Raw genomic sequence first — 60,948 nt, 5'->3', positions numbered from 1 at the left:
TATGTCACCCCCTGCTACCTCCTATATCACCCCCGCTACCCCCTATGTCACCGCCTGCTACCTTCTATATCACCCCGCTACCTCCTATGTCACCCCCTGCTACCTCCTATATCACCCCCGCTACCTCCTATGTCACCCCCTGCTACCTCCTATATCACCCCCGCTACCTCCTATGTCACCGCCTGCTACCTCCTATGTCACCCCCCTGCTACCTCCTATGTCACCGCCTGCTACCTCCTATGTCACCCCCCTGCTACCTCCTATGTCACCCCCTGCTACCTCCTATGTCACCCCCTGCAACCTCCTATGTCACCCCCCTGCTACCTCCTGTCACCCCCCTGCTACCTCCTGTCACCCCCCTGCTACCTCCTATGTCACCCCCCTGCTACCTCCTATGTCACCCCCTGCAACCTCCTATGTCACCCCCCTGCTACCTCCTGTCACCCCCCTGCTACCTCCTGTCACCCCCCTGCTACCTCCTGTCACCCCCCTGCTACCTCCTGTCACCCCCCTGCTACCTCCTATGTCACCCCCCTGCTACCTCCTATGTCACCCCCTGCAACCTCCTATATCACCCCCCTGCTACCTCCTGTCACCCCCCTGCTACCTCCTATGTCACCCCCCTGCTACCTCCTATGTCACCCCCCTGCTACCTCCTATGTCACCCCCCTGCTACCTCCTGTCACCCCCCTGCTACCTCCTATGTCACCCCCCTGCTACCTCCTATGTCACCCCCCGCTAAATCCTATGTCACCCCCCGCTAAATCCTATGTCACTCCCCGCTACCTCCTATGTCACCCCCTGCTAACTCCTACAGTGTTGGCCAAAAGTATTGGCCCCCCTGCAATTCTGTCAGATAATCCTCGTGTTCTTCCAGATAATGATTGCAGTCACAAATTCTTTGGTATTTTCTTCATTTAATTTGTCTTCAATGGAAAACCACAAACAGAATTGTCAAAAAGCCAAATTGGATATAATTCCTCACCAAACATAAAAAAGGGGGAGGACAAAAGTATTGGCGCTGTTTGATAAATCATGTGATGCTTCTGTAATTTGTGTAATGATCAGCACCTGTTACTTACCTGAGGCACCTAACAGGTGGTGGCAATAACTAAATCACACTTGCAGCCAGTTGAAATGGATTAAAGTTGACTCCACCTCTGTCCTGTGTCCTTGTGTGACCACATTGAGCATGGAGAAAAGAAAGAAGACCAAAGAACTGTATGAGGACTTGAGAAGCAAAATTGTGAGGAAGCCTGAGCAATCTCAAGGCTACAAGTCCATCTCCAAAGCCCTGAATGTTCCTGTGTCTACCGTGCGCAGTGTCAGTAAGAAGTGTAAAGCCCATGGCCCTGTGGCTAACCTCCCTAGATGTGGACGCAAAAGAAACATTGACCAGAGATTTCACCGCAAGATTGTGCGGATGGCGGATAAAGAACCTCGACTAACATCCAAACAAGTCCAAGCTGCCCTGCAGTCCGAGGGTACAACAGTGTCACCCCGTACTATCCAGCGTCAGCGTCTGAATGAGAAGGGACTGTATGGTAGGAGACCCAGGAAGACCCCACTTCTTACCCACAGACAGAAGCCAGGCTGGAGTTTGCCAAAACTTCCAGCATGAGAGGAGAGGACTACAACTCCCAGCATAAGAGGAGAGGACTACGACTCCCAGCGTAAGGCTGGGTTCACATGATGTCTTTTGGCTCGTAATTTGGCACGTAGACGCCGCGGGAGCTTTTGCGGGCTGTATACGCTCCCATTGATTTCAAAATAGCGCTGCGAATACGGTCCCGGCTCCCATTGAAATAAATGGTAGCGTATACGGCCCGCAAAAGTTCCCACGGCGTCTATGTGCCAAATTACGAGCCAAAAGACATTGTGTGAATCCGGCCTAAGAGGAGAGGACTACGACTCCCAGCGTAAGAGGAGAGGACCACGACTCCCAGCGTAAGAGGAGAGGACCACGACTCCCAGCGTAAGAGGAGAGAACTACGACTCCCAGCATAAGAGGAGAGAACTACGACTCCCAGCATAAGAGGAGAGAACTACGACTCCCAGCATAAGAGGAGAGGACCACGACTTCCAGCGTAAGAGGAGAGAACTACGACTCCCGGCGTAAGAGGAGAGAACTACGACTCCCGGCGTGAGAGGAGAGGACCACGACTCCCGGCGTGAGAGGAGAGGACCACGACTCCCAGCGTGAGAGGAGAGGACCACGACTCCCAGCGTGAGAGGAGAGAACCACGACTCCCAGCGTGAGAGGAGAGGACCACGACTCCCAGCGTGAGAGGAGAGGACCACGACTCCCAGCGTGAGAGGAGAGAACCACGACTCCCAGCGTGAGAGGAGAGGACTACGACTCCCGACGTGAGAGGAGAGGACTACGACTCCCGGCGTGAGAGGAGAGGACTACGACTCCCGGCGTGAGAGGAGAGGACTACGACTCCCGGCGTAAGAGGAGAGGACTACGACTCCCAGCACGTCCAGGCTTTAACCTCTTCACTTATAGATCCTATTTATACTGCACAAGAGCCCCACCCCCTCATGTCACATGACCATTCGGTTATGAAAAACCCCGCCCCTAATACGTCCCAGGTCCTTTGCTGACTGCTTGTAATCCTCTCAATAAGGCCCCGCCCCTTATGTGACTGATCACATGACAGTGACATCATCACAGGTCCTGCAGCTCTCTCCGTGTACAGATACAGAGCAGCTCCTGGTCTCGGTCACTGCTGTGTTGTGTCTGACTCTCTGCTCTGCTCTCTGTTATCAGCCAACAGCCTCAGGTAAGTGCAAGAGAGGGAATTACTAAACTTTACTGAATTTTTACACTTTTCTGTGGCACAATATTCAAAAACTTGAGATAACAAAGAGACGGCGCGGTGTCGGTGAGCTCGGACGTGTCACATGTATATAGACAACGCGGTATCGGTGAGCTCGGACGTGTCGTGTATATAGACGGTGGTGTCGGTGAGCTCGGACGTGTACATGTATATATAGACGGCGCGGTGTCGGTGAGCTCGGACGTGTCGTGTATATAGACGGCGTGGTGTCGGTGAGCTCGGACGTGTCACATGTATATATAGACGGCGTGGTGTCGGTGAGCTCGGACGTGTCACATGTATATATAGACGACGCGGTGTCGGTGAGCTCGGACGTGTCACATGTATATATAGATGGCGCGGTGTCGGTGAGCTCAGACGTGTACATGTATATATAGACGGCGCGGTGTCGGTGAGCTCGGACGTGTCACATGTATATATAGACGACACGGTGTCGGTGAGCTCGGACGTGTCATGTATATATAGATGGCGCGGTGTCAGTGAGCTCAGACGTGTACATGTATATATAGACGGCGCGGTGTCGGTGAGCTCGGACGTGTCACATATATATATAGACGGCGCGGTGTCGGTGAGCTCGGACGTGTACATGTATATATAGACGGCGCGGTGTCGGTGAGCTCGGACGTGTCACGTATATATAGACGGCGCGGTGTCGGTGAGCTCGGACGTGTCACGTATATATAGACGGCGCGGTGTCGGTGAGCTCGGACGTGTCACATGTATATATAGATGGCGCGGTGTCGGTGAGCTCGGACGTGTCACATGTATATATAGATGGTGCGGTGTCGGTGAGCTCGGACGTGTCACATGTATATATAGATGGTGCGGTGTCGGTGAGCTCGGACGTGTCACATGTATATATAGATGGCACGGTGTCGGTGAGCTCAGACGTGTCACATGTATATATAGACGGCGCGGTGTCGGTGAGCTCAGACGTGTCACGTGTATATATAGACGTCGGTGAGCTCGGACGTGTCGTGTATATAGACGGTGGTGTCGGTGAGCTCGGACGTGTCGTGTGTGTGTATATATATATATATATATATATATATATATATATATATATATATATATATATATATACACTCACCGGCCACTTTATTAGGTCCACCATGCTAGTAACGGGTTGGACCCCCTTTTGCCTTCAGAACTGCCTCAATTCTTCGTGGCATAGATACAACAAGGTGCTGGAAGCATTCCTCAGAGATTTTGCTCCATATTGACATGATGGCATCACACAGTTGCAGTCGCAGATTTGTCGGCTGCACATCCATGATGCCAATCTCCCGTTCCACCACATCCCAAAGATGCTCCTCTATTGGATTGAGATCTGGTGACTGTGGAGGCCATTGGAGTACAGTGAACTCATTGTCATGTTCAAGAAACCAGTCTGAGATGATTCCAGCTTTATGACATGGCATTGCATTATCCTGCTGAAAGTAGCCATCAGATGTTGGGTACATTGTGGTCAGAAAGGGATGGACATGGTCAGCAACAATACTCAGGTAGGCTTTGGCGTTGCAACGATGCTCAATTGGTACCAAGGGGCCCAAAGAGTGCCAAGAAAATATTCCCCACACCATGACACCACCACCACCAGCCTGAACCGTTACCGATACAAGGCAGGATGGATCCATGCTTTCATGTTGTTGACGCCAAATTCTGACCCTACCATCCGAATGTCGCAGCAGAAATCGAGACTCATCAGACCAGGCAACGTTTTTCCAATCTTCAATTGTCCAATTTCGATGAGCTTGTGCAAATTGTAGCCTCAGTTTCCTGTTCTTAGCTGAAAGGAGTGGCACCCGGTGTGGTCTTCTGCTGCTGTAGCCCATCTGTAGCCTCAAAGTTGGACGTACTGTGCGGCGTTCAGAGATGCTCTTCTGGCTACCTTGGTTGTAACGGGTGGCTATTTGAGTCACTGTTGCCTTTCTATCAGCTGGAACCAGTCTGGCCATTCTCCTCTGACCTCTGGCATCAACAACGCATTTCCGCCCACAGAACTGCCGCTCACTGGATGTTTTTTCTTTTTCGGACCATTCTCTGTAAACCCTAGAGATGGTTGTGCGTGAAAATCCCAGTAGATCAGCAGTTTCTGAAATACTCAGACCAGCCCTTCTGGCACCAACAACCATGCCACGTTCAAAGGCACTCAAATCACCTTTCTTCCCCCCCATACTGATGCTCGGTTTGAACTGCAGGAGATTGTCTTGACCATGTCTACATGCCTAAATGCACTGAGTTGCCGCCATGTGATTGGCTGATTAGAAATTAAGTGTTAACGAGCAGTTGGACAGGTGTACCTTATAAAGTGGCCGGTGAGTGTATATATACGGCACGGTGTCGGTGAGCTCAGATGTGTTACATGTATATATAGACGGCGCTGTGTTGGTGAGCTCGGACGTGTCACATGTGAGTCAGTTTCCTCCTCTTCTCCTCCAGACGCTCCTTCTCCTGAATGACCCACCAAGGATGGACAAGGACAGGAATGAGATGACCAGAAGATTATTAGACTTCACCTTGGAGATCATCTCCCTGCTGAGCGGAGAGGTATCTGTACTACATTTCTATCATGTATCTGCTGAGCGGAGAGGTAATTGTGCGCTGTGCTGTTTACAATAACATTTCAGTGAATCTCCAATTGTCATCCTTTGATCCGAGGGCGCGGTCCACCATTGCCTTGGTTTGGGGTTATACCCCTGTCCTCTTCCAGTAACAAGACGTCAGCAGAGTACACAAGGATCAGGCACGAGAATAGTTGACAGTCCAGTTGGCAGCAAGAGGTCGGCGTCTTACAAAGTTGCTGCAGTGGAGAGAAGTTTTGGAGGCCACCAGGGGTCGAAACAGCCAGGAACGTAGGAGCAGACTCAGAAGGCAGGAGCGTAGTCAGGAAAGAAGGCCAGGGGTCAGATACAAACGGAGAACAGGAACAAGTACAAACAGCTAAACTGCAGGAATACTGAATAGCCGGCAGTGAGGGCAAGACGGAGGTGGACTAATAAAGAGTCAGGAAGACAGACGAGCAGTTACTAAAGGGGAACACTCCTACAAACTGAAAGAGCTGGCAGCCACTCAGGAGTAACAGTAAAGGTCACAGGTCCCTAACATTCTCTCTCCAAACACAGGATTACACAGTCGTGAAAAAGACGTCAGGGGACAGTGTGACTCCCAGCAGCCATCTCCAGGAGTCAGGGAAATGGAGCCGGGGCCCCAACACAGGGCCAGGAGGAGGAGGAGGCAGCAGGAGTCGGGGCCCCACCATAGATCCAGGAGGAGGAGGCAGCAGGAATCGGGGCCCCACCATAGATCCAGGAGGAGGAGGCAGCAGGAATCGGGGCCCTACCATAGATCCAGCAGGAGGATGGAGCAGGAGTCGGGGCCCCACCATAGAGCCTCCCCCTCTCTCCCTATTACATGGACAGAAGATCCTAGAGATCACCCACAAGATGCTGGAGCTGCTGACTGGAGAGGTGACAGTGCTGGGAATGCTGGGACATTATACAGTAACTGGAGGGGGCGGGGTGATGACTGTATCATTGTGTTGTCAGGTTCCTATAAGGTGTCAGGATGTCGCTGTCTATTTCTCCATGGAGGAGTGGGAGTATTTAGGAGGACACGAGGATGGGTACAAGGAGGTGATGATGGAGGACCCCCGGCCCCAAATATCAGCAGGTAAGGAGAGACAGTTGTGTGTGTATATGTATGTATATATATATATATATATATATATATATATACAAAGTGTTGGCCAAAAGTATTGGCCCCCCTGCAATTCTGTCAGATAATACTTGTGTTCCCACAGATATTGGTAAGGTACTATGGGCAGGCACCATTTTCTCATGTACGCCATATCAAGCCTGTGGTAGTGCCAGCCCTAGCCAGGTCTACAGCAGCTCAGGGGTCCCATCACTGTGTGTTTATGTCCCCATAGGTGGATCCAGGAGGAGAAATCCCCCCAAGAGAAGTCCCCGACCTCCGTATACCCAGGACTGCCCAGAGGAGAATGTCCCAGAGGATCACCAGGTAGAGGACAATAAAGTCTCTCCAAAATCTGGCCATAAAGTCATCGCCCCCAAGAACATTGTTAGATGTGTAACTTGAATCAGGGCCCCAGAGTAAAACACGTAACTTACCTTGAGCACTGTATAACTTTGTATATACACCTTTGGGCCCCCAGAGGCTCCAGGGCCTTTAGTGATCGCTACCCCTACACCCCCTGATCATTGTACGTCTTCTTGTCTGTTTAGGGTATAAATCTGATTGTTATGAAGACTGAAGAGAACCACAAAGAAGAGACTGAACATCATCAGGTAGGTGGCGCCGCTGAGCCCTGGGGCACATCTATACAGGGGGTCACTGATTCCGGGGGTCTCTTATGTTGATGTGTTAGATTCTCCAGTGAATTGTTCTGTCTGTCACATCAGGGAGAAGATCTGACTAATAGTAAGGAGGAGGAAGAAGAGGAGGAGGAGAGGATGAGGAGCCATCACCTGTGTAAGAGGGAGGAGGAGGAGGAGATTCGCGGAGGTGTTATCTCAGGTAAGGTGGCGGTATATCCGAGGAAAATCAGAGAGTTGGAATCGTAATCCGCCTCAAAATCCACCTGCAAAAATGGCAAATCCCATTGAAGTCTAGTAGAGGAAAAAAGAAGCGTCTACACCTATCTTGCCGTGTATTCCGTGGCTGAGTCAGCCGTGGCGTCCGTAGTGCGAACAACGCTCCTGTTTAGGCCCATTCATTCGGGTCGAATCAGAAACGGGATGCCACGACGGAATACTGATGCACTGCATCGGCGTCAGGGCTAGTCGCGCACAGGTTCACACGGCGGAACACGCAACGTGTTCTAGGTACCATGTATCTCCAAATGTTTTGTAGAAAACCCCCCACGTGAGAAGGAAATGTAAAAAACCCAAATTGAATTGTTTTTTTATCTCAACAGAAGATCCCAGTAAGAATTCTGACGGGAACGTCCACTTATCGATAAAGTGTAAAGTAGAAGATGACGATATGGCGGAAGACGCCTCAGGAGCGGACATCATCACCTGCATTGTGTATCCAGATCTGCCCATAGACACATCAGATCACCCCCCGATTCACAAGGGTCCTTCTCCGGCTGCGACCACAAGGACCGGCCAGAAAGGAGAGAACAGGTCTCAGTGTGATGAATGTGGGAACCAGTTCACAAAGTGCTCAGGTTGTTTCACGCACCGAAGAGTTCGCAAAGTGGAGAAGTCCTACCCGTGTCCTGAGTGCGGCAAGTGCTTCAGAGATAAGTCCTACCTGGTGACGCACGAAAGGATTCACAAAGGAGAGAAGCCATTCTCATGTACAATGTGCGAGAAATGCTTCGCGGACAAGTCAAGTCTGGTCAGACATGTGAGAATTCACACGGGAGAGAAGCCCTACTCATGTACACTGTGCGGGAAGTCCTTCACCGATAAGTCCGGCCTTATTATACATCAGAGAAGCCACACAGGGGAGAAGCCATTCTCATGTTCAGAATGCGGGAAATGTTTTATAAGCAGATCAAACCTCGGTACACATAAGAGGAGTCACATGGGAGAGAAGCCATATTCATGTGCAATATGTGGGAAATCTTTTACAGATAAATCCAGCCTTGGTAGACATGAGAGAATTCACACAGGATAACAATGCTGCAAATGATTTAGGGCTAAAACCAAATTCTTCAGAGAACTCACACAGGACAGAAGATGTTTTCTGTAGGAGGAAAATGTTTAAAGGGGTTTTCTGGGACTCTTTTTAATTGGTGACCTATCCTTAGTTTACCATCTGAAGATTCATGGTGGTCCGACACCCAGAACACTTTCAGATCAGCTGCTTTCACTTTGCAGGCCATGTGGTGTTGCATTTATCTACCACATGGCCAGATCCATTCAAGTGAATGGGGCTGAGCTGCAATACCAAGAACAGCCACTATCCAATGTCCGGCGCTGTGCTTGGTAAGTAGTGAAGAGGCTGTAGCATGCTGCAGTCAAACCGCGGATGATTGGCTGGGACCTGAGAAGCAGAGTCCTGATGGACTTTAAATCGGCATTTCTCAAAATTTTTTAAAGGGATCCTATCATACAAACGTTTTCTTTTCTGAGTAACCCGTCTGAATTGCCTTAGGAAAGGCTATTATTCTCCTACCTTTCGTTGTCTTCTCTGCGCCGCTGTTCCGTAGGAATCCCGGTTTTTGTCGGTATGCAATTGAGTTCTCTCGCAGCACTGGGGGCGGTCCTCAGCGCTCAAACAGCACTGAACTCTCTCCAGCAACGCCTCCACCTTCTTCAGGAGCGTCCTCTTCTTCTGGTGCAGGTTTCAGACTTCTAGGCCTCGGGCAGAGCAGACTGGACATGCGCACAGGCCACGAGAAAATGGCTGCTTACAATACTGGGGAAGAGTAGCCTTTCTTAAAGCTATTCCTATGTGTTACTCAGAAAAAAAGTGTTTGAAAGATGGGATCCCTTTAAGTGAAGTGCCCCCTAATGAAAAAATACCCCAGCGAAGTGCCCCCCAAAGCAGCGGTCCATTATAATGTTAATAAAAATAAGGCTTTGTTTAGAGCCTTCTTTAACAGTTATGTACTAGCCCCCACATGTAGTATAATAGCCCCACGTGTAGCCCCCACATGTAGTACAATTGCCCCCACATGTAGTATAATAGCCCCCACATGTAGTACAATAGCCCCCACATGTAGTACAATAGCCGCCACATGTAGTATAATAGCCCCCACATGTAGTACAATGGCCCTCACACTCATTAGAATGGCATCTATAGTATCCCCGCACATAATATAATGCCCCCCACAGTGTGCGCCCCCACACATAATGTAATGCCCCCCGCAGTGTGCGCCCCCCACATAATATAATGCCCCTCACATTAGAGATGAGGGAATCGGTTCTTGTTTTGCATTATACAACAATTTGTGTTTCGTTGCTTCCCCTGCACCTCTGCGGAGATCCTCCAGTATAATAGCAGTGTGCTGAGCCCCACAAACAGTGGCCTCCCCAGGGGTACCTGTCCTGAATCGCTGACTGATCCTAAGGAGAGGTCCTCAGATATTTCGCCTGGAAAACCCTTTAACAAGAAAGTCAGATTTTGAAATATTCAGAAAATTTGCAAAAAAAAAAGAAACCGAATTCTGGAATGTGGCAAATAAAAAAATTCTGAAAGTTTTGTAACCCCTTGTTTACAGACATTATGGGGGGGGGGGCTGAGATGATGCGGCCCTCTGGGCCTGGCCGGGGGAGGGGGAGGGGTCTGCTGTAGATCCTTCCTGCAAATCTCCCGTTTATTTTGGATCCACTTACGGCCATGAGAACGACAATCCGACCTGTCTGTATCTGAGCTGGGCCTTGTGTTTCTGAGACGCTTTGTATCTTTCTTTGTGATGGGGCCGATCTCTGAGGAGCCACGTTATGCCCATTATACCCGTCTACACTCACAGATTTTTCATGTCTTTGGTTTTTTTTCCCGGTATGTCCGTTTAGTCAGGAGCCAGCCTAAATCCATTTTGTAGAAAATTTGACAGGAATAAGTGTCATAACTGGGTATTGAGGAATCTGATTTGGGGGTCTCTGTGTTGTGGGGGAATCCTGATGCGGACCAGCACCGGGCCCTATTACCGATCTATGTGCAGAAAAGTAGTGACATACCGCCACTGGGTAACGCTGGTGTCCGAGGATCTGAGAGTCCTTCAACGGGATCACGTCAATAATAACATGAACCCATACCTCCCAACTTTTGAAGAGCTGAAAGAGGGACCAAATATGCGGCACGCGTGAGCGCCGTGGTAATCTTAGCTCTGCCCACTTTTATGTTGACTCCCCCCATTCTCATTCATTTTTCATTTGCCCCCACACAGTATAATCTTCTTACAGTCAACTGTAAATTATATTCCCCCCCTCCATCTCTCCCAGTTTCATATAACCTATCTGCCCCCAGTTTCATGTCCCCCCCATCTCTGACCCCAAATTCATGTCTCCCCCCTTCATCTGCCCCAGTGCCATGCCATTCTCCGCCCTTCATCTGCCCCAGTGCCATGCCATTCTCTCCCTTTCATCTGCCCCAGTGTCATGCCGTTCTCCCCCCCTTCATCTGCCCCAGTGCCATGCCATTCTCTCCCTTTCATCTGCCCCCAGTCTCATGCCGTTCTCCCCCCCTTCATCTGCCCCAGTGCCATGCCGTTCTCTCCCCCTTCATCTGCCCCAGTGCCATGCCATTCTCCCCCCCTTCATCTGCCTCAATGCCATGCCGTGCTCCCCCCCCTTTTCTGCCCCAAGTTTCATAGGCCCCCTACATTACGTTCCCCTCAATGTTTAACACAAAAAAATACTTATACTCACCTTCCCTCGCTCCCTCATCGCTCTCTCACTCCACTCACATAGTTGTAGGCGTGATGTGACATCATCACATTGCGCCCACACACGCCGGAGTGCAGCGGTAAGGCGGACGCCGATGAGTAGAAATCGGGACATACCTCCCACCGACTGGGACCGCGGGAAAGGACACCGAATTCATGAATGTCCTGCGGAAATCGGGACGGTTGGGAGGTATGTGAACCTGAGTTACGTGCTTGATCTAGATGTAGTCATCAGATATAGACGACGTGCTGGAACTGACCGAGTCCCCGGGAGACACAGACCACAAGTCATTGCTACTTTGGATTCTGAACATCGATCACTTTCGGGAGCTTTTATATGAACGTCAGCACTTATTGCTCCGGGATCCGGACATTACTGACAGACTCCCTTACAAAGAGTACAAACAAGAAGGGGTACAAATATGGGGGATCGTCTGCTCCGCAGGTTCTTGGAGCTGCAGTCAGGCCTGGTCACGTGGCTGCACGGGCAACCTGTTGGACTTTTTGTTACCTGATCACGTGCCCATGCCCTATAAACAACACCAATTTAGGAGGAGGATCAGAGACCGTGTGTGATATCCAAAATTCACAGAACACACCTATGGCGTATCATTTCATTTTTAGACTATAATGGTGAGACTGCTGGCATAGAGAAAACGGGGAGGGGGTGGGGACAATTTGATCTGGACTTCACTTGTCTTATGTCGTTGCCATTGCTCTTTTAGCCCCTCCTCCATCTTGGTGACATTAGATGCTTTACCCCATTGCTGTTTTGGGTGTCTTTAGAAATATTTGTCATGCACTGTCAGGGTTACGAGTGGGGGCCCTTCTTCTCTGGGGCCCCTGCACATCCTCCGGGGTGGCCTTAGTGGTGCATGGCTGCATTGTGTTTTTTGCCTCGTTGTCAGAGCCGTTTTCTGATGCTACGTGCCCTTTTAAGTGTTAGTGAGGGGTCTCGGAGATGTTTTGTGATACCGCGCTTTATGCCATATCTTCTCCCTGTCTGTAAATACGCGGCTTTCCGCCATTTTCTTGTGGCCTGTGATCATGCGCAGTCAGCGCTGCCCAAGGCCTAGAAGTTTGAACCCGGCTCCGGAAGAAGACGTGCAGAGAGGCCGTTCCTGAAGAAGATGGAGGCGGCGCTGGGGCTTTCTCTACCGAACGGCAGCGCAGAGAAGACATCTAAAGGTAGGAGAAGAATAGCCTCAATGGCCTGTATGACCTCCCTACAACGTCCGGCCATGCTCCTGATGAGGTTGTGGATGGTCTCCTGAGGGATCTCCTCCCAGACCTGGACTGAAGCATCTGCCAACTCCTGGACAGTCTGTGGATGGAGGAGACATGATGTCCCAGATGTGCTCCATCGGATTCAGGTCTGTGGAACGGGTGGCCAGTCCAGAGCTTCAATGTCTTCATCTTGTAGGATCTGCTGACACTCCGGCCAGATGAGACCTGGCATTGACCTGCATTAGGAGGAACCCCGGGCCAACTGCACCAGCCTATGGTCTCACAAGGGATCTGAGGAGACGAGTCTGGAGACGCCGTGGAGAGCGATCTGCTGCCTGCAACATCCTTCAGCATGAGCGGCAGTGGCTCAGTAATGGTGTGGGGCCTCCATGTGCTGGCCTGAGGTCTCCTGACTGCCATTAGGTACCGAGATGAGACCCTCAGACCCCTGTGAGACCAGAGGCCGGTGCGGAGGGATTTTATCATCACATTCAACTTCATACAGAACAAAGTATTCACTGACAGGATTTCATTCACTCAGATCTAGGATGTGATAGTTCCGTATTCCCTTTATGTCTGTATATATAGTGTGCCTGTTGTGTTCCCTGTATATAGATGTATACACTGTATATAGACAGGGCGAGGCCGCGAGAGCGCACAGATAACACCAGGCAGCGCCCCCTGCTGCTTCCTCCTCACAGCCGCAGCCTCGTCTATATACCGTCCTGTAACCTCCAGGATGGCCCCGCCCACACTGTGGTCACATGTTTGTGATGTCATCGCAGGTCCTTCAGCAAACTAAGAAGAAACATCTCCAGTGTCTGCAGCCATTAGTCTGAGGTAAGAGAGAGGACCGGCTTATTCTGCTGTGTTATAGCAGGTTATTGTGATAATACGTGTCACATGTATATATAGACGGCGCGGTGTCGGTGAGCTTGGACGTGTACATGTATATATAGACGGCGCGGTGTCGGTGAGCTCGGACGTGTCACATGTATATATAGACGGCGCGGTGTCGGTGAGCTTGGACGTGTACATGTATATATAGACGGCGCGGTGTCGGTGAGCTCGGACGTGTCACGTGTATATATAGACGGCGCGGTGTCGGTGAGCTTGGACGTGTACATGTATATATAGACGGCGCGGTGTCGGTGAGCTCGGACGTGTCACGTGTATATATAGACGGCGCGGTGTCGGTGAGCTTGGACGTGTACATGTATATATAGACGGCGCGGTGTCGGTGAGCTCGGACGTGTCACGTGTATATATAGACGGCGCGGTGTCGGTGAGCTTGGACGTGTACATGTATATATAGACGGCGCGGTGTCGGTGAGCTCGGACGTGTCACGTGTATATATAGACGGCGCGGTGTCGGTGAGCTTGGACGTGTACATGTATATATAGACGGCGCGGTGTCGGTGAGCTCGGACGTGTCACGTGTATATATAGACGGTACGGTGTCGGTGAGCTCGGACGTGTCACATGTATATATAGACGATACGGTGTCGGTGAGCTCGGACGTGTCACGTGTATATATAGACGATACGGTGTCAGTGAGCTCAGACGTGTCACGTGTATATATAGACGGCGCGGTGTCGGTGAGCTCGGACGTGTCACGTGTATATATAGACGGCGCGGTGTCGGTGAGCTCGGACGTGTCACATGTATATATAGACGGCGCGGTGTCGGTGAGCTCGGACGTGTCACATGTATATATAGACGGCGCGGTGTCGGTGAGCTCGGACGTGTCACATGTATATATAGACGGCGCGGTGTCGGTGAGCTCGGACGTGTCACATGTATATATAGACAGCGCGGTGTCGGTGAGCTCGGACATGTCACATGTATATATAGACGGCGCGGTGTCGGTGAGCTCGGACGTGTCACGTGTATATATAGATGGCGCGGTGCGGTGAGTAGTAGGGGTGTAGTAGTAGTAGCGGGGTCTATATGGTTTGTTGTGAATGAGAAGACGCTCCAATAGATTAATAAACGGAACAGATTTTTCGATGTATTGTCTATGGAGAATCTTCAGGGACGTTCCGTATTTGGTGTCCCCTACTTGGCTCCGCATCAGAGGAACCTTCTGATCTATATAAGAAATCAGACCGTGAAGTAACCACTCCTGAGCTTTTGCCATCCTAATAATGTCACATTAAGCATTTTGGGGCTGGTTCGGCCGACAAGTCTCATAAGTGTGTGGTGTGGGAAAGGGTTAAATGAGTAAAAGCCAAGTCTGTACAGAGTCTACTCCACAGACCATAAAACCGTCTGCTCAGCTCCTCCTGCTCTACCATGTGCTGCTGACCGGTCAGGGGGGCAGGGTCCCTTTACATATAATGTAAACCTCACCTGCTGCAAAACCTCTTTGATGCAGCAAGTTTATAGCAAACACTGATTGAATACTCCTCTTACTCTAGTACCCCTATATAGTATAATGCTACCCCATTTTCCCCACACCATATAATGTGCCCCCGTGCCGGTAAGTACTCACCTCACCCCTTTTCCCACAGGTAGGTCTCTGCTGCGAGTAGGTCGGAGCATCAGACATAATGACATCAACAGCACTGACCACAGCAGCACAAGCTGAATGATGGGGCCAATGTCCCCCAACTTCACCATGAGGTTCAGCTCTGCCTGAGGATGGAGCTAGAGGTGTAGTCAGGACATGACGCCCATCATCCAGCACAGCCCATAGACAGCGAACCTGACAACACAATGACACAGTCATCACCCCGAGCCCTCCACTTACTGTATGACAAACCTTCCCACTATTATAAGGTGTTTCTGCTGTAGTTATGGGATGATCCCGCTGAGGATATGGAAGAATGTGACCCACACGTGAATCTGGAGGTCCACGATCTGAGAAGACCGCTACGTCTAGGTGGAGAATACATCCATGTACACGGCTCTCTCATCCTATAAGGGTCTAAGGAAAAAATATGCAAATGTCCTCCAAGGTGGTAAAAGGAGAACTAGCGTCACCTCTGGAAGGAAATAGGGGTGACCAAACCAGACGAGCACTCCGATCGGTCAGACATTGGTTTATTGTTCTATTTGGAATCCCCCTTTAATCCATGTGTTGGGGGCTTTTAGGAGCTTTATTTCACTACTGATGTGGCTTCTGTATGATGTAGAGCCCGTCCTCTCTCTATAAAGCTCCTCCAGTTTCCTCCTCTTTTTTTTCCAGAATTCTCCTTCACCTGAATGACTCACCGAAGATGGACAGGAATGAGATGACCAGAAGAATATTAGACTTCACCTTGGAGATCATCTACCTGCTGAGCGGAGAGGTATCTGTACTACATTTCTATCATCTATCTGCTGAGCGGAGAGGTATCTGTACTACATTTCTATCATCTATCTGCTGAGCGGAGAGGTATCTGTACTACATTTCTATCATCTCCCTGCTGAGCGGAGAGGTATCTGTACTACATTTCTATCATCTCCCTGCTGAGCGGAGAGGTATCTGTACTACATTTCTATCATCTATCTGCTGAGCGGAGAGGTATCTGTACTACATTTCTATCATCTACCTGCTGAGTGGAGAGGTATCTGTACTACATTTCTATCATCTATCTGCTGAGCGGAGAGGTATCTGTACTACATTTCTATCATCTCCCTTCTGAGCGGAGAGGTAACTGTACTACATTTCTATCATCTATCTGCTGAGCGGAGAGGTATCTGTACTACATTTCTATCATCTACCTGCTGAGCGGAGAGGTAACTGTACTACATTTCTATCATCTATCTGCTGAGCGGAGAGGTATCTGTACTACATTTCTATCATCTATCTGCTGAGCGGAGAGGTATCTGTACTACATTTCTATCATCTATCTGCTGAGCGGAGAGGTATCTGTACTACATTTCTATCATCTCCCTGCTGAGCGGAGGGGTATCTGTACTACATTTCTATCATCTCCCTGCTGAGAGGAGGGGTATCTGTACTACATTTCTATCATCTATCTGCTGAGCGGAGAGGTATCTGTACTACATTTCTATCATCTATCTGCTGAGCGGAGAGGTATCTGTACTACATTTCTATCATCATCATCCCAGGTGGCATTGATCCCACCACCTACCATAGTACTGATCCCCTCACCAACCGCACTTCAGCCTGTCCATTCTCATCTTTTGAACATGTTACAGAAGAGGAAGTCTCCCAGCTACTTTCTTCATCTCGCCCTACAACCTGCAGTAGTGACCCCTTCCCCTCACACCTTCTCCAATCTCTGTCCCCTGCTGTCACTACTTACCTTACTAAAATATTTAACCTCTCTCTCTCTTCTGGAATCTTCCCATCCTCCTTCATGCTGTTATAACTCCGCTATTGATAAAACCCTCCCTGGACCCATCCTGTGCTGCTAACTATCGACCCGTCTCTAACCTCCCCTTCATCTCTAAACTCTTGGAACGCCTGGTTTATTCTCGTGTAATCCGTTATCTCTCTGCTAACTCTCTACTTGACCGCTTACAATCTGGTTTCCGTGCTCTGCACTCTACTGAAACGGCTCTCACAAAAGTCTCCAATGATCTCCTGACGGCTAAATCCAATGGTGACTTCTCTCTTCTTATTCTTCTGGACCTCTCTGCAGCTTTTGACACTGTTGACCATCATCTCCTCCTCACTCTGCTCCGCTCAGTCGGCCTCATGGACACTGCGCTCTCCTGGTTCTCCTCTTATCTCTCAGACCGCACTTTCAGTCTATCATTTGCGGGCTCTGTTTCCTCCCCTCTTTCCCTTGCTGTTGGGGTTCCTCAGGGCTCGGTCCTCGGCCCCCTGCTCTTTTCTCTCTACACAGCCCCCATTGGACAAACCATTGCCAGATTTGGCTTCAGGTACCATCTTTATGCTGATGACACCCAATTATACACATCTTCCCGTGACATCACCCCTGCACTCATACAGAACACCAGTGACTGTCTCTCTGCTGTCTCTAATATCATGTCCTCGCTCTATCTGACACTAAATCTCTCTAAGACTGAACTACTACTGTTTCCACCATCTAATAGATCTGTCCCTGATATATCCATTGCAGTCTCAGGCCTTACTATAACTCCTAGGCAGTAGGCCCGCTGCCTTGGGGTCATATTTGACGCAGACCTTTCCTTCACCCCTCATATTGAATCACTCGCATGTTCATGTCACCTCCACCTCAAAAACATCTCCAGAATACACCCTTTCCTTACCAGAGATACACTAAAGACACTTATTGTCTCTCTGATTCATTCTCGCCTTGACTACTGTAACTCCTTACTAATCCGTCTTCCCCTCACTAAACTCTCTCCTCTACAATCTATTCTGAATGCACTGGCCAGGCTCATCTATCAGGCTAGACGCTACAGCGAGGCCTCCGGTCTGTGCCGGTCACTACAGCGAGGCCTCCGGTCTGTGCCGGTCACTACAGCGAGGCCTCCGGTCTGTGCCGATCACTCCAGCGAGGCCTCCGGTCTGTGCCGGTCACTCCAGCGAGGCCTCCGGTCTGTGCCGGTCACTACAGCGAGGCCTCCGGTCTGTGCCGGTCACTACGGCGAGGCCTCCGGTCTGTGCCGGTCACTACGGCGAGGCCTCCGGTCTGTGCCGGTCACTACGGCGAGGCCTCCGGTCTGTGCCGGTCACTACGGCGAGGCCTCCGGTCTGTGCCGGTCACTACGGCGAGGCCTCCGGTCTGTGCCGGTTACTACGGCGAGGCCTCGGGTCTGTGCCGGTCACTACAGCGAGGCCTCGGGTCTGTGCCGGTCACTACACTGGCTCCTATTCATTATAGAATAAAATATAAAGTTCTCCCCCTCCCCCACAAGGCTCTCCATAATGCCGCACCTCCCTACATCTCCTCCCTCATCTCTGTCTACCGCCCACTCCGTGCTCTCCGCTCACTCAATGACCTAACACTTCCAACCTCTATTATCAGAACCTCCCCCGCTCGTATACAAGACTTCTCCCGAGCTGCACCACTTCTCTGGAATGCTCTACCCCAGACAATCAGAGTAACTCCCAATTTCTACAGCTTCAAACGCAAACTAAAGACGCATCTTATCAGACCGGCCGATCACAATGTCTAACGTAAACCCTTCCCCTCCTCTGTCCCCGCCCCCACATTACCCCACATGATATGATGTCATCTCAGGATAACTTTATAGGTCCGAGCTCCATCCACATGTTACAGGACACGACTGGTGACGGCTCATAAAGTCTTATGTTTGTGTAATGACAGTCACCTCTATTACAGAAGTGTCTGACCCCTGTATAAGCAATGCCGCCCCTGCTACCTCCTGTGTCACCCCCTCTACCTCATAGATTGTAAGCTCTTGTGTCACCCCCTCTACCTCATAGATTGTAAGCTCTTATGAGCAGGGCCCTCAGTCCCATTGTGTGAAATGACTTTCTCTGTAATGTATCTTTCTGTCTGTATTTGAACCCTACACATTGTACAGCGCTGCGGAATATGTTGGCGCTATAGAAATAACATTTATTATTATTATTATTATTATTATTATTATTATCTCCCTGCTGAGCGGAGAGGTAACTGATAGAGATGAGCGAACAGTAAAATATTTGATGTTCGTTATTCGTTATGAATATCATCTCAATATGTGACTATTGGAAGGAATCTGGAACCCCATTATAGTCTATGGGAGAAGATGCTTCGTTTCAGGGGATCCCACCATTCACCTCAGGAGAGTCACCAAGTCCACTATGACACCCCAGGAAATGATGCCAACACCTCTGCAATGTAACTGGGACAGCAGGGGGAGCATGTCTGGGGGCATCTAACACACCAAAGTCCCTTTATTACCCCACTATCACAGCCTAACAACTACACACTATACACACTCACTACAACCTCTATCACAGTGGGGGGAAATACCTGGAAACCTTCTTTCCTCTACATTAATATGGACAGAAACATAACTTTAAACTGAATGAAACATTAGCATGCGCTCATCACAATTGCCGATATGACAGCTGTGTTAAGCAGGGTGCAGGGTACAACGCAGACCAGGCCCGAGCACCAGGAACAGGTGTTACAATGGCTAGCGGATAACGCTTCCAGCTCTGTATCCACCAGCCAGTCAGCCACTACCTGCAGTTGTGTTCATACCCAAGAGTCTGTCCCTCCTTCCTCCCAACATGCCCAATCTTCCCAACAGAGTCATCCCACCCTTTCCTCCCTCCCAGGAGCTGTTTTCAGGTCCTTTTACCCTCTTGCACTCTGTTTAACCACTTCCCGAATCCAAGGAGCTAACAGACAAATTTCTCTGCCCTGATGCCTAAACACTGGAGCATCCGCCGTTGGAAGAGTTGGTGGTGGATGACGAGGCCACCGACCCAACCTGGACAGGGGTGATGTCTAGTGAGGAAAGCAGTGTAGATGTGGAGGCAAGCACAGCACCAAAAAAAGGTGGCTAGAGGCAGAGTCATGTCCAGAGGCAGAGGACAGCTGCTTCACAGAAGCCAGGCCAGAGCTAGCAAGGCCCGAGATGTTCCCTCTTCTAGCCACTCACCCAAAAGTCACCCATCGAGGCCACGTCTCTCAATGGTGTGTAGATTTTTCAACGTGTGCGCAGAGGACAAACTGAGTGCAGTTTGCACACTATACAACTCAAAACTGGATAGGGGCTCTGAAAAAAGCAACCTTACCACCTCAGCCATGCGCCCTCATTTGGAAGGCAAGCCCTGGGCTCAGTGGGAGAGAGCAAACGCAGGAGAATCATCGGCCGGCGTTGTCGACACTGCCTCTCCCACTGTTTCCAGTGCTGGCGCTGCAGTCCAGACCACCAGCCTGGACACTTCCACATCCGTCTCTGACACTTTGGGGACTTCACCCTCATCCTCCCCTTTTCCTGTCTCTGCTCCTTGCCTGCACCATCATGTACCTCTTCCCAGCAAATCTCCATCTCCCAGACATTTGAGCGCAGGCAGAAGTACAGCGCTATCCACCCACATGCACAAGCCTTAAATGGCCACATCTCAAAACTGCTGACCCTGGAGATGTTGCCGTTTATGCTTGTGGAGACTCAGGCCTGATGGCAGCTGCGGCACCTCACTATGCCGTCCCTAGCCATCACTACTTCTCCTGGTGAGCCGCCCTGCCTTGCACCAGCATGTGTCACATAACATCAGTCGGGCCCGGAGTTCCACGCATTGCTCTAAGGTCCACTTGACCACCAATGCCTGGAGAAGCGCATGCGGACAGGAACGGTACATCTCACTCACAGCACACTGGGTGAATGTAGTGGAAGCTGGGTCGCAAGCTGAGCGGGCCTACATCCTCTCCCCGCCCAAGATCCTGGCAGAGGTTCTCACAAACCCTCCTCCTCTGTAATCGACCCCAGCTCCAAGCTGGAAACGCTGCAGCACTGGCGTGGGGAGACGTCAGCAGGCCTTGCTGAAGCTCATCAACTTGGGTGCACAAAAACACACTGCCCCCGAGGTGAGGGATGCCATCCTAGAGGAGACAGCAATGTGGTTTTCGCCGCTGCACCTGGGCCCAGACATGGTCGTGTGTGATAATGGCCGGAACCTGGTAGCGGCTCTGGAGCTTGCCAGACTCAAAACACTTTCCATGTCCAGCCCAAGTTTTCAACTTGGTGGTGCAAAGGTTTTAAAAATCTACCCCAATGTGCCTGATATACTGGTGAAAGTGCGGGGCTTGTGCACCCACTTTTGTAAGTCTACATTTGCCGCTGCTAGCATGAAAACCCTCCAGCAACGCCTCCATCTACCAGAACACCGGCTGATGTGCGACGTCCCCACACGCTGGAACTCGATGTACCACATGTTGAGCAGAGTGTGTGAGCAGCAGAGACCCTTGATGGAGTACCATCTCCAAAACCCAAGGGTTCCTCAGAGTCAACTCCCGCAGTTTCTGCACCATGAGTGGCCATGGATGGCAGACTTATGTGAGATCTTACGCGTCTTTGAGGAGTCCACCATGAGGGTCAGTTGTGATGATGCACTAGTGAGTGTAACAACCCCGCTCCTGTGTGTGATGTGAGAATCTCTCATCGCCATCAGGGATGACACATTGGACGCTGAGGATTCGGGCATAGGAGCAGAAACATCCCAGCAGGATAGTCAGGACACTCCTGTCCCCTTCACAGCGCACATTGATGGAGGAGGAGGAGGACGAAGTGGCAGATCTCATTGTCACACACGAGGCTACCGGGGAAGTTCATTGCATCCCATTGCTTCACCGTGGATTGGGCGAAGGGGAGGAACCAATTGAGAGTGACCCGGTGGGGGCAGCCAAGTCATGCCGAGTAACACTCTGGCACACATGGCTGACTTCATGTTGGGCTGCTTTTCCAGTGACAAACGCATTGTACACATCAGGGAGAGCAAACAATACTGGATATTTGCAATCCTGGACCCCCGGTATAAAAATAACATCTCCTCTTTTATTCCGGTAGAGGGGAGGGCCAATCGCATTAATGATTGCCACAAGCAACTGGTGCAGAATATGATGGAGATGTTTCCAGCATGTGATGTTGGCGGCAGAGAGGAGAGTTCCTCCAACAGGCTAACAACTGTCATCCGGTGCACACCCGGCAGGGGCAGACTCTCCAAGGTGCGGGACATGTTAATGGCACCTGCTCGCCAAAGTACCGCCACTGAGGGGCCTAGTGTCACCAGGAGGGATAAGTATAGGCACATGTTGCGGGAGTACCTGGCTGACACCAGCCCTGTCCTCTCCGATCCCTCTGCGGCCTACACGTATTTGGTGTCGAAGTTGGATCTGTGGCCCTTAAAGTTTCGCCTTTTTGGTGGGACAAAGAGCCACCTCTGTCACCTGCTGAGCGACTCTCCTACCTGGAACTCCTTAATAGAACTGGCGTGTCTGGGGTTTCTTTTGAGTACAAGTCTGATTTCTGTTTCTTGTCACAATTTTTGATAAATGAAACCTGGTGATGGATCTCCTGTATTCTGTTCTCTCCTGGCCTGTGAGATTATCAATAGACTAGGAAGAGATTAGAGACAGAATATCTATACATTTGTATTTGGTTTATTGAGAGTTGCTGAGGAATGGCACGAAGAAAAGCTTTTCTTCAAAGATAATTTTGGAATTTTTAAGGAGTTTTATAGTAAGTCTTCTCTTCTCGGAGGCCTTAGGCCCTTGGGGTGAGTTCAGCCTTGCACTGGCAGATATATACGGTAGTAGATAAACACCATATATACCAGATGACAGTATACAGGAATGAAGGAGTTCACAAACTGATGTATACAAATGTATGTTTTTGAGGGTATATACTTCCATATAAAGCTTTCTTCTCACCCAATGGGACAGTTATAATGAGTGAGTGCAAAAACTGATGTATACAAGTGTATGGTTTTTTTGTATACACAGTGGGTAGATATATTGAGTGTATCTACTGCCATATATACCAGATGACAGTATACAGGTTTCTTCTCACCCAATGGGACAGGTACAATGTGAGTGAACAAAAACACTTGTATACATCAGTTTGTTTGTAGTATACACGGAGAGTAGATAGATATAGCGTTTATCTACTACTGTATATACCGGGTGCAAGGTATACAGCTTACTTCTCACCCCAATGGGACAGGTATATACTGTATACCAGTGGTAGGGAATTGGAGCCCTAAAAAGGACTTTTTGACGAAATTAGCTGCAGGATGAGTGTATATTCTAGTGGTGTATATACTGGGGGTGTATATACTAGTTGTGTATATACTGAGGGTGTATATACTAGTGGTGTATATACTGGGGGTGTATATACTAGTGGTGTATATACTGAGGGTCTATATACTAGTGGTGTATATACTGAGGGTGTATATACTGGTGGTGTATATACTGAGGGTGTATATACTAGTGGTGTATATACTGGGGGTGTATATACTAGTGGTGTATATACTGAGGGTCTATATACTAGTGGTGTATATACTGAGGGTGTATATACTGGTGGTGTATATACTGAGGGTGTATATACTAGTGGTGTATATACTGGGGGTGTATATACTAGTGGTGTATATACTGAGGGTCTATATACTAGTGGTGTATATACTGAGGGTGTATATACTGGTGGTGTATATACACTTATCAAGCAGTGTAGCTCTGAGACTCTCTCCTCCCTAGCAGTAGCTCATCCCTCTCTCGCTCTCAGCATTGTCTCTCCCTATCTCTCCAAGCCGCAAATGAGACAAATATGGCGGCCACTATTCTTATAAATCCGAGGTCACCTGATTTCGGCAGCCAATGACTTTTTCCAATTTTTTTCGATGCCTCCGTTGTCGTAGTTCCTGTCTCACCTTCCCTGTACAGTTATTGGTGCAAAAAAAGCGGCAGGGAAGGTGGGAGGGGATACAAATTTTTACTGTGTTTACCGTGTGGTATTCGATTGGAATCGTATATGTGGAATAGCCTGATATTCGATTGAATAGCTAATGGATGGAACGGTATTCGCTCATCTCTAGTAACTGATGATGGGTTCTGTTGTGTGATGTTACTGGGTGACATTCTGACCACTTTATTGTACAGTTATGTGCTCCTCTCTGGAGCGCTAGCCTTCTCTCTGCTTCTCTGATGCGCACAGTGTCACAATAGGAGACAAAAATATTATTTCCAGGAGAGTTTTTTGAAAAATTCAGTTTGTATAGCCAAGGAAGACATGGCTGTAACAAGGAGGCGACCTCTACATCTAGAGGAAAGAAGGTTTATACACAACATAGAAGGGATTCTTTACTGTAAGAGCAGGGAGACTATGGAGCTCTGTGCCCAAGGAAGTCGTCATTATGAAGTCACTAATATAACTCGCTAGGATCCCCGGAGTAATAATACTGCTCCAGTGACTTCTGGGGGAGGGGAGATGTTCATCCAGGGATTTACTCTGGGTGTCGGGATAGAATTTTATCCCTATATGTGTCTCTCCATATACAGGAGTATACAATAGTGAGGAAAACATCGGGGGAAGGTGTGACTCCCATCATCCATCTCCAGGAGTCAGGAAGATGGAGCAGGAGTCGGGGCCCCACCATAGATCCAGGAGGAGGTTGGAGCAGGAGCCGGGGCCCCACCATAGATCCAGGAGGAGGAGGCAGCAGGAGCTGGGGCCCCACCATAGATCCAGGAGGAGGATGGAGCAGGAGTCGGGGCCCCACCATAGATCCAGGAGGAGGATGGAGCAGGAGCCAGGGCCCCACCATAGAGCCAGGAGGAGGATGGAGCAGGAGCCGGGGCCCCACCATGGAGCCTCCCCCTCTCTCCCTGATACATGAGCAGAAGATCCTAGAGATCATCTACAAGATGCTGGAGCTGCTGACTGGAGAGGTGACAGTGCTGGGAATGCTGGGACATTATACAGTAACTGGAGGGGGCGGGGTGATGACTGTATCATTGTGTTGTCAGGTTCCTATAAGGTGTCAGGATGTCGCTGTCTATTTCTCCATGGAGGAGTGGGAGTATTTAGAAGGACACCAGGATCGGTACGAGGAGGTGATGATGGAGGACCCCCGGCCCCCCTGGACATCACATGGTAAGAGGAGATATATATATTATATACAGACCCCCGGCCCCCCCGGACATCACATGGTAAGAGGAGACACTTCCAGATATTTCTTTGATGTCTTCTCCATTGCTGTGGGCACAGGCTGGCTCTTTATACGGTCATGTGTGCGGTATAATGTATGATACAGTTTGGCCACTTATGCACCAAAATTTGCACTTCCATCCCAATGAATAATGGGCATGTCTGGGTGGGAATTTGCAGGAGGAGGGCGTGGCCGTCCACGTTCCAGCAGATTTATTATAGTTGATGGCAGAGTCGGGCATATATTTTAGCTCCTGTCTACACCAGGTCTTGGGCGCATCATTCTTTTTTTTTTTTCCTTTATTTATATATAAACAACAACAAAATACAAAAGAGAAGCAAGGCAGGACCAGAATACACGGCCCAGCATGCCCCGAACGTAACAGGAACACGTCCACACGGACAAAACAAATCCTAACAATCAGAAACACAAAAAAAAGACAATAACAATCAAAAAGGGTGAAAAAACTAAGAAAAAAAAACACAAGACCAGAGCCCCAATGCAAGACCCCTTGACCAGCCAGGGCCTCAACCAATCAGGTCTCTGTATGTCTGGGTACCCTGGAAAAGAAGCCAAGGCATCCAGGCATCCACATAGGCCACATGAGCGTCTGTAAGAGAGGCAGTGAGGTCCTCCATAGCCCTGACAAGTGGGCGAACTCGTGCGCTGCGGAGTGAAGGTGTTATGATCTGCAGCTTACTAATATAAATAATAACCTGCAGAGCCCAACTTGTCTCTGAGCCGTAGAACTACTCCGGTGTGAATGGGACAGTTTGCGTCACTGCCAGGCTACTCCACATCAGGGGGTCTCTATTAACCTTACAGAGACGGCCTGCACAGCTAAGAGCAGCCGCTAAACAAATACAGTCAGAACCTCTGAGCTACAACAGACCAAAGTGCAATACTGAAAACAAGGCCACTACTGCCAGAGAACTAATAGTCAGACTCCTAACTAAGGGGCGATTCTAACTACGGCCAACTACAGAGCAACAGCACAGGATCCTGCACACAACCGGGAAGAGGCTAGGGCGGCGGGCTGAGCCACCCGTCTTCTTAAATAGGGAAAGGGCAGTCCCAACAAACCAGCCCACGCCGGGCGCACATTGCGGACACCCTTGTCAGTCACACAACCAATCACGCCCAGCTGCTGCTTGGCAGTTAACCCCTGCTAAGCAGGGCTGTTTGCAACAGGGAAAGGGTGACAGCCAGCAAGAAGCCACAACAGAGGAACGGGCCGCGACCCGACCTCTATGCCACACTGTCCTAACAGAGGGTCAGTCAGGCGCCTTCCCGCCGCATCGCAGACCAAGGGGACATAGTTGCAAAACTTTTGCTCCCTGAGACATCTCACCAGAGTGCGACTGCACTTATTCACAAATTCATAGAAATGCCTGCGGCCCCTAGCCATAAGGGATTTGGGGTGAATGTCGAGACGGTCCCGTAACTTTTTATGATCCGAGAGAAGAGCTGCCTGGGTGTCGGGGGCCATGAGATAGTTTGTGCGTTTGCTCCAGGGAAACCACATCTGCTACCGCCTTGGACCTATCTTTCGTAACCTGGGAACCTTGCTGAATGACCATCCCCCGCACTGGACCTGTACGTGGCTCCCGAGTCCAGAATGAGCTGTAGAACTGGTTTCATGGCCAGGGTGCGGCGGGAGACATCAGGAAGAAGAGACAACTAGTTGTTCAGCAAGGGAACCGGGCCATGTCACCAAGTCGCTTGAAGAATATCCTCCTTCTCCTTATAGAAGTGGAGTCTGCAAAGAATTGCGGGGTTCCATGGAGGTAGCACGTCTGGGGCTAAGCACACAATATTTATTTCCGTGTCTAGCAGACGAGAGAAGACAGTGTGAAAGATGGAGGTAGCAATAAAGCGGAGCTCGGCAGAGGGAACAGCGTCAGGGATGCTGCGGAGCTTGATATTATTCCGGCGGCCTCTATTTTCCTGGTCATTAATTTGCAGCAGGATATGTTGGTTGAATGAGCGTTGAGTAGACAAGGATTGTCCAACAGCCACCAGACATTGATCAATGGAGACCAGTATATTGCTGCTGGACTGTGACTTGCTCCGATAGTCACTGGAGTTCAGATTTAAACCCCGACAGGATCTTTTCCTTTCTCTCGCAACTCTATGAACCATTACCTCCAAGTCCCTCTTGGTGGGCATAGTGTGGAGGAGTTGCCATATATCCTCCAGCGTAGGACGTTTAGAGTGGTGAGAAGCTGAGGAGGCTCCTGCTGAGAAGAATCGGATGAGTCAGAGGCAGGTGGGGCGTGAACGAGCACAGGAGAAGAAGAGAAGTCCATACCTGACTAGTAGCCAGGGCAACAATAAAGGCAGAGCCCCTTGGAGGGAGGGATTGAGGGCGCTCAAGGTGAGACGGAAAGTCCAGGCCCCAAGGGCCGGGTCAGACACCCCAGAGAGAATAGATGAAGAGCCAGTCCGAGGGTCGGGGGACATCACAGTCCAAAGCAGCCAGCATAGACATTTCCCCCGTAAGGGAGTGGGTAACCTGCGTTCGCTACAGCAGGGGTGCCCCTATAGAGGGGGCCACAGGGAAGAGGAAGCAGCAAGAGCTGCATAGGCACCAGGAGGAGTGAAGGTCAGTGTGGCAGAGGGGAGTTGGATTAAGGGAGGGGGAAGGCAGAGGTGGAACAGCCGCCATCTTGGGCGCATCATTCTTTTCCATAGAGGCGTAGGACTCCCGAGTCATGATGAATCTCCTCCTTTGTCTTTATACAGTATATAGAGGGCCTTATCTGGACTTGCACATGGGATCACTTTTAGAGAACAGCACAATCCTTCTGTATTTCAGTGTGTTGTGCCCATGGTGTCTTTCTGTTATCCCTTCGGGTAGGATGTAATGGGTGCACTAAGATGGAAGGGTTGTGGACAAAAGAGGGATATCGGGCAACAGAGCGAGCAGCCAGGGATCCCGTCATTGTGTGTTTGTGTCCCTACAGATGGATCCAGTAGGAGAAATCCCCCCAAGCGATGCCCTCTGTATTCCCAGGACTGGCCTGAGGAGAATGTCCCAGACAATCATCAAGTAGGTGGCGCTGCTGAACCCTGGGGCACATCTATACAGGGGGGTCATAGATTCCAGGGGTCTCTTTTGTTGATGTGTTAGATTTTCCACTGAATTGTTCCATCGGTCACATAAGGGAGAAGATCTGACTAATATTAAAGAGGAAGAAGAAGAGGAGGAGAGGATGAGGAGCCATCACCTGTGTAAGAGGGAAGAGGAGGAGGAAATTCCAGGAGGTGTTACCACAGGTACGGGCTCATGGATGTAGGAGGTGACTAGGCCACGGCCCCAGTCTGATATAGAGAGAGAGCAGGAGAGAGACTGACACATGGAATAATAGAATGAAGCACACAGGAAGTTTAGTTCTGAGTCAGTCTCATATGGTATGGCAATACTGGTTGGAAGCAACACTTAAAGAATCATTCCCATTGGATAGACCCGAGGGCCAAGTCTTTGGGGCTGTTTTTAAGACTGGTCGTTGTTCATCCTTTTATGAAAATGTTGAAAATATTTTGTGGTTTATTAATTTTTAAATCCTTTTTTTTTTTTTTTTTTTAAGAAAATCTCGATAATTCTGAGGAGATCTTAAGGTTGACGCTAAATTATCTAGAAGATGAAGATATGATGGAGCGCTCCTCAGGAGCAAACCTCATTACACCTAATGTACATCCAGGACATCACAGTACAGATCCATCGTATAATCTCCTGAATCACGAGGAACCTTCTCACCAATCACAGATTGTAAGGATACGAACCATCCAGGAAGGAGGTAACAGGACCCAATGTGCAAAAGAGTTCACAAAAAGCCCAGGACTTTTTCCACACAAGAGAATTCACACAGGGGAAAAGCCATACTCCTGTTCAGAATGTGGCAAGTGCTTTCGAGATAAGTCAAGTCTTGTAATACATGTGAGAATTCACACAGGAGAGAAGCCTTATTCATGTTCACTATGTGGGAAATGCTTTACAGATAAATCAAGTCTTGTGATACATGAGAGAATCCACAAAGGAGAGAAACCATATTCGTGTTCAGTGTGCGGGAGATGCTTCACAGACAAATCCACTCTTGTAAGACATAAGCGTGTTCACACAGGGGAGAAGCCATATTCATGTTCACTTTGTGGGAAATGTTTTACAAATAGATCACATCTTGTTAAACACGAAAGAACTCACACAGGAGAGAAGCCGTATGCATGTTCGCAATGTCTGTGCTGCTTTACAGATAAATCACATCTTGTCAAACATGAGAGAATTCACACAGGAGAGAAGCCATTTACATGTTCAGTTTGTAAAAAGGTCTTCACAGATAAATCAAGTCTTGTTAGACATGAGAGAATTCACACAGGGGAGAAGCAATATTCATGTTCGGTATGTGGGAAAGGCTTTTCACAAAAATCAAATCTTGTTACACATGAAAGAAGTCACACAGGAGAGAAGCCATATTCATGTTCAGAATGTGGGAAATGCTTTATAAGTAAATCAAAACTGGTTATACATGAAAGGAGTCACACAGGAGAGAAGCCATATTCATGTTCAGAATGTGGAAAAGGTTTTACAGATAGATCAAATCTTGTTAAACATGAGAGAATTCACACAGGAGAGAAGCCGTATTCATGTGCAGAATGTGGGAGGTGCTTTATAACAAAAGCCAGACTTAGGGGACATCAGAGAAGTCACACAGGAGAGAAGCCATATTCATGTTCAGAATGTGACAAGTGTTTTACAAATAAATCTAGTCTTGTTAAACATGAGAGAATTCACACAGGAGAGAAGCCGTATCCATGTGCAGAATGTGGGAAATTTTTTATTACTAAGGCCAGACTTGGTGAACATCAGAGAACTCACACCGAGGAGAAGCCATATCCATGTTCAGAATGCGGAAATTGTTTTAGTACTAAAGCTGAACTTGGCGATCACCAGAGAACTCACACAGAGGAGAAGTCGTATCCATGTCTGGAAAGTGAGAAATGTTTTAGTACGAAAGCTGAACTTATGGATGATTGGAGGAATCAGACCGAGGAGAAGCCATTTTGAAGTTCTAGACATCAATTCTGTCCTGGAGAATGAAATGAGAATTAGTTCACTGAAGTCACCTGAATATTTCCCTCTTTTCTCTATTTTTGTACCTGAATCTGTAACATAATAAAATTAGATGGCCTATTGATATTTGTAATTCTAAGTAACGTGACATGTGCGATATATCAGGAGGACTCACGTGTGACATGGGGTATATCAGGAGGACTCACGTGTGACATGGGATATATCAGGAGGACTCACGTGTGACATATGCAATATATAAGGAGGATTTACATGTGACATGGCGTATATCAGGGGTACTCACGTGTGACATGGGGTATATCAGGAGGGCTCACGTGTGACATGGGGTATATCAGGAGGACTCACGTGTGACATGGGGTATATCAGGAGGGCTCACGTGTGACATGGGGTATATCAGGAGGGCTCACGTGTGACATGGGGTATATCAGGAGGACTCACGTGTGACATGGGGTATATCAGGAGGGCTCACGTGTGACATGGGGTATATCAGGAGGACTCACGTGTGACATGGGGTATATCAGGAGGGCTCACGTGTGACATGGGGTATATCAGGAGGACTCACGTGTGACATGGAGTATATCAGGAGGATTCACGTGTGACATGGGGTATATCAGGAGGACTCACATGTGACATGGGGTGTATCAGGAGGACTCACATGTGACACGGTATATCAGGAGGACTCACATGGGAAATGGGGTATATCAGGAGGACTCACATGTGACACGGTATATCAGGAGGACTCACATGGGACATGGGGTATATCAGGAGGACTCACGTGTGACACGGTATAGCAGGAGGACTCACGTGTGACATGGGGTATAGCAGGAGGACTCACGTGTGACATGGGGTATAGCAGGAGGACTCACGTGTGACATGGGGTATATCAGGAGGACTCACATGTGACATGGGGTATATCAGGAGGACTCACATGTGACATGGGGTATATCAGGAGGACTCGCATGTGACATATGCGATATATCAGGAGGACTCACATGTGACATGGGGTATATCAGGAGGACTCACATGTGACATGGGGTATATCATCGTCTTCAGTAGAAGGAGTAAAGCTGTTGTAGATTTCCATGTGTAGATACACAGTGCAGTCACATTAGTGTCACCACCGGTCACAATCCAGAATAATCCCCTTTGGCAGAGCGGACGCTGCGAGACCTGCAGGACGAGAGGGAGATGGAGGACCAGCCTCCAGGGAGGACAGGAAAGGAACAGCGCTCACCCGTACTGATACGCGAAATATGACTTTACTGCACGACGCGTTTCAGGCCGTAAGGCCCTTTCCCAAGTGCACATAAATCCTGCCACGGTGAGTCACAACATACGTAAGCCAGTGTGACCTGCCGTGGCAGGATGAGTGCTGTTCCTTTCCTGTCCTCCCTGGAGGCTGGCCACCATCTCCCTTGTCCACCATCTCCCTGGCCACCATCTCCTTTGTCCACCATCTCCCTTGTCCTGACGTCCATGTGACGGAGATCAGCTGCTGCCCGCTATATCCACAACGGTTGTCATGTCCTTACAGTTGTTGTGTCTTACACATCCCAATCAGGTCAGCAGTCACCTGTTACGTTTATTATCCTTTTAAACATCAAGGCTATTACACCAGGATCGGCTCGGGACTTTTTTGTGCAGGTAGAGAGGAGATGTTGTGATGATGTCACTGGGATGTTGTGATGATGTCACTGGGATGTTGAGCCGACTCCAGTGCCGTGTCCAGCAGCGCTAGGTTACGCGGTTGAGGATCCATGGCATGAACAACCCGATCAAGGTGGTCCCACAGATTCTCGATTGGGTTCAAGTCCGGGGAATTTGCTGGCCAAGGAAGTACAGTAAACTCATCCTAGTGCTCCTCGACCCACGCCCGTACACTGTGAACTTTATGACGCGTCGCATTGTCCTGCTGGTAGACGCCATCATCCTGAGGGAAAACAATTCGCATGTAGGGGTGAACATGGTCCGCAAGGTTAGAGGCATACGTGTGCTGATCCATCGTGTCTTCCACAATGATGAGTGCACCCAGATGGCTGATGACACGCGCCTTCTGCCATTGGTTATTTAATGTAGGCGCTGGTCACATTATTAGGACTGGACTGTGTATAATAGCATAGTCTAAACCAAATCCATGTAATCACTCCTAACCCCTGTGACGCAGTATACAGCTCCACCGCACAGATACAACTTGCAATGCGTCTTCCTCAGGAATCATCATGATGACCACACGTCACTGTGGACCAGTTGAGACATCTCTGGAAAGCGCAGTAAGGGTTAACATGGCCACTGGTCTTTGAACTTTGATGAAAAGAAAAACTTTCTAATAATTCAGTCCCATCAGCTCTTATGTATGTATATAGAGAGTATATATATGAGTTTCTGTCTGTCTGTTCTTTATGCGCGACCAAACGACTGGAACGATCTTTACCAAATTTTGTAGACAGGTACTTTAGATGTCCGGGAAGGTTTTAGACCAGGCCTCAGCTCTCTCAGACGTACCATTCCTGAGATACAGTATCCCCAAAAAATAACCAGCATTAGCCGATACAAACCTGCAAGTCTTTCACTCATATTCCAACTGCCATACACACGGTCACATGTCTCTTATCAGCCAATAGAAGCTTGCAGGCGCTTAGTCTCCACATGCACACAGCTTTACTCCAGGTTTCCATAACAATCCAGCCATTTGTCTTCACTGCTGTAGGTCAGATTTAAAGGGGCATGTCACTGTGTATGACACTGTTACACAAAGTTACATACACACAGCTTTACTCCAGGTTTCTCAAACAACCAATCGCAGGTTACTGATATCCAAACTGAAATACACACGATCACATGATGCTTATAGACCAATGGAAACTTGTACGTTCTTCAGTCTTCACATACACACAGCTTTACACCAGGTTTCCACAGCAAGCAAGCTATTTAGGTTCTGTATTAGTCGACAGCAGTTCAGAGATCCTTAAGTATTCAGTCGTATGATGTGTATTAGCCAAAATAACTTCACATTTCATTTACCAGCTTTCCATAACAACACAGCCATAAATGCTGCACCTATACTGGACGGCCATACTGGATGTCAGCATTCTTAGACCAAAGCTAATCCTATGGGGCCACTGCACAAACAAAACATGGAATATACCCGTGTGAAGCAGAGTCCTTCTACTAGTCATCTTATAAATGTTTCCAAACATCCAATATGCAAATCACTGAACACAGCCCTTGGAAGAAGCCGAAGTACATTGCTTTGTTACCGTAACACGTTGTGCCTTTGGGCCTTCTGCACATCAGTTTTTCTCCTGCTGGTTGAGTATTTCATGTTCATTATCTTTAATTAACATTACATATTAGTCTTTACTGGAAATAATAATAATACATTTTATTTATATAGCGCCAACATATTCCGCAGCGCTGTACAATTTGTAGAGTACAAATACAGACAGATACATTACAAAGAAAGTCATTTCACACAACGGGACTGAGGGCCCTGCTCACAAGAGCTTACAATCTATGAGGTAGAGGGGGGGACACAAGAGATAGCAGGGGCGGCATTACTTATACAGGGGTCAGACACTTCTGTAATAGAGGTGACTGTCATTACACAAACATAAGACTTTATGAGCCGTCACCAGTCGTGTCCTGTAACATGTGGATGGAGATTGAACAAATAAGTTAGGCTGGAAAGGCATCATATCAAGTGGGGTAATGTGGAAGCGGGGACAGAGGAGGGTTAAAATGTAGGGATTCTAATTGTAGTACGGAGGGGTTGACATTAGGAATTGTGATCGGCCTGTCTGAAGAGATGTGTCTTTAGTTTGCACTTGAAGTTGTAGAAATTGGGAGTTATCTGATTGTCCGGGGTAGAGCATTCCAGAGAAGTGGTGCAGCTCGGGAGAAGTCTTGTATACGAGCGGGGGAGGGTCTGATAATAGAGGATGGAAGTGTTAGGTCATTGAGTGAGCAGAGAGCGGGGGTTGGGCGGTAGACAGAGATGAGGGAGGAGATGTATGGAGGTGCGGCATTATGGAGAGCCTTTTGGGGGAGGGGGAGAACTTTATATTTTATTCTATAATGAATAGGCAGCCAATGTAGTGACCGGCACAGACCCGAGGCCTCGCTGTAGTGACCGGCACAGACCGGAGGCCTCGCTGTAGTGACCGGCACAGACCGGAGGCCTCGCTGTAGTGACCGGCACAGACCGGAGGCCTCGCTGTAGCGACCGGCACAGACCGGAGGCCTCGCTGTAGTGACCGGCACAGACCGGAGGCCTCGCTGTAGTGACCGGCACAGACCGGAGGCCTCGCTGTAGTGACCGGCACAGACCGGAGGCCTCGCTGTAGTGACCGGCACAGACCGGAGGCCTCGCTGTAGTGACCGGCACAGACCGGAGGCCTCGCTGTAGTGACCGGCACAGACCGGAGGCCTCGCTGTAGTGACCGGCACAGACCGGAGACCTCGCTGTAGTGACCGGCACAGACCGGAGGCCTCGCTGTAGTGACCGGCACAGACCGGAGACCTCGCTGTAGTGACCGGCACAGACCGGAGGCCTCGCTGTAGGGACCGGCACAGACCGGAGGCCTCGCTGTAGTGACCGGCACAGACCGGAGGCCTCGCTGTAGTGACCGGCACAGACCGGAGGCCTCGCTGTAGTGTCTAGACTGATAGATGAGCCTGGCCGCTGCATTCAGAATAGATTGTAGAGGAGAGAGTTTAGTGAGGGGAAGACCGATTAGTAAGGAGTTACAGTAGTCAAGGCGAGAATGAATCAGAGAGACAATAAGTGTCTTTAGTGTATCTCTGGTGAGGAAAGGGTGTATTCTGGAGATGTTTTTGAGGTGGAGGTGACATGAACGTGCGAGTGATTCAATATGAGGGGTGAAGGAAAGGTCTGCGTCAAATATGACCCCGAGGCAGCGGGCTTACTGCCTAGGAGTTATAGTAAGGCCTGAGACTGCAATGGATATATCAGGGACAGATCTATTAGATGGTGGAAACAGTAGTAGTTCAGTCTTAGAGAGATTTAGTTTCAGATAGAGCGAGGACATGATATTAGAGACAGCAGAGAGACAGTCACTGGTGTTCTGTATGAGTGCAGGGGTGATGTCCCGGGAAGATGTGTATAATTGGGTGTCATCAGCATAAAGATGGTACCTGAAGCCAAATCTGGCGATGGTTTGTCCAATGGGGGCTGTGTAGAGAGAAAAGAGCAGGGGGCCGAGGACCGAGCCCTAAGGAACCCCAACAGCAAGGGAAAGAGGGGAGGAAACAGAGCCCGCAAATGATACACTGAGAGTGCGGTCTGAGAGATAAGAGGAGAACCAGGAGAGCGCAGTGTCCATGAGGCCGACTGAGCGGAGCATAGTGAGGAGGAGATGATGGTCAACAGTGTCACAAGCTGCAGAGAGGTCCAGAAGAATAAGAAGAGAGAAGTCACCATTGGATTTAGCCATTAGGAGATCATTAGAGACTTTTGTGAGAGCCGTTTCAGTAGAGTGCAGAGCGCGGAAACCAGATTGTAAGGGGTCAAGCAGAGAGTTAGCAGAGAGATAGCGGATTAAAAGGAGAATAAACCAGGCGTTCCAAAAGTTTAGAGATGAAGGGGAGGTTAGAGACGGGTCGATAGTTAGCAGCACAGGATGGGTCCAGGGAGGGTTTTATCAATAGCGGAGTTATAACAGCATGAAGGAGGATGGGAAGATTCCAGAAGAGAGAGAAAGGTTAAATATTTTAGTAAGGAAATAAATCGAAGTATTCATACTCGAATACCACGTGGTAAACAGTAAAAATTCACTTCCCCTCCCACCTTCCCTGGAGCTTTTTTTACACCAATAACAGTGCAGGGGAGATGGGACAGGAACTAGGACAATGGAGGCATCGGAAAAAAGGGCTCCAATTCCGTACCACCTTTTCCCCCATTATACCTTGCCCATCTCCTGTTACAGTCCTATGAAAAAGTTTGGGCACCCCTATTATTCTTAATCATTTTTAGTTCTAAATATTTTGGTATTTGCAGCAGCCATTTCAGTTTGATATATCTAATAACTGATGGACACAGTAATATTTCAGGATTGAAATGAGGTTTATTGTACTAACAGAAAATGTGCAATATGCATTAAACCAAAATTTGACTGGTGCAAAAGTATGGGCACCTCAACAGAAAAGTGACATTAATATTTAGTAGATCCTCCTTTTGCAAAGATAACAGCCTCTAGTCGCTTCCTGTAGCTTTTAATCAGTTCCTGGATCCTGGATGAAGGGATTTTGGACCATTCCTCTTTACAAAACAATACAAGTTCAGTTAAGTTTGATGGTCGCCGAGCATGGACAGCCCGCTCTCAAATGATCTGAAAACAAAGATTGTTCAACATAGTTGTTCAGGGGAAAGATACAAAAAGTTGTCTCAGAGATTTAACCTGTCAGTTTCCACTGTGAGGAACATAGTAAGGAAATGGAAGAGCACAGGGACAGTTCTTGTTAAGCCCAGAAGTGGCAGGCCAAGAAAAATATCAGAAAGGCAGAGAAGAAGAATGGTGAGAAGAGTCAAGGACAATCCACAGACACCTCCAAAGAGCTGCAGCATCATCTTGCTGCAGATGGTGTCACTGTGCATCGGCCAACTATACAGCGCACTTTGCACAAGGAGAAGCTGTATGGGAGAGTGATGAGAAAGAAGCCGTTTCTGCACATACGCCACAAACAGAGTCGCCTGAGGTATGAAAAAGCACATTTGGACAAGCCTGTGGACTGTTGAAACAAAGATTGAGTTGTTTGGTCATACAAAAAGGCGTTATGCATGGCGTCCAAAAAAACAGCATTCCAAGAAAAACACATGCTACCCACTGTAAAATTTGGTGGAGGTTCCATCATGCTTTGGGGCTGTTTGGCCAATGCCTGCATCGGGAATCTTGTTAAAGTTGAGAGTCGCATGGATTCCACTCAGTATCAGCAGATTCTTGAGAATAATGTTCAAGAATCAGTGACGAAGTTGAAGTTACGCCGGGGATGGATATTTCAGCAAGACAATGATCCAAAACACCGCTCCAAATCCTCAGGCATTCATGCAGAGGAACAATTACAATGTTCTGGAATGGCCATCCCAGTCCCCAGACCTGAATATCATTGAACATCTGTGGGATGATTTGAAGCGGGCTGTCCATGCTCGGCGACCATCTAACTTAACTGAACTTGAATTGTTTGTCCAAAATACCTTTATCCAGGATCCAGGAACTGATTAAAAGCTACAGGAAGCGACTAGAGGCTGTTATCTTTGCAAAAGGAGGATCTACTAAATGTTAATGTCACTTTTCTGTTGAGGTGCCCAGGTGACAGGTTAAATCTCTGAGACAACTTTTTGTATCTTTCCCCTGAACAACTATGTTGAACAATCTTTGTTTTCAGATCATTTGAGAGCGGGCTGTCCATGCTCGGCGACCATCAAACTTAACTGAACTTGTATTGTTTTGTAAAGAGGAATGGTCCAAAATCCCTTCATCCAGGATCCAGGAACTGATTAAAAGCTACAGGAAGCGACTAGAGGCTGTTATCTTTGCAAAAGGAGGATCTACTAAATATTAATGTCACTTTTCTGTTGAGGTGCCCATACTTTTGCACCGGTCAAATTTTGGTTTAATGCATATTGCACATTTTCTGTTAGTACAATAAACCTCATTTCAATCCTGAAATATTACTGTGTCCATCAGTTATTAGATATATCAAACTGAAATGGCTGCTGCAAATACCAAAATATTTAGAACTAAAAATGATTAAGATTAATAGGGGTGCCCAAACTTTTTCATAGGACTGTATATACCTGTTTTAAGCTCAGTATATACCTCTAACATACAGAGGTATTTGGGGCGCTATGTACCTTGTCCATCTCCTGTTATATACTAGAAATGCGTAAGACTAGCGCAAAGGGACGAGGACGGGGCGTGGAAATCCAGCTGGGGGCCCAGGCTGCGGTCAAGCTACTGTGGATCTAATGCCTACTGGAGAGGGCAGCCAGCATTGCGCCTCTCCACAATCTCTAGCTTGATAGGAACGTTAAGCAGGGTGCAGGGTACAACACTGAATAGGGCCGAGCACCAGGAACAGGAGTTACAATGGCTAGCGGATAATGCTTCCAGTGGCATTTGCACCAGCCAGTTACCTCCAGTTGTGTTCCTACCCAAGTCTGCCCCTCCTTCCTCCCAACATGCCCAATCTTCCCAGCAGAGTCATCCCACCCTTTTCCTCTCCCAGGAGCTGTTTTATGGTCCTTTTCCACTCTTTGACTCTGACCACTTCCCGAATCCCAGAAACTAACAAACGAATTTGTGTGTCCTGATGTCCAAACACTGGAGCATCCGCCATCTCCTGCTGATTTTGTGGTTGTGGACCAGCAACCCGTCCTCAGTGATGATGACGAGACACAGTTCCCATCAGAGCAGGCTGTTGTTATGTGCGGTGTGCAGGAGGAGGAACTGAAAGAGGAAGTGGAAGAGGAGGTGGTGGGCGACGAGGTGACCGACCCGACCTGGACAGGGGTGATATCTAGCGGGGAAAGCAATGTAGATGTGGAGGCAAGCGCAGCACCAAAGAGGTGGCTAGAGGCAGAGGCATGTCCAGAGGCAGAGGACAGCTGCTTCACAGAAGCCAGGCCAGAGCCAGCAAGGCCCAAGATATTCCCTGTACTAGCCACTTGAGAAAAACTCCCCCACCGAGGCCACGTTCCTCATTGGTGTGGACAAACTGAGTGCGGTTTGCACACTGTGCAACTCAAAACTGGATAGGGGCTCTGAGAAGAACAACCTGGCCATCTCAGCCATGCGCCGTCATTTGGAAGGCAAGCACTGGGCTCAGTGGGAGAGAGCAAACGCAGGATAATCATCAGCCTGGACACTCCACATCTGCCTCTGCCACTTTGGGGACTTCACCCTCATCCTCCCCTTTTCCTGCCTCTGCTCCTTTACCTGCACCATCATGCACCTCTTCCCTGCAACCCACCATCTCCCAGACGTTTGAGCTCAGGCAAAAGTACAGCACTACTCACCCACATGCACAAGCCTTAAACGGTCACATCTCCAAACTACTGGCCCTGGAAATCTTGCTGTTCAGGCTTATGGAGACTTAGGCCTTCTGTGACCTGATGGCAGCTGCGGCATCTCACTATGCCGTCCCTACTTCTCCTGGTGTGCCTGGTCGCATAACATCAGGCAGGCCCTGAGTTTGGCGCTTTGCACTAAGGTCCACTTGACCACCAACGCGTGGACAAGCGCATGCGGACAGGGGCACTACATCTCACTTACGGCACACTGGGTGAATGTAGTAGAGGCTGGGACTGGGTCGCAAACTGGGGCGGCCTGCCTCCTCTCCCTGCCCAAGATTCCTGGCAGGGGTTCTCACAAACCACCCTCCTCCTCTGTAACATCAACCCCAGCTACCTGCTGGAAATGCTGCAGCACTGGCGTGGGGAGACGTCAGCAGGCTGTGCTAAAGCTCATCAGATTGGGGGACAGACAGCACACTGCCTCCGAGGTGAGGGATGTCAGCCTAGAGGAGACAGCAATGTGGTTTTCGCCGCTGCACCTGGGCCCAGGCATGGTCGTGTGTGATAATGGCCGGAATCTGGTAGCAGCTCTGGAGCTTGCCAGACTCAAACACTTTCCATGCCTGGCCAACGGTTTCAACTTGGTGGTGAAAAGGTTTATAAAAACCTACCCCAATGTGCCTGAGCTACTGGTGAAAGTGCGGGGCTTGTGCACCCACTTTCGTAAGACTACAGTAGCCGCAGCTAGCCTGAAAACTCTCCAGGATTTACATCTCCACCAGTGTCAAGCACCCCGACATGAAGTTCCATGTTTCTGCTCCAGCTCACCAGTTCCTCCTCCTCCTCCACCATCAGCATTGAAAAACGAAATTTAAAGAGCAAAGAACATAATACTCTGCTCCTAAAAGGCTCAACTCACCCCAAGGGCCTGAAAAGTAAATTCTTGTATGGCTCAGCTTAAGGGCCTCTTTCTTATTTTGGGAGGGCTCACCTCAAGAGCCACAAAAGGTATTTTTTGAGGTCTCACCACATCACACACAATGACAGGTCAGGGGGGGACTGAAGGATTTCCCATTGCCTGTGCCATCTGTGGTTGTCATGGGCAAAGTGATATAAAGGGGGGCTTGGTAATGCTTCTTTAGCTTAAAATTTGGGTTTCTGTCCATAGTATTGTGGAGGAAAGAAGGTTTCCGGGTATTTCCCCCCACTGTGATAGAGGTTGTAGTGAGTGTGTATAGTGTGTAGTTGTTAGACTGTGATAGTGGGGTAATAGAGGGGCTTTGGTGTGTTAGATGCCCCCAGACATGCGCCCCCTGCTGGCCCAGTTACATTGCAGAGGTGTTGCATCATTTCCTGGGGTGTCATAGTGGACTTGGTGACACCAACTAGTCGGATTTTGGTTTCCCTGAAACGAGCATTTTTTCCCCATAGACTATAATGGGGCTCGATAGTCGTTTGATTAGTTGAATATTGAGGATCTGCTCGAATCGAATCCCGAATATTTCCCTACTCTCTAGTTGATGGCTAACAACAGCTAAAAATGCTGAGATATTGCGAGCTTTCAGGACTATTAGAAGGTCCCTTCATCAGGCTGGTGAATAGTTTGATTCCTGAGGACATTCCCTTTAAGGAGGCGTATAAGCAGACAGCGGCCTCCAGGATGTCTAAGACACTGCAAAAAGCAAATCGGCCACAGAACTAATGGGACATAAAGGGAGCTGGATGTGGGAGAGTGAAGGCTCCGGGTGTTTTCCAGGGGTATGGCCGCTGCACTCAGTGTCTTTGTTTTATTATTGTTCCTTGTATAGACGCCATTACCTTGTCATGCGTCGTCGTCTCTGACCTCCAGGTAAAGCCTCTGCTACATAACTCACCGGCGTCTTCTTCAGGAAAGAGTTGTTACTGCACGGGCCGTTATACAGAGAAGCAGAAAGCCGCGACGTGAGGCCGATGCCCTGAACTTTTTAATTATGAAATCAGTTTCAATTTCCTGATTGTACATTTTTTGATGACGGGGGTGGCCTTCATCCCAGAACTTCTCTGCTCGGATAACAGCATTTAGTGATCTGCTTTACAGCATAGTCATGGCCAGCCACAGACTAGAGGCGACTCACTGAGGTCAGTAGTGATGTCATGAGAGGCGTTATCTTCTATCAGTGATGGAAATGAGGTCACTGCTGCAATGAAAACCCCCCACAGTCTGACACTGTTATTAGGACGAAGTAGAATGAGATTTATTTATTTTTTTAAAGATTTTTAAAATGTTTCTAAAAAAAAAATTGTTTTAAAAAAAAATTTGGTGCCACGTTCTCTTTTAATAAAAATTCAATCTGCAAGGTGTGGCCTTGGACTAAGACCAGGATCATATAGGCGGGGGGCGCGTCTTAAATACAATAACATGCCGTCATCTTGAGGGAGGTGATAAATCTGCTCAGGACGGAGGGAGAAGGTTTTTTGTAATAAATTATGAGTCTATTTATTTGGATTTTTTGCTCCCTCATCTTTTTCTATTGTATAAATAACGGTCAGATATTGAGATGTCACATCTGCTACAGCATCAATCCTGTACTCGCTGTCCGTCCGTCCGTCCGTCCTAGGTCTGTATATACAGAAATAAAATCTTTATCAGGTGATTTTTTTTTTTGCTCCCTTTTAGCATTTCCCACACACACAAATTCTTTGAGGTATTTGACATGTAATTTCCTCATTCCTCATACAGGACATGGTTATGGCTTCTCTCCTGTGTGAATTCTCTGATGTTTACCAAGACTTGATTTATCCATAAAACACTTCCCACATTCTGAACACGGATACGGTTTCTCTCCTGTGTGGATTCTCTGATGATCACGAAGTCCAGTTTTAGTAATAAAACATTTCCCGCATTCCAAGCACAAGTATGGCTTCTCCCCCGTGTGGATTCTCTGATGTATAACAAGGTTTGATTTATCTGTAAAACATTTCCCACATTCTGAACATGGATATGGCTTCTCTCCCGTGTGAATTCTCTGATGTATAATAAGATTTGATCTATCTGTAAAGCGCTTTCCACATTCTGAACATGTGTATGGCTTCTCCCCTGTGTGACTTCTCTCATGTGTAACAAGATCTGATTTCTGGGTAAAAGATTTCCCACATTCAGGGCAGGCATATGGTTTCTCTCCTGTGTGAATTCGCTCATGTCTAACAAGACTTGATTTATCTTTAAAACATCTCTCACAAAGCGAACATGAATATGGCTTCTCTCCTGTGTGGATTCTTTCATGTTTGACAAGATGTGATTTATTGGTAAAGCTCTTCCCACACAATGAACATGAATAGGGCTTCTCTCCTGTGTGAATTCTCTCGTGTCTGACAAGACTTGATTTATCTGTAAAGCACTTGCCACATTCTGAACAGGAGTATGGCTTCTCTCTTGTGTGAAATTTTCTCTGTTGAAGAAGTCCTGAGCTTTTTGTGACCTGTTGATGAGATTGGGGCCTATTAACCCTTGTGCTCGTAGTCTGTGATTGGTCAGGAGAAGGTTCCTCATGATTCGGGGGATTATATGATGGATCTATATTGTGACGTCCTGGATGTACATTAGGGGTAAAGAGGTTTTCTCTTGCGGAGCGCTCCATCATATCTTCATCTTCTACTTTATAATTCAGCATTATCACGACGCTCCCCTCACAACTATTACCGGGATTTTCTGTTAAAATAAAAATGGATTTTATATGATCAAGACATTAAACTTCATGAGGCTGTATACACACGCGCAGTTTTGCAATAAAGCCATAAGTGGGTCCCGCAGGATGAAGTCCCTGCCTTATAGTGCCGCCTCCTTATGAATGTGCTCCAAACTACAAATGGCGCCAAAATCCCCCGGCATGACTCCGGCCTTTGTATTACACAAACCTGGACTTGATGACCCTCGAATAGCACATCGGTGTCTGGTGATCGAGTCCTCTATACCTCTCATACTATCCTATACCAGCCGGGATCTGCCCCCGCACAATATCCATGTGTGCAGAGTTGTCAGAAGACACTGTGGCGTTGTCAGATAACTTCTCAATTCCTAAACCTATGACCTATAGGGCTACACTGAGGAGCTGCCTTCTTATTGGGGGCCAAAAGGATGCAAAATTATATACAAGGTAGGTCCTTGGTGATAAGTAGTGAGCGGGTGAGGGGTGGTGACTGTCAGCGACAGTCCTGTAGTAATGGCCACAATCTGATGAGGGGAAGCTCTGCCTTCACCTTTCACATCCATGAGCCTGTACCTGAGATAACACCTCCGGGCATTTCCTCCTCCTCCTCTTCCCGCTTACACAGGTGATGGCTCCTCATCCTCTCCTCCTCCTCTTCTTCCTCCTTACTATTAGTCAGATCTTCTCCCTGATGTGACAGATGGAACAATTCACTGTAGAATCCAGCACATGTATGGATGTGCCCCAGGGCTCAGCGGCGCCACCTACCTGATGATGTTCCGTCTCTTCCTCGTCTTCAGTCTTTACATAAATCAGATTGATACCCTAAACAGACAAGAACACGTACAATGATCTTGGGGGTGATGACTTTATGGTCAGATTTCGGGGACTTTAGTGTCCTCTACCTGGTGATCCTCTGGGACATTCTCCTCCGGGCAGTCCTGGGAATACAGACGACATCTCTCGGGGAGATTTCTCCTACTGGATCCATCTGTGGGGACACAATGTACCAGACGGGTCTCTCAGCACCAGAGATTACAATGTTCTGCCCCTCCCCCCCTGTACAGAGGTCCCAGCACATTATAGGCCGTACTCCTGGGGTTTAGCACATCCTCAGGGCTCAGATACAGGTGATCATGGCAGGCTATAGGAGCTGCCGCACCCTGGACAAAACCTTTCCTCTCCCCCTGTATTTTTCGGCCCCTGTGGACATTACAGAATTACTGCGGCTCTCCCCTCCTGCACTCACACTCACTGTATTATTAAATATCAGCCCCCTCACCCTCCGCTACGACATGTGGCCTGTAGGTGAGGTTGTGCCATCAATGGGGCTGACTCTAAAGGCACCCTATGTACAGCCCATTTATGGTCTTCCATCCTGACTCCTATGTCACCTCTGATACACTTTCACTGATGCAGACTACATTTCCCATCATGCCTCTGCAGAGGGGGAGGAGTCTCACCACGCTGCACATGCACTGCATTGTTTCCACCTGTCTCACAGATAGTACAGTCCAGTAGTGTGAGTCAGAAGGGCTGACTCTCACAGGTTTGTAGCAAGCAGTTTCTGCACTTTGTAGAATACACTGGAGATTCTGCACACAGCACTCACAGATAGTACAGACCAGTAGTGTCAGTCTGGAATACACTGGAGATTCTACACACAGCACTCAGAGATCATAGAGATGGGCAATGTCAATCTTCATTTCACAGAATACACTGGAAATTCTGCACACCGCACTCACAGATAATATAGGTGGGCAGTATGAATAGGGTTTTATAATGCTGCGACTATTCATTGTATGGAGTCACCTACTATATAACATCTTATTAAATGCAGACTGATATACCCTCCTTTTCCTATTTTTTCAATATACTGCTAGAATATTAACATAAGTAACCTGCTGATATTTGGGGCTGGGGGTCCTCCATCATCACCTCCTTGTACCGATCCTCGTGTCCTTCTAAATACTCCCACTCCTCCATGGAGAAATAGACAGCGACATCCTGACACCTTATAGGAACCTGACAACACAATGATACAGTCATCACCCCGACCCCTCCAGTTACTGTATAATTTCCCAGCATTCCCAGCACTGTCACCTCTCCAGTCAGCAGCTCCAGCATCTTGTAGATGATCTCTAGGATCTTCTGCTCATGTATCAGGGAGAGAGGGGGAGGCTCCATGGTGGGGCTCCGACTCCTGCTGCCTCCTCCTCCTGGCTCTATGGTGAGGCCCCGACTCCTGCTGCCTCCTCCTCCTGGCTCTATGGTGGGGCCCCGGCTCCATCCTCCTGACTCCTGGAGATGGATGATGGGAGTCACACCGCCCCCCAATGTCTTCCTCACTATTGTATACACCTGTATATGGAGAGACACATTTAGGGATATGAAATATAAGAAACAAGAGTCTTTGGGTTTGGAGTCTTCAGTCGTTGATTCCTTCTTTAATGGCGAACTGATGACGACAGATTAGAAGCTTCCGCGGCTCTCGGCCTCTTCCTCAGGCGTAGTATATACTAGTATATACACAATATCTGAAGGATGAAGAGACCCCTAGGAATAGACTGTCTGGTGGGAGGGGGGAGGGGAATTGGTGCAGACAAGTAAACAAATCATCAGTTCGCAAGCTCCTCATCAGCTCAGCCGGGTCTATGATTAGTGATGTGAGGGCTTGTTCCTGTAGAAGGCCATAAACCCCTGAGACAGATTCAGCCCCCTGGAGTGTGTAACAAGGTCACGCTGATGATCCCGGGCGGGCACTGAATCTGCAGCCGTCAGAAATCGTGTATATACTAGTATATACTATGCCTGAGGAAGAGGAGATGATAGAAATGTAGTACAGATACCTCTCCGCTCAGCAGATAGATGATAGAAATGTAGTACAGATACCTCTCCGCTCAGCAGATACATGATAGAAATGTAGTACAGATACCTCTCCGCTCAGCAGATACATGATAGAAATGTAGTACAGATACCTCTCCGCTCAGCAGATAGATGATAGAAATGTAGTACAGATACCTCTCCGCTCAGCAGATAGATGATAGAAATGTAGTACAGATACCTCTCCGCTCAGCAGATAGATGATAGAAATGTAGTACAGATACCTCTCCGCTCAGCAGATACATGATAGAAATGTAGTACAGATACCTCTCCGCTCAGCAGATACATGATAGAAATGTAGTACAGATACCTCTCCGCTCAGCAGATAGATGATAGAAATGTAGTACAGATACCTCTCCGCTCAGCAGATAGATGATAGAAATGTAGTACAGATACCTCTCCGCTCAGCAGATAAATGATAGAAATGTAGTACAGATACCTCTCCGCTCAGCAGATAGATGATAGAAATGTAGTACAGATACCTCTCCGCTCAGCAGATAGATGATAGAAATGTAGTACAGATACCTCTCCGCTCAGCAGATAGATGATAGAAATGTAGTACAGATACCTCTCCGCTCAGCAGATAGATGATAGAAATGTAGTACAGATACCTCTCCGCTCAGCAGATAGATGATAGAAATGTAGTACAGTTACCTCTCCGCTCAGCAGATACATGATAGAAATGTAGTACAGATACCTCTCCGCTCAGCAGATAGATGATAGAAATGTAGTACAGATACCTCTCCGCTCAGCAGATAGATGATAGAAATGTAGTACAGATACCTCTCCGCTCAGCAGATAGATGATAGAAATGTAGTACAGATACCTCTCCGCTCAGCAGATAAATGATAGAAATGTAGTACAGATACCTCTCCGCTCAGCAGATAGATGATAGAAATGTAGTACAGATACCTCTCCGCTCAGCAGATACATGATAGAAATGTAGTACAGATACCTCTCCGCTCAGCAGATAGATGATAGAAATGTAGTACAGATACCTCTCCGCTCAGCAGATAAATGATAGAAATGTAGTACAGATACCTCTCCGCTCAGCAGATAGATGATAGAAATGTAGTACAGATACCTCTCCGCTCAGCAGGGAGATGATAGAAATGTAGTACAGTTACCTCTCCGCTCAGCAGATAGATGATAGAAATGTAGTACAGATACCTCTCCGCTCAGCAGATAGATGATAGAAATGTAGTACAGATACCTCTCCGCTCAGCAGATAGATGATAGAAATGTAGTACAGATACCTCTCCGCTCAGCAGATAGATGATAGAAATGTAGTACAGATACCTCTCCGCTCAGCAGATACATGATAGAAATGTAGTACAGATACCTCTCCGCTCAGCAGATAGATGATAGAAATGTAGTACAGATACCTCTCCGCTCAGCAGATAGATGATAGAAATGTAGTACAGATACCTCTCCGCTCAGCAGATAGATGATAGAAATGTAGTACAGATACCCCTCCGCTCAGCAGATACATGATAGAAATGTAGTACAGATACCTCTCCGCTCAGCAGATAGATGATAGAAATGTAGTACAGATACCTCTGCGCTCAGCAGATAGATGATAGAAATGTAGTACAGATACCTCTCCGCTCAGCAGATAGAAATGTAGTACAGATACCTCTCCGCTCAGCAGATAGATGATAGAAATGTAGTACAGTTACCTCTCCGCTCAGCAGATAGATGATAGAAATGTAGTACAGATACCTCTCCGCTCAGCAGATAGATGATAGAAATGTAGTACAGTTACCTCTCCGCTCAGCAGATAGATGATAGAAATGTAGTACAGATACCTCTCCGCTCAGCAGATAGATGATAGAAATGTAGTACAGATACCTCTCCGCTCAGCAGATAGATGATAGAAATGTAGTACAGTTACCTCTCCGCTCAGCAGATACATGATAGAAATGTAGTACAGATACCTCTCCGCTCAGCAGATACATGATAGAAATGTAGTACAGATACCTCTCCGCTCAGCAGATAGATGATAGAAATGTAGTACAGTTACCTCTCCGCTCAGCAGATAGATGATAGAAATGTAGTACAGATACCTCTCCGCTCAGCAGATAGATGATAGAAATGTAGTACAGTTACCTCTCCGCTCAGCAGATAGATGATAGAAATGTAGTACAGATACCTCTCCGCTCAGCAGATACATGATAGAAATGTAGTACAGATACCTCTCCGCTCAGCAGATAGATGATAGAAATGTAGTACAGATACCTCTCCGCTCAGCAGATACATGATAGAAATGTAGTACAGTTACCTCTCCGCTCAGCAGATACATGATAGAAATGTAGTACAGATACCTCTCCGCTCAGCAGATAGATGATAGAAATGTAGTACAGTTACCTCTCCGCTCAGCAGGGAGATGATAGAAATGTAGTACAGATACCTCTCCGCTCAGCAGATAGATGATAGAAATGTAGTACAGATACCTCTCCGCTCAGCAGATAGATGATAGAAATGTAGTACAGTTACTTCTCCGCTCAGCAGATAGATGATAGAAATGTAGTACAGTTACCTCTCCGCTCAGCAGATAGATGATAGAAATGTAGTACAGATACCTCTCCGCTCAGCAGATAGATGATAGAAATGTAGTACAGATACCTCTCCGCTCAGCAGATAGATGATAGAAATGTAGTACAGATACCTCTCCGCTCAGCAGATAGATGATAGAAATGTAGTACAGATACCTCTCCGCTCAGCAGATAGATGATAGAAATGTAGTACAGTTACCTCTCCGCTCAGCAGCTACATGATAGACATGTAGTACAGATACCTCTCCGCTCAGCAGATAGATGATAGAAATGTAGTACAGATACCTCTCCGCTCAGCAGATAGATGATAGAAATGTAGTACAGATACCTCTCCGCTCAGCAGATACATGATAGACATGTAGTACAGATACCTCTCCGCTCAGCAGATAGATGATAGAAATGTAGTACAGATACCTCTCCGCTCAGCAGATAGATGATAGAAATGTAGTACAGATACCTCTCCGCTCAGCAGATACATGATAGAAATGTAGTACAGATACCTCTCCGCTCAGCAGATAGATGATAGAAATGTAGTACAGATACCTCTCCGCTCAGCAGATAGATGATAGAAATGTAGTACAGATACCTCTCCGCTCAGCAGATAGATGATAGAAATGTAGTACAGATACCTCTCCGCTCAGCAGATAGATGATAGAAATGTAGTACAGTTACCTCTCCGCTCAGCAGGGAGATGATAGAAATGTAGTACAGATACCTCTCCGCTCAGCAGATAGATGATAGAAATGTAGTACAGATACTTCTCCACTCAGCAGATAGATGATAGAAATATAGTACAGATACCTCTCCGCTCAGCAGATAGATGATAGAAATGTAGTACAGATACCTCTCCGCTCAGCAGATACATGATAGAAATGTAGTACAGATACCTCTCCGCTCAGCAGATAGATGATAGAAATGTAGTACAGTTACCTCTCCGCTCAGCAGGGAGATGATAGAAATGTAGTACAGATACCTCTCCGCTCAGCAGGTACATGATAGAAATGTAGTACAGATACTTCTCCACTCAGCAGATAGATGATAGAAATATAGTACAGATACCTCTCCGCTCAGCAGATAGATGATAGAAATGTAGTACAGATACCTCTCCGCTCAGCAGGGAGATGATAGAAATGTAGTACAGATACCTCTCCGCTCAGCAGATAGATGATAGAAATGTAGTACAGATACCTCTCCGCTCAGCAGATAGATGATAGAAATGTAGTACAGATACCTCTCCGCTCAGCAGATAGATGATAGAAATGTAGTACAGATACCTCTCCGCTCAGCAGATAGATGATAGAAATGTAGTACAGATACCTCTCCGCTCAGCAGATAGATGATAGAAATGTAGTACAGATACCTCTCCGCTCAGCAGATAGATGATAGAAATGTAGTACAGATACCTCTCCGCTCAGCAGATAGATGATAGAAATGTAGTACAGATACCTCTCCGCTCAGCAGATAGATGATAGAAATGTAGTACAGTTACCTCTCCGCTCAGCAGATAGATGATAGAAATGTAGTACAGATACCTCTCCGCTCAGCAGATAGATGATAGAAATGTAGTACAGTTACCTCTCCGCTCAGCAGGGAGATGATAGAAATGTAGTACAGATACCTCTCCGCTCAGCAGATAGATGATAGAAATGTAGTACAGATACCTCTCCACTCAGCAGATAGATGATAGAAATGTAGTACAGATACCTCTCCGCTCAGCAGATAGATGATAGAAATGTAGTACAGATACCTCTCCACTCAGCAGATAGATGATAGAAATGTAGTACAGATACCTCTCCGCTCAGCAGATAGATGATAGAAATGTAGTACAGATACCTCTCCGCTCAGCAGATACATGATAGAAATGTAGTACAGTTACCTCTCCGCTCAGCAGGGAGATGATAGAAATGTAGTACAGATACCTCTCCGCTCAGCAGATAGATGATAGAAATGTAGTACAGATACCTCTCCGCTCAGCAGATAGATGATAGAAATGTAGTACAGATACCTCTCCACTCAGCAGATAGATGATAGAAATGTAGTACAGATACCTCTCCGCTCAGCAGATAGATGATAGAAATGTAGTACAGATACCTCTCCGCTCAGCAGATAGATGATAGAAATGTAGTACAGATACCTCTCCGCTCAGCAGATACATGATAGAAATGTAGTACAGATACCTCTCCGCTCAGCAGATACATGATAGAAATGTAGTACAGATACCTCTCCGCTCAGCAGATAGATGATAGAAATGTAGTACAGATACCTCTCCGCTCAGCAGATAGATGATAGAAATGTAGTACAGATACCTCTCCGCTCAGCAGATAGATGATAGAAATGTAGTACAGATACCTCTCCGCTCAGCAGATAGATTGATAGAAATGTAGTACAGATACCTCTCCACTCAGCAGATAGATGATAGAAATGTAGTACAGATACCTCTCCGCTCAGCAGATAGATGATAGAAATGTAGTACAGATACCTCTCCGCTCAGCAGATAGATGATAGAAATGTAGTACAGTTACCTCTCCGCTCAGCAGATAGATGATAGAAATGTAGTACAGATACCTCTCCGCTCAGCAGATACGATGATAGAAATGTAGTACAGATACCTCTCCGCTCAGCAGATAGATGATAGAAATGTAGTACAGATACCTCTCCGCTCAGCAGGAGAGATGATAGAAATGTAGTACAGATACCTCTCCGCTCAGCAGATAGATGATAGAAATGTAGTACAGATACCTCTCCGCTCAGCAGATAGATGATAGAAATGTAGTACAGATACCTCTCCGCTCAGCAGATAGATGATAGAAATGTAGTACAGATACCTCTCCGCTCAGCAGATAGATGATAGAAATGTAGTACAGATACCTCTCCGCTCAGCAGATAGATGATAGAAATGTAGTACAGATACCTCTCCGCTCAGCAGATAGATGATAGAAATGTAGTACAGATACCTCTCCGCTCAGCAGATAGATGATAGAAATGTAGTACAGATACCTCTCCGCTCAGCAGATACATGATAGAAATGTAGTACAGATACCTCTCCGCTCAGCAGATAGATGATAGAAATGTAGTACAGTTACCTCTCCGCTCAGCAGATAGATGATAGAAATGTAGTACAGATACCTTCTCCGCTCAGCAGATAGATGATAGAAATGTAGTACAGTTACCTCTCCGCTCAGCAGATAGATGATAGAAATGTAGTACAGATACCTCTCCGCTCAGCAGATAGATGATAGAAATGTAGTACAGTTACCTCTCCGCTCAGCAGATAGATGATAGAAATGTAGTACAGATACCTCTCCGCTCAGCAGATAGATGATAGAAATGTAGTACAGATACCTCTCCGCTCAGCAGATAGATGATAGAAATGTAGTACAGATACCTCTCCGCTCAGCAGATAGATGATAGAAATGTAGTACAGATACCTCTCCGCTCAGCAGATAGATGATAGAAATGTAGTACAGATACCTCTCCGCTCAGCAGATAGATGATAGAAATGTAGTACAGATACCTCTCCGCTCAGCAGATAGATGATAGAAATGTAGTACAGATACCTCTCCGCTCAGCAGATAGATGATAGAAATGTAGTACAGATACCTCTCCGCTCAGCAGATAGATGATAGAAATGTAGTACAGATACCTCTCCGCTCAGCAGATAGATGATAGAAATGTAGTACAGATACCTCTCCGCTCAGCAGATAGATGATAGAAATGTAGTACAGATACCTCTCCGCTCAGCAGATAGATGATAGAAATGTAGTACAGATACCTCTCCGCTCAGCAGATAGATGATAGAAATGTAGTACAGATACCTCTCCGCTCAGCAGATAGATGATAGAAATGTAGTACAGATACCTCTCCGCTCAGCAGATAGATGATAGAAATGTAGTACAGATACCTCTCCGCTCAGCAGATAGATGATAGAAATGTAGTACAGTTACCTCTCCGCTCAGCAGATAGATGATAGAAATGTAGTACAGATACCTCTCCGCTCAGCAGATAGATGATAGAAATGTAGTACAGATACCTCTCCGCTCAGCAGATACATGATAGAAATGTAGTACAGATACCTCTCCGCTCAGCAGATAGATGATAGAAATGTAGTACAGTTACCTCTCCGCTCAGCAGATAGATGATAGAAATGTAGTACAGATACCTCTCCGCTCAGCAGATAGATGATAGAAATGTAGTACAGTTACCTCTCCGCTCAGCAGATAGATGATAGAAATGTAGTACAGTTACCTCTCCGCTCAGCAGATAGATGATAGAAATGTAGTACAGATACTCTCCGCTCAGCAGATAGATGATAGAAATGTAGTACAGATACCTCTCCGCTCAGCAGATACATGATAGAAATGTAGTACAGATACCTCTCCGCTCAGCAGATAGATGATAGAAATGTAGTACAGTTACCTCTCCGCTCAGCAGATAGATGATAGAAATGTAGTACAGATACCTCTCCGCTCAGCAGATAGATGATAGAAATGTAGTACAGATACCTCTCCGCTCAGCAGATAGATGATAGAAATGTAGTACAGATACCTCTCCGCTCAGCAGATAGATGATAGAAATGTAGTACAGATACCTCTCCGCTCAGCAGATAGATGATAGAAATGTAGTACAGATACCTCTCCGCTCAGCAGATAGATGATAGAAATGTAGTACAGTTACCTCTCCGCTCAGCAGATACATGATAGAAATGTAGTACAGATACCTCTCCGCTCAGCAGATAGATGATAGAAATGTAGTACAGATACCTCTCCGCTCAGCAGATAGATGATAGAAATGTAGTACAGATACCTCTCCGCTCAGCAGATAGATGATAGAAATGTAGTACAGATACCTCTCCGCTCAGCAGATAGATGATAGAAATGTAGTACAGATACCTCTCCGCTCAGCAGATAGATGATAGAAATGTAGTACAGTTACCTCTCCGCTCAGCAGGTAGATGATAGAAATGTAGTACAGATACCTCTCCGCTCAGCAGATAGATGATAGAAATGTAGTACAGATACCTCTCCGCTCAGCAGATACATGATAGAAATGTAGTACAGATACCTCTCCGCTCAGCAGATAGATGATAGAAATGTAGTACAGATACCTCTCCGCTCAGCAGATAGATGATAGAAATGTAGTACAGATACCTCTCCGCTCAGCAGATAGATGATAGAAATGTAGTACAGATACCTCTCCGCTCAGCAGATAGATGATAGAAATGTAGTACAGATACCTCTCCGCTCAGCAGATAGATGATAGAAATGTAGTACAGATACCTCTCCGCTCAGCAGATAGATGATAGAAATGTAGTACAGTTACCTCTCCGCTCAGCAGATAGATGATAGAAATGTAGTACAGATACCTCTCCGCTCAGCAGATAGATGATAGAAATGTAGTACAGATACCTCTCCGCTCAGCAGATAGATGATAGAAATGTAGTACAGATACCTCTCCGCTCAGCAGATAGATGATAGAAATGTAGTACAGATACCTCTCCGCTCAGCAGATAGATGATAGAAATGTAGTACAGATACCTCTCCGCTCAGCAGATAGATGATAGAAATGTAGTACAGATACCTCTCCGCTCAGCAGATAGATGATAGAAATGTAGTACAGATACCTCTCCGCTCAGCAGATAGATGATAGAAATGTAGTACAGATACCTCTCCGCTCAGCAGATAGATGATAGAAATGTAGTACAGATACCTCTCCGCTCAGCAGATAGATGATAGAAATGTAGTACAGATACCTCTCCGCTCAGCAGATAGATGATAGAAATGTAGTACAGTTACCTCTCCGCTCAGCAGATAGATGATAGAAATGTAGTACAGATACCTCTCCGCTCAGCAGATAGATGATAGAAATGTAGTACAGATACCTCTCCGCTCAGCAGATAGATGATAGAAATGTAGTACAGATACCTCTCCGCTCAGCAGATAGATGATAGAAATGTAGTACAGTTACCTCTCCGCTCAGCAGGATAGATGATAGAAATGTAGTACAGATACCTCTCCGCTCAGCAGATAGATGATAGAAATGTAGTACAGATACCTCTCCGCTCAGCAGATACATGATAGAAATGTAGTACAGATACCTCTCCGCTCAGCAGATAGATGATAGAAATGTAGTACAGATACCTCTCCGCTCAGCAGATACATGATAGAAATGTAGTACAGATACCTCTCCGCTCAGCAGATAGATGATAGAAATGTAGTACAGATACCTCTCCGCTCAGCAGATAGATGATAGAAATGTAGTACAGTTACCTCTCCGCTCAGCAGATAGATGATAGAAATGTAGTACAGATACCTCTCCGCTCAGCAGATACATGATAGAAATGTAGTACAGATACCTCTCCGCTCAGCAGATAGATGATAGAAATGTAGTACAGATACCTCTCCGCTCAGCAGATAGATGATAGAAATGTAGTACAGATACCTCTCCGCTCAGCAGATAGATGATAGAAATGTAGTACAGATACCTCTCCGCTCAGCAGATAGATGATAGAAATGTAGTACAGATACCTCTCCGCTCAGCAGATAGATGATAGAAATGTAGTACAGATACCTCTCCGCTCAGCAGATAGATGATAGAAATGTAGTACAGATACCTCTCCGCTCAGCAGATAGATGATAGAAATGTAGTACAGATACCTCTCCGCTCAGCAGATAGATGATAGAAATGTAGTACAGATACCTCTCCGCTCAGCAGATAGATGATAGAAATGTAGTACAGATACCTCTCCGCTCAGCAGATAGATGATAGAAATGTAGTACAGATACCTCTCCGCTCAGCAGATAGATGATAGAAATGTAGTACAGTTACCTCTCCGCTCAGCAGATAGATGATAGAAATGTAGTACAGATACCTCTCCGCTCAGCAGATAGATGATAGAAATGTAGTACAGATACCTCTCCGCTCAGCAGATAGATGATAGAAATGTAGTACAGTTACCTCTCCGCTCAGCAGATAGATGATAGAAATGTAGTACAGATACCTCTCCGCTCAGCAGATAGATGATAGAAATGTAGTACAGATACCTCTCCGCTCAGCAGATAGATGATAGAAATGTAGTACAGTTACCTCTCCGCTCAGCAGATAGATGATAGAAATGTAGTACAGATACCTCTCCGCTCAGCAGATAGATGATAGAAATGTAGTACAGATACCTCTCCGCTCAGCAGATACATGATAGAAATGTAGTACAGATACCTCTCCGCTCAGCAGATAGATGATAGAAATGTAGTACAGATACCTCTCCGCTCAGCAGATAGATGATAGAAATGTAGTACAGATACCTCTCCGCTCAGCAGATAGATGATAGAAATGTAGTACAGATACCTCTCCGCTCAGCAGATAGATGATAGAAATGTAGTACAGATACCTCTCCGCTCAGCAGATAGATGATAGAAATGTAGTACAGATACCTCTCCGCTCAGCAGATAGATGATAGAAATGTAGTACAGTTACCTCTCCGCTCAGCAGATAGATGATAGAAATGTAGTACAGATACCTCTCCGCTCAGCAGATAGATGATAGAAATGTAGTACAGATACCTCTCCGCTCAGCAGATAGATGATAGAAATGTAGTACAGATACCTCTCCGCTCAGCAGATAGATGATAGAAATGTAGTACAGATACCTCTCCGCTCAGCAGATAGATGATAGAAATGTAGTACAGATACCTCTCCGCTCAGCAGATAGATGATAGAAATGTAGTACAGATACCTCTCCGCTCAGCAGATAGATGATAGAAATGTAGTACAGATACCTCTCCGCTCAGCAGATAGATGATAGAAATGTAGTACAGATACCTCTCCGCTCAGCAGATACATGATAGAAATGTAGTACAGATACCTCTCCGCTCAGCAGAGAGATGATAGAAATGTAGTACAGATACCTCTCCGCTCAGCAGATAGATGATAGAAATGTAGTACAGATACCTCTCCGCTCAGCAGATAGATGATAGAAATGTAGTACAGATACCTCTCCGCTCAGCAGATAGATGATAGAAATGTAGTACAGATACCTCTCCGCTCAGCAGATAGATGATAGAAATGTAGTACAGATACCTCTCCGCTCAGCAGATAGATGATAGAAATGTAGTACAGTTACCTCTCCGCTCAGCAGATAGATGATAGAAATGTAGTACAGATACCTCTCCGCTCAGCAGGATAGATGATAGAAATGTAGTACAGATACCTCTCCGCTCAGCAGGTACATGATAGAAATGTAGTACAGATACCTCTCCGCTCAGCAGATAGATGATAGAAATGTAGTACAGATACCTCTCCGCTCAGCAGATAGATGATAGAAATGTAGTACAGATACCTCTCCGCTCAGCAGATAGATGATAGAAATGTAGTACAGATACCTCTCCGCTCAGCAGATAGATGATAGAAATGTAGTACAGTTACCTCTCCGCTCAGCAGATAGATGATAGAAATGTAGTACAGATACCTCTCCGCTCAGCAGATAGATGATAGAAATGTAGTACAGATACCTCTCCGCTCAGCAGATAGATGATAGAAATGTAGTACAGTTACCTCTCCGCTCAGCAGATAGATGATAGAAATGTAGTACAGATACCTCTCCGCTCAGCAGATAGATGATAGAAATGTAGTACAGATACCTCTCCGCTCAGCAGATAGATGATAGAAATGTAGTACAGATACCTCTCCGCTCAGCAGATAGATGATAGAAATGTAGTACAGATACCTCTCCGCTCAGCAGATAGATGATAGAAATGTAGTACAGATACCTCTCCGCTCAGCAGATAGATGATAGAAATGTAGTACAGATACCTCTCCGCTCAGCAGATAGATGATAGAAATGTAGTACAGATACCTCTCCGCTCAGCAGATAGATGATAGAAATGTAGTACAGATACCTCTCCGCTCAGCAGATAGATGATAGAAATGTAGTACAGTTACCTCTCCGCTCAGCAGATAGATGATAGAAATGTAGTACAGTTACCTCTCCGCTCAGCAGATACATGATAGAAATGTAGTACAGATACCTTCTCCGCTCAGCAGATAGATGATAGAAATGTAGTACAGATACCTCTCCGCTCAGCAGATAGAAATGTAGTACAGATACCTCTCCGCTCAGCAGATAGATGATAGAAATGTAGTACAGATACCTCTCCGCTCAGCAGATAGATGATAGAAATGTAGTACAGATACCTCTCCGCTCAGCAGATAGATGATAGAAATGTAGTACAGATACCTCTCCGCTCAGCAGATAGATGATAGAAATGTAGTACAGATACCTCTCCGCTCAGCAGATACGATGATAGAAATGTAGTACAGATACCTCTCCGCTCAGCAGATAGATGATAGAAATGTAGTACAGTTACCTCTCCGCTCAGCAGATAGATGATAGAAATGTAGTACAGATACCTCTCCGCTCAGCAGATAGATGATAGAAATGTAGTACAGATACCTCTCCGCTCAGCAGATAGATGATAGAAATGTAGTACAGATACCTCTCCGCTCAGCAGATACATGATAGAAATGTAGTACAGATACCTCTCCGCTCAGCAGATAGATGATAGAAATGTAGTACAGATACCTCTCCGCTCAGCAGATAGATGATAGAAATGTAGTACAGTTACCTCTCCGCTCAGCAGATAGATGATAGAAATGTAGTACAGATACCTCTCCGCTCAGCAGATAGATGATAGAAATGTAGTACAGTTACCTCTCCGCTCAGCAGATAGATGATAGAAATGTAGTACAGATACCTCTCCGCTCAGCAGATAGATGATAGAAATGTAGTACAGATACCTCTCCGCTCAGCAGATAGACGATAGAAATGTAGTACAGATACCTCTCCGCTCAGCAGATAGATGATAGAAATGTAGTACAGATACCTCTCCGCTCAGCAGATAGATGATAGAAATGTAGTACAGATACCTCTCCGCTCAGCAGATAGATGATAGAAATGTAGTACAGATACCTCTCCGCTCAGCAGATACATGATAGAAATGTAGTACAGATTACCTCTCCGCTCAGCAGATAGATGATAGAAATGTAGTACAGATACCTCTCCGCTCAGCAGATAGATGATAGAAATGTAGTACAGATACCTCTCCGCTCAGCAGGATAGATGATAGAAATGTAGTACAGATACCTCTCCAGCTCAGCAGATAGATGATAGAAATGTAGTACAGTTACCTCTCCGCTCAGCAGATAGATGATAGAAATGTAGTACAGATACCTCTCCGCTCAGCAGATAGATGATAGAAATGTAGTACAGATACCTCTCCGCTCAGCAGATAGATGATAGAAATGTAGTACAGATACCTCTCCGCTCAGCAGATAGATGATAGAAATGTAGTACAGATACCTCTCCGCTCAGCAGATAGATGATAGAAATGTAGTACAGATACCTCTCCGCTCAGCAGATAGATGATAGAAATGTAGTACAGATACCTCTCCGCTCAGCAGATAGATGATAGAAATGTAGCTACAGATACCTCTCTGCTCAGCAGATACATGATAGAAATGTAGTACAGATACCTCTCCGCTCAGCAGATACATGATAGAAATGTAGTACAGATACCTCTCCGCTCAGCAGATAGATGATAGAAATGTAGTACAGTTACCTCTCCGCTCAGCAGATAGATGATAGAAATGTAGTACAGATACCTCTCCGCTCAGCAGGGAGATGATAGAAATGTAGTACAGATACCTCTCCGCTCAGCAGATAGATGATAGAAATGTAGTACAGATACCTCTCCGCTCAGCAGATAGATGATAGAAATGTAGTACAGTTACCTCTCCGCTCAGCAGATAGATGATAGAAATGTAGTACAGATACCTCTCCGCTCAGCAGGATAGATGATAGAAATGTAGTACAGATACCTCTCCGCTCAGCAGATAGATGATAGAAATGTAGTACAGATACCTCTCCGCTCAGCAGATACATGATAGAAATGTAGTACAGATACCTTTCCGCTCAGCAGGGAGATGATAGAAATGTAGTACAGATACCTCTCCGCTCAGCAGGTACATGATAGAAATGTAGTACAGATACCTCTCCGCTCAGCAGGTACATGATAGAAATGTAGTACAGATACCTCTCCGCTCAGCAGATAGATGATAGAAATGTAGTACAGATACCTCTCCGCTTAGCAGATAGATGATAGAAATGTAGTACAGATACCTCTCCGCTCAGCAGATAGATGATAGAAATGTAGTACAGATACCTCTCCGCTCAGCAGATAGATGATAGAAATGTAGTACAGATACCTCTCCGCTCAGCAGATAGATGATAGAAATGTAGTACAGATACCTCTCCGCTCAGCAGATAGATGATAGAAATGTAGTACAGATACCTCTCCGCTCAGCAGATAGATGATAGAAATGTAGTACAGTTACCTCTCCACTCAGCAGATAGATGATAGAAATGTAGTACAGTTACCTCTCCGCTCAGCAGATAGATGATAGAAATGTAGTACAGATACCTCTCCGCTCAGCAGATAGATGATAGAAATGTAGTACAGATACCTCTCCACTCAGCAGATAGATGATAGAAATGTAGTACAGATACCTCTCCGCTCAGCAGATAGATGATAGAAATGTAGTACAGATACCTCTCCGCTCAGCAGATAGATGATAGAAATGTAGTACAGATACCTCTCCGCTCAGCAGATAGATGATAGAAATGTAGTACAGATACCTCTCCGCTCAGCAGATAGATGATAGAAATGTAGTACAGATACCTCTCCGCTCAGCAGATACATGATAGAAATGTAGTACAGATACCTCTCCGCTCAGCAGATACATGATAGAAATGTAGTACAGATACCTCTCCGCTCAGCAGATAGATGATAGAAATGTAGTACAGTTACCTCTCCACTCAGCAGATACATGATAGAAATGTAGTACAGATACCTCTCCGCTCAGCAGATAGATGATAGAAATGTAGTACAGATACCTCTCCGCTCAGCAGATAGATGATAGAAATGTAGTACAGTTACCTCTCCGCTCAGCAGATAGATGATAGAAATGTAGTACAGTTACCTCTCCGCTCAGCAGATACATGATAGAAATGTAGTACAGATACTTCTCCGCTCAGCAGATAGATGATAGAAATGTAGTACAGATACCTCTCCGCTCAGCAGATAGAAATGTAGTACAGATACCTCTCCGCTCAGCAGATAGATGATAGAAATGTAGTACAGATACCTCTCCGCTCAGCAGATACATGATAGAAATGTAGTACAGATACCTCTCCGCTCAGCAGATAGATGATAGAAATGTAGTACAGATACCTCTCCGCTCAGCAGATAGATGATAGAAATGTAGTACAGATACCTCTCCGCTCAGCAGATAGATGATAGAAATGTAGTACAGATACCTCTCCGCTCAGCAGATACATGATAGAAATGTAGTACAGATACCTCTCCGCTCAGCAGATACATGATAGAAATGTAGTACAGATACCTCTCCGCTCAGCAGATAGATGATAGAAATGTAGTACAGATACCTCTCCGCTCAGCAGATAGATGATAGAAATGTAGTACAGATACCTCTCCGCTCAGCAGATACATGATAGAAATGTAGTACAGATACCTCTCCGCTCAGCAGATACATGATAGAAATGTAGTACAGATACCTCTCCGCTCAGCAGATAGATGATAGAAATGTAGTACAGATACCTCTCCGCTCAGCAGATAGATGATAGAAATGTAGTACAGTTACCTCTCCGCT

General features: G+C 47.0%; 2 protein-coding genes across 4 annotated transcripts; one reads left to right on the top strand and one right to left on the bottom strand.

The window, feature by feature from the left end:
* The first annotated feature begins 2,691 nt into the window (after positions 1–2,691).
* On the top strand, positions 2,692–30,140 carry LOC142187911 (uncharacterized). 3 transcript variants are annotated; one of them, XM_075261718.1, is made up of 8 exons: positions 5,289–5,393; positions 5,969–6,313; positions 6,392–6,515; positions 6,775–6,866; positions 7,091–7,153; positions 7,268–7,382; positions 7,783–8,469; positions 28,840–30,140. In XM_075261718.1, exons 1-8 carry the CDS (start codon positions 5,316–5,318, stop codon positions 30,048–30,050), a joined length of 2,715 nt encoding a protein of 904 aa, XP_075117819.1. In that variant the 5' UTR covers positions 5,289–5,315; the 3' UTR covers positions 30,051–30,140. The 3 variants fall into 3 exon arrangements, with proteins under 3 accessions (XP_075117817.1, XP_075117819.1, XP_075117818.1); XM_075261716.1 differs by lacking the exons at positions 5,969–6,313; positions 6,392–6,515; positions 6,775–6,866; ... (1 more) ...; positions 7,268–7,382; positions 7,783–8,469 and adding exons at positions 2,692–2,786; positions 24,336–24,725; positions 24,804–24,930; positions 27,952–28,037; positions 28,153–28,264 and having other exon boundaries at positions 5,286–5,393; positions 28,576–30,140; XM_075261717.1 differs by lacking the exons at positions 5,289–5,393; positions 5,969–6,313; positions 6,392–6,515; ... (2 more) ...; positions 7,268–7,382; positions 7,783–8,469 and adding exons at positions 13,210–13,275; positions 15,626–15,728; positions 24,336–24,725; ... (1 more) ...; positions 27,952–28,037; positions 28,153–28,264 and having other exon boundaries at positions 28,576–30,140.
* Positions 30,141–41,777: 11,637 nt separating this feature from the next.
* On the bottom strand, positions 41,778–45,070 carry LOC142187913 (uncharacterized). The gene is made up of 6 exons (XM_075261720.1): positions 44,895–45,070; positions 44,693–44,816; positions 43,697–43,782; positions 43,560–43,616; positions 43,365–43,479; positions 41,778–42,793 (listed from the first exon to the last, which is right to left on the bottom strand). Exons 1-6 carry the CDS (start codon positions 44,976–44,978, stop codon positions 41,832–41,834), a joined length of 1,428 nt encoding a protein of 475 aa, XP_075117821.1. The 5' UTR covers positions 44,979–45,070; the 3' UTR covers positions 41,778–41,831.
* Between the last annotated feature and the right edge of the window lie 15,878 nt (positions 45,071–60,948).

This window comes from Leptodactylus fuscus, unplaced genomic scaffold, assembly GCF_031893055.1.
Source record: "Leptodactylus fuscus isolate aLepFus1 unplaced genomic scaffold, aLepFus1.hap2 HAP2_SCAFFOLD_314, whole genome shotgun sequence".
Classification (NCBI taxonomy): Eukaryota; Metazoa; Chordata; class Amphibia; order Anura; family Leptodactylidae; genus Leptodactylus; species Leptodactylus fuscus.
This window is presented reverse-complemented; position numbering and strand designations above follow the sequence as displayed.

Bases quoted from the DNA above. Each gene is read 5' to 3' on its own strand.
- LOC142187911 (XM_075261718.1), top strand. From the start codon at position 5,316: ATGGACAAGGACAGGAATGAGATGACCAGAAGATTATTAGACTTCACC. The intron at 6,867-7,090 runs GTAGAGGACAAT...TTGTCTGTTTAG, and splicing joins ATGTCCCAGAGGATCACCAG to GGTATAAATCTGATTGTTAT. The intron at 7,154-7,267 runs GTAGGTGGCGCC...CTGTCACATCAG, and splicing joins AAGAGACTGAACATCATCAG to GGAGAAGATCTGACTAATAG.
- LOC142187913 (XM_075261720.1), bottom strand. From the start codon at position 44,978: ATGGAGCCTCCCCCTCTCTCCCTGATACATGAGCAGAAGATCCTAGAG. The intron at 43,783-44,692 runs GTTACTTATGTT...GTGTCCCCACAG, and splicing joins CCAGCCCCAAATATCAGCAG to ATGGATCCAGTAGGAGAAAT. The intron at 43,617-43,696 runs GTAGAGGACACT...TTGTCTGTTTAG, and splicing joins ATGTCCCAGAGGATCACCAG to GGTATCAATCTGATTTATGT.